We start from the raw sequence: 71,856 nt of genomic DNA, 5'->3' as shown, positions 1-71,856 counted from the left end.
TATTTTATAAAATGCATTGGTTAAGATTATCAATAGAGTATATTAAAATCTGACATTATTCAATAACAAATCTCTTGCTATGGACATTTTATATTTCGCATAGAAAAAGATAAAATACTCTCATAGCCTAAATGGTCATTTGGAAGTGTGCTCGCCACATGTGTTGGAGATCGATGTTTCGGTCCACATCAGTTTAAAGACTTGAACATTGGTATGTGCTGTTTCCCGCTAAGAATGCGGCAGTTAGGAGTAAGAACAGAGACTGATCGGATCACAGTCAGAATGAGGTGTACCTGCAGGTTGACAATTCTTCCTGCTAACTGTAACAGTTAGGCGTAAGAACAGAGACTGATCGGATCATAGTTAGAATGAGGTGTACCTGCAGGTTTTGCTACTTTGTGAACTAACACGTTGAATAAAACGGTTCTGTGCGTTTGTCTAGAACAAAGTATCGATCATAGTTACATCACATTAACAGGTTCTCGTCCTGATAAGCATTTGATAATTGCCACTGGATATTAAACACTTATCATATCATATCATACAAAAGAAGTTCACACTTAGCTTGTTGGAATATAAATGGTTTTAAACCTAAACATAAACACACTGCTCCTTTGAGGATTCACTATTGTTACCAGGATTTAAATTTGATAATCATATACAACCAAAATCAAGCGCAGTAACAAAAGATCGCGAGGTTTATCCATTTGTGACAAAAACGAAATTAAATTTGGGGTAAAATTTCTCGAGCATTTAAAAAATGACTACATAGGGTTCAAGTTGAGTAGCTCCTTTTTTAACCTTGACTGCTGTACCCCTATTTTTGACATTTTTACCTATTATGTCTGTTCGTTTTGTTCACATTGTTGTCAATATAATGGAATTTTATGCGACTGCCATACAAGTGAGAGGTTTAGCTAGCTATAAAACCAGATATAAAAAGTGAAAAACAAAAATACCGAACTCCAAGGAAAATTCAAAACGGAAAGTCCCTTAACAATTGGCAAAATCAAAAGCTCAAACACATCAAACAAATGGAAAACAATTGATTTTGCCATTTGATAAGGGACTTTCCGTTTTGAATTTTCCTTGTAGTTCAGTATTTGTTTACTTTACTTTTTAGATAAAGCTGCCTATTTTAAAGTTCATAACTTTTAAGCTGATCTTTCTGGTCACTATCAAGTCTCTGTAACGTTAAATATTGATATGAAAGTTCCTGAACTCTTAGATACTCAGAGTAAACACTTTCATATAACTCCTCCTAGATATATTTGGAATGAGGAGTCTGAATTAAAATTTCAAACAGCTCTGTCCTCCAATGATATGCAAGAAAATTTTTTTTTTATCAGATGACTCTTATTCCCACAATATGACATCAAAACTAAATGATATAGTATATAAGGCAGCTGATAAATCTTTAAAACAAATATGCCCTAAAATTAATTCGTTAATTTTCAAATACTAAAAATAAAATAAAACAACCAAAGTGGTTTGATTTTTCTTTAATTAAAATGCGTAAACAATTAGATGACAAGGAAATACTATTTAAAAAATATAATAATTACCCTATAGTGAGTGGGAATTTCTTTAGTTTTTTAAAACTTTATAGAAATACTAGAAAAAAATAAATATAAACAGTTCCGAAAAGACCTTATTGTACAATTAGACAAGGGAGGCAAAAGATACCAAATGGACAATCAAACTTGTAGATCGACAATAAACTGACAACGCCATGACTAAAAAAGAAAAAAAAGACAATCAGACAAATAAGAGTTCACAAAACACAACATAGTAAACTAAAGATTGAGCAACACGAATCCCACCAAAAACTTGGGGTGATCTCAGGTGCTCTGGAAGGGTAACATGAGAGATAACAACCAGTCCCAATATTGGGCCTTACTACATATTCTCAGTATTGAATCCTTTTTCTAACATATGAAACTCAGATTGGTTACACTATTTTAAAAAGCTTAATTCAAATTCCTTACCTGTAAAAAAGAACTAATTGATTCACATAATAACCTAGAAAAGCATAAAATTTTCACAGAATTGGATTATAAAATTACAGAAAAAGAGATGAATGAAGCAGTCAAATCACTAAACAACAATAAGTCAAGCAGCTTTGACTCTATAATAAAAATGAGATGCTCAAGTGCAGTCAATCATATCTGCTTAAATGTTTCGTAAAAATTTCCTGAAATAAGGCCTAAGGGATTTATTGTCCCAATACATAAAAGTGGATCAAAAGATGACCCCTCTCAATTTGAAAGGCATCACAAGAGGTAGTTGTATAGGAAAACTCTTTTTGAAAATACTTAACGCCATTTTGTCCATGGTTATAGTTGTCTTTTTCGACATTGTGTCATAGATCAAATTTGTTCGTTCAGTGTATGTTTACTTGTTTTTGTTAAGATGTCTTTTTGATTGAGTTAAGCCATTTCAATTGATATTTTATAGTGTGTCTTTCTATGTTGGAATGTTACACTACTATTTCAGGTTAGGGTGAAGATTGGCGCCTGTTAAAACGTTTAAACCCGCTGCATTTATTTGCACCTGTCCTAAGGCAAGAATCTGTTTCAGTGGTTGGCGTTTGTTGATGTGGTTCTTAAGGGTTTTTTATATAGATTATACCGTTGGTTTTCCTGTTTGAATTGTTTTACACTAGTCATATTGGGGCCCTTTATAGCTTCGGTGTGAGCCAAGGCACCGTGTTGAAGGCCGTACTTTGACCTATAATTGTTTACTTTTTACACATTGTGACTTGGATGGAGAGTTGTCTCATTGGCACTCATACCACATCTTCTTATTTCTATTAATAATAGATTAGAACAGTTAATAAATAAAAGAAATATAGTTGGTCCAGAGCAGATAGGATTTTGAAAAGGAAAAAGAACCAGTGACCTCATGTTTGTTCTTAAAACCTTGATCGATAAATATACTAAGCAAGGACAAAAACGCCTCTATACCTGTTTTGTTGATTTTAAAAAAGCCTTCGACAAGGTTTGGCACTTAGCCTTATTTCTTAAATTGAGGAAGCTCGGACTGAGTGATTTATTTTTTTAATGAAATTAAAGATATATATAAAAACACATCTTTGTGTGTAAAAACTAATAGTAACACACTAACTGAAACTCCCAACAGATATGGGTGTCCGTCAAGAGGACAATTTGAGCCCCACATTGTTTAAACTTTTTATAAATGATGTACCAGAGATTTTTTGTTCTAACTGTTAGCCAGTTTTTTTTTAAATAACAGTACCCTTAATTGTTTAATGTATGCAGATGACCTCATTATGATTTCTGAAACTTCATCTGGATTTCAAAATTGTTTTGACAATTTAATGGATTTTGGTAATAAATGGGGACTATAAAATAACATAAAAAAACCAAAAGTGTTAATAAATAACACAGGAAGGTTATCAAAGGAAAAATTCACATTAAATGGCCAACTTATTAATAATGAGAAAAAATATAATGATCTTGGCATTATAGTCAATGTCTCAGGCAGATTTACTGATTCTAAGTTCAACCTATATAATATAGCATTGAAAGGCTTTTTTAAATTAAAAAGATAATTTACTCATGTTAAACCTAATATTAAAACTCTTTTATAATACTTAAAAAATACTTAAAACCTTCCATCAATTATGGGTGGATTTTACATAGATAAATAAAATCGTATAATATAAGCAAAATGAGGATGTTAAATTTGATGTATGCCTTTTTGTGCTTCTTCGTTTCATTTGTTTGTTTTTATAGTGATTAAGATGATACCACAATGTTGACTGCTGTACCCCTATTTTTGACATTTTTACCTATTATGTCTGTTTGTTTTGTTCACGCATCGTTGTCAATATAATAGAATTTGATGCGACTGTCATACAAGTGAGAGGTTTAGCTAGCTATAAAAGCAGGTTCAATCCACCATTTTCTACATAAGAAAATGCCTGTACACAGTCAGGAATATGAAAGTTGTTATCCATTCGTTTGATGTGTTTGTTTTTTTTATTTTGCCATTTGATTGGGGACTTTCCTTTATGAATTTTCCTCGGAGTTCAGTATTTTTGTGATTTTACTTTTTACATCTTTTTGACCACATACTGAAATCAATTGTAATATATGGCTCAGAAATATGACGTCAATTCTCCCGAAATAAGTTACAATCAAAAGGGGATAACTTTTTTTTCCAAATGTGTAAAGATTTAGTTATTGAAAAATTACATGTTGAATTTTTGTAAATATTCTATATAGGTACCTAGAAGATCAGCTTACATAGCAGTAATGGGAGAATTGGGGCGATCCCCCTATCTATTGCGGTTATTCTTAATATGTCTAAATTTTTGGGTCCGACTATCAGAACAAAATAAGTCCATCGTTAAAGAAGTATTTGAAGAATCTAACATTTTATCTAAAAAATATTACGAAAATTGGTTGGGTAGCATTTATTCATTATTTAAATATCTTAGTTTGACCCCAGAATATTTGTTAAATCACAAATCTAATATAAAGTCAATTATCATAAAAAGGACTCAGAATTAAATATGATGAAATTTTGTTCAATCAATGAAATGATAAACCTGGCATGGTGCAAGGAAATAAATTACTAATTTATAGACTATTTAAAAATGATATTGGCCTTCAAAATATTTATTGTTAAAAAATTGTAAAACAATAAATGAGTTAACCAAATTTAGAGTCAGTGCCCATGAACATGAAATAGAAAAGGGAAGACACAAAGGAATACCCCTAGATACAAGATTTTGTAAATTGTGTAATAATAACGTGGTTAAGGATGAAATTCATTTTCTTCTTCAATGTCCATCACTTAGAACTAAAAGGTCCAGTTTCGTATTAGATTTGTCTTCTAAATTTACTTATTTTAAATTTTTGAATGACCAATCAAAATTTATATGCATTGGTTGATGTCAACTGAAGATCCAATAGTTAATAATATAATGATAAAATTAATAGATAGTTTAATAAAGACTAGAAGAGCAAAATTAGGTAATAAGACATGACCTGGCCCCAGCTCTTCCTTCAATAATAAAACGGTATTGATTGTGTTCACTCACTCATTATCTATGGGAATACACTGTGTGTGTTGTCTCCCTTTTCCTATATAGTTTTAGTTTTATTGTAATTTTTCTATCAAAATGTCATCACAATTATGTGTACACTTTGATTTGAACTGTAATTGTATTGCTCCTCGGGGCGTCATGATTGACAAATTAAAGATTGTTGTGGTTATCAATCCTTGGTGATGTAATATCTTCATGGTATATTTTAAAAAAAAGATTTATAATATAGAACTTTTAAAATATTCAAGTAAAATGTAATAATTGTATGTAAAAGCCAAGTAATTTGCACTAGCTAAATCAAGTTTAAATATCATCTGATAATTCTCTAAGCATACACAGTAATAAGTAGAAGTTTTCCAATAGTGGAAAATAATTTCAGTTTTTTTGTTTTTTGCGTTATTCAAGTAAATTGAAATATTTATCATAGAGTTAAGTAATTTGCTTTTTACTTAAATTTTAAGTTTGTACTTAAGTTTTTTAAGAATATCAGTTTAGTAATTCCTTAAGAAATGTAAATAATGCTTAGTGATAATAAGTAAATTAATGTAAATTCCTTAGTAATATATTTACTTAAAATAGATAAAGAACAATAACTAAGTAATTCTTTGGAGTGCATAAAGGTTTCGCTTTCATATTGTTTTTGAAAATTTGGTTTGATTTACTTTCAAGAGGACCTGCAGGTTTGATACAGACCGTTGTTGGCCTCTCTCCAAACAAGTCGAGGGATATTTAAATTCCATGCCACGTCCGGTGTTTGTATCGATCTGATGAGTTAATTCCTTTTCAGCTGATATTTATATTTTTTTCTTTTGTTGTACTGTTACACTGTTGCACTGTCCCTGGTTATGGGGGAGAGATTGGCACCAGCATTCATGTTGAACCACGCCATATTCTGAATGTGCCTGTCCCAAGACAGGAGCCTGTGTAGTCCACAGGTTGTCGTTGGTACATGTCGGTCATATTTTTTTTCATAAATTGTTTTGTTACAAAATAGACCGTTAGTTTGCTGATTTGAATTGGGACCTTTTATGGTTGACTATACAGTGTGGGTTTTTCTTATTGTTTTTGAAGCCTTACGCTTACGTCCACTTATTTTAACTTTGATGGATAGTTTAGTTGTCTCATCATACCACAATCCCCTTATTCTTACAATATTTTTCCCGTTTTCCCTGCATTTCAGATGCAGATTAAGAATTATGAAAAAGTGGGTGGGGGCACGGGCTCCAAGACTAGACAAAATTAGTAGTGGAAGCGGCAAAGAGTCTGAATTAACCATAAATAATTAAATATAAAGCTCCTTAAAGGGGGAGCGTTCATCCCGAGCACCCCTCGGAAATCCGCATCTGCATATATTGCTTTTTTGTCCTCGTATCTTCGTATCGACCATTTTCGAAATTTCTAAAGACTTGAATAATGGTTACGCCTGATTGCCATTATCATCATTATGAAGTTCCCCTTCAGACCTGTTAATAATTTAACTTTCAGCAGAATGTTTGACTGCTTTAAAAGTTAACTTAAAATTCTTGGAGCAGCCAAACCATCCAACTTTATCGGTGGTAAACCAGACCTATGTGTGCTTCTTTAATATCCCGTCTGCAATGAGCAGGTCTGCATTTAAACAGTTCTGTAAACATGCGGGTATGATTTTGACCAGTCTTTCTTGTAAGGACAAAGATGCTTACTTTCTTGTAAGGACAATGATGCTGATCTTCTTGTAAGGACAATGTTGCTGCTTTTAACCGGTTCTTCTTGTAAAAACAATGATGCTACTTTTGACCAGCCTTTCTTGTGAGGACAATGATGCTGTTTTTTAACGGTCCTTCTTGAAAGGACAATAATGCTGCATTTGACCGATCCTTCTTGTAAGGACAATGATACTGCTTTTGACCAGCCCTTCTTGGAAGGACAATGATGCTACTTTTGACCGTTCCTTCTTGTAAGGACAATGATGCTGCATTTGAACTGCTCTTCTTGGAAGGACAATGATGCTGCTTTTGACCGTTCCTTCTTTAAGGACAATGATGCTGCGTTTGACCAGCCCTTCTTGTTAGGGCAATGATGCTGCTTTTGACCAGCACTTCTTGGAAGGACAATGATGCTGCTTTTGACCGGTTCTTCTTGTAAGGACAATGAAGCTGGATTTGACCGGTCCTTCCTGTAAGAAAAGTGATGCTGCTTTTGATCGGTCTTTCTTGTAACGAAAATGATTCTGCTTTTGATCGATTCTTCTTGTAAGGACAATGATACTGATTTTGTTGACCGGTCCTTCTAGTATATATATATATATATATATAAGGACAATGATGCTGCCCTTCTTGTAAGGACAATGCTGCTGCTTTTGATCGATTCTTCTTGTAAGAACAATGATGCTGCTTTTGACAAGTCCTTCATGTAAGGACAATGATGCTGACCTTCTTGTAAGGACAATGTTGCTGCTTTTAACCGGTTCTTCTTGTAAAAACAATGATGCTGCTTTTGACCGGCCCTTCTTGTGAGGACTATGATGCTGCTTTTGATCGGTCTTTCTCGAAAGGACAATAATGCTGCTTTTGACAGATCCTTCTTGTAAGGACAATGATACTGCTTTTGACCAGCCCTTCTTGTGAAGACAAGGATGTTGCTTTTGACCAGCCCTTCTTGTAAGGACAATGATGCTGCTTTTTACCGATCCTTCTTGTAAGGACAATGATGCTGCTTTTGACTAGCCCTTCTTGGAAGGACAATGATGCTACTTTTGACCGTTCCTTCTTGTAAGGACTATGATGCTGCATTTGACCAGCCCTTCTTTGAAGGACAATGACGCTGCTTTTGACCGTTCCTTCTTGTAAGGACAATGATGCTGCGTTAGACCAGCCCTTCTTGTGAGGGCAATGATGCTGCTTTTGACCAGCCCTTCTTGGAAGGACAATGATGCTGCTTTTGACCGGTTCTTCTTGTAAGGACAATGATGCTGGATTTGACCGGTCCTTCCTGTAAGGAAAATGATGCTGCTTTTGATCGGTCTTTCTTGTAACGAAAATGATTCTGCTTTTGACCGATTCTTCTTGTAAGGACAATGATACTGATTTTGTTGACCGGTCCTTCTTGTATATATATATATATATAAGGACAATGATGCTGACCTTCTTGTAAGGACAATGATGCTGCTTTTGACTGGTCCTTCTTGTAAGGACAATGATGCTGACCTTCTTGTAAGGACAATGATGCTACTTTTGACCAGTCCTTCATGTAAGGACAATGATGCTGACCTTCTTGTAAGGACAATGATGCTTACTTTCTTGTCAGGACAATGATGCTGACCTTCTTGTAAGGACAATGTTGCTGCTTGTAACCGGTTCTTATTGTAAAAACAATGATGCTGCTTTTGACCGGCCCTTCTTGAAAGGACAGTGATGCTGCTTTTGACCGATCCTTCTTGTAAGGACAATGATACTGCTTTTGACCAGCCCTTCTTGTGAGGACAAGGATGTTGCTTTTGACCAGCCCTTCTTGTAAGGACGACCGGTCCTTAGTGTTAAAGTGTAGTCAATATATGCTTGGAGATTTTTTTTAAAGGCACATCCAATATTTTATTAATCAATACAAAGCAGTCCTGAACACAATTTTACTTTAACATTGGCCAGATCAGACAAAGTTATCAATAGAAGAGTTCTGGTTAAATCATGTCGGTATTTTAAAATTAAGTTGTGTATGGATTGATTTCCAACTTCATCCCGTTCACGTTTTTGGCAGTTGTGAAACTAGTACTAAGACCAAGTCTGATTTTTAAAGTTAATATGAATTTGGCCCAAGTGCCGGTCGGAGCAGTCATAAATCTGTCACATTTTTACTTTCCAAACGTTGTGTACCTAACAAATGCATGGTATAATTTCGAATACGAATACGAATATTTATTTATTTTTTCAAAATCATGTACGAGACTAGAGACATCAATATAAACATTTGTTGTCAAATATTACCCAACTAATAAGCTTCAATGTTATTGCTAAATATTCGGTTTGACATGCAGCTGAATTAAACACGATGATTGATCTAGTGCACTTTTTTCACTCTAAACAAAGAAACGGGCAAATTTGATATTCGGGGTTGGGTGTTTTTGCGGATTAAACTATTTGCATGCTTGTTTATTATTATTGCGCGCGAAAATAAATTTTCGATTTTCGCTTTTGTAACAATTATTTCCTGCATTTTGTGCTGCAGAATATTCATTTTCATCCTGTATTGTGCAACTTCATTATTTATTTTTCGCTCTTACTAGGCGACAATGAAAATCCCCGTCTCTAATTCTGCACAAGAGAAAATGTCTATTCAGAACCTAATCAGCATGTTTTGACCCTCCTACTCATTCGGAACCTATAAAGCAGGGTTCAACCCTCTTCTGATAAGAACCTATAAAGCATGTTTCATGACGGCTTGTTCATTAAAAAGGTACATCGAGTATGATATAAGAGTACAACAAACTACGAGTATATGTCAATACAAAAGATGGAAGATGTTTTATAGAGTGTGTATTTGCTAAAGTACTATATACATGTATATACATTATGATTTTTTGTCTGGTTCAGAAAATTTATATTTTTTTTTCTCAAAATTTAATACTAAGGTATGGGGAAAATCTGGAATCAGAATATTTGTTTTGTCATCTAGTTGACCACAATATTTTTTTCTCTCCATCAAATTGGAGATCAGAATATTTTTTGAGGAAAAAACATACCCCTCCTTGAAGTTATATGGTCGTCCCTTAAGTCAGTATTTTGAGAGTTCAGACAAGTAATTGTTTTTTTTACATTTTAATTTCTTTCGCAATATTCTGATAGATATGCACACGATTTTGTAGTTTGTTTGCGTGACTGCGCAACTTGTCAGAACGTGACGCATTAATATGTTTTAAAGTAACTGAACCACGGAAGTCAATTTGTAATAATTTTACGTTTTAAAATAACAGGTATTTGTGAGTTGAAGATACATTATTTACCTGAAATGTGCACGGACATGATTTACTTCGTATTAAATATATGTGTATGGAAAACACTTTTTGGTGTATGTGCACTAATTTGTTAATAATGTTCCGCCATCATCCTTGTTAAAATGTTTACATTAAATGTCGAAAAACAAGTATTTATATTTGTTTTTGTTTCGTGTGTTTGTGTTTAAATAACAATTCAAACTTGTATTATTATGTATACTTTGTTTTTAGAATCAAGCAAATTTTTCATATTTTTATGAAATTAAAACATTATTGAGTGCTAGTAATTGCTGTTGAAGACAATACTGCAAAATATTCCATGAGTTTATATTTTTTTGCTTTGAAGGACTTCTTATACTGTTTAGCTAGAGTGAAAGGCAGAATGGCAATATTTAGAATCACTTCCAATAAGATAAATATATATTTATTGAGAAACTACCCCTTTACATCGGGGGCAAACACCAGCGGGGTATTATTGTTTGCGTCATACCATGGAAGTATTATATTGACTTATAATACTTCCATGGTCATACAAACTTTACATACAATATATACAGTGTACGTAAAAAAAAAACATCACTATAAATTAAAAATGTCAATATAATCGTGAAAGTATTTCTTTTAAAATCTAACCTTTGACAATAAACATTTATAAAAATGAATAAAAGAAATCGTAAAAGTGCATTGCGATATCTTGAATATTATTAAAAGATTAAACATATAAAGATAAAAATGATTTGGATTATTAGAATGTCATCCATCTATTTCTATTGGAGAATGAACACAATTTTGACAAAATCTTTAAAAATTGTAGTTTTAGCATGGGGACAAAGTCCCAAATTAAAGGAAGAAAATCAATAAAATGAAGAAAAAAAAACTTTAAACAAATGAATTGAAAATTGTTAACTTTTTTTTTCTAACTTTTTCATGTTCCCATATTTGCGCAGAAATCTCTTTCTTTCTGTAGCCTGGCATCCTGACCCAATCTAATACTTCGTCGATAATCTACTGTCGAGTAGTGAACCAGGATCATAGGCTATTTCTTTCTGCCGGTATCGTTTGTCACGGGACTTTGAATTAACATAATATTGGAAGGAGCACCATATTTTGTTATTTTTGATTACCGAAAGAATACTGCCAGTTAAACTTACATCTTAAAAGGAGTCTGGAGCTTATTCAACTTATACAGCTATCAAAATGTGTTCTCGTGGGAAACTCACCAGATCACTCAGTCAGATTTCAGTATCTGTTCAGAATAACAAACCGAATTGGCATCTTCGTCGTTTAAAGATATAAATTATAACAATTTTGTTTTAATAATTCTTTGATATGAAAAAAACTGTTTCCTGATGAATGTGTTTCTTAGTTTACATTGAAAAAATACATAAGTGTACCCGTCGAGTATATTCGTTTCTCCGAGAACAGAAAACCATCGTTACTGTATAACTTGGAATGTACTAGTGTCAAATAAATGTCAGATTGTTTAGGTGAGGATTGTACTAGTGTCAAGTAGTTGTCATATTGTTTAGGGGAGAATTGCACTAGTCTCTAGTAAATTTCAGATTGTAAAGGGGAGGATTGTACTAGTGTCAAGTAAATGTCAGTTGTTTAGGGAAGGATTTTACTAGTGTTAAGTAAATGTCAGATTGTATAGGGGAGGATTACACTAGTGTTAAGTAAATGCCAGATTGTATAGGGGAGGATTGTAATAGTGTCAAGTAAATGTCAGATTGTTTAGGGGAGGATTGTACTAATGTCAAATTAATGTCGTTGTTTAGGGGAAGATAACAATAGTTTCGGGTAAATGTAAGATTGAATATGGGAGGATTGTACTAGTATTAAGTAAATGGCAAATTGTATATGGAAAGATTGCGCTACTGTCAAGTAGTTGTCAGATTGTTTAGGGGAGAATTGCACTACTGTTAAGTAAATGTCAAATTGTAAAGGGAGGATTTTTCTAATGTCAATTAAATGTCTGATTGTTCAGGGAAGGATTGTACTAGTGTCAAGTAAATGTCAGATTGTACATGGAAGGATTGTAATAGTGTCAAGAAAATAGACATAAGAAGATGTGGTATGAGTGCCAATGAGACAACTCTCAATCCAAGTCACAATATGTAAAAAGTAAACAGTTATAGGTCAAAGTACGGCCTTTAACACGGAGACTTTGCTCACACTGAACAGCGAGCTATAAAGGGCCCAAAATGACTAGTGTAAAACAATTCAAACAGGAAAACCAACGGTCTATAGATATAAGAAGATGTGATATGAGTGCCAACGAGACAACTCTCCATCCAAGTCAAAATTTATAAAAGTAAACCATTATAGGTCAAAGTACTGTCTTCAACACGGAGCCTTCGCTCACACCGAACAGCAAGCTATAAAGGGCCCCAAAAATTACTAGTGTAAAACCATTCAAACGGGAAAACCAACGGTCTGGTCTATATAAAAAACGAGAAACGAGAAACACTTATGTACCACACCAACAAACGACAACCACTGAACAACTGGTTCCTGACTGATGTCTGATTGTATAGGTGAGGATCGGATTGTACTTGTGTCAAGAAAATGTCAGATTGTTAAGGGGAAGACTGTACTAGTTTCAAGTAAATGTCAAATTGTATAGGATAGGATTGTACTAGTGTCATGTAAATGTTAGATTGTCTAGGGGAAGATTGTACTAGTTTCAAGTAAATGTCAAATTGTATAGGATAGGATTGTACTAGTGTCATGTAAATGTCAAATAGTATAGGGGAGGATTGTATTACTGTCAAGTAAACGTCAAGTTGTATATGGGAGGATTGTATTAGTGTCAAATAAATGTTAGATTTTCTAGGGGAAGATTGTACTATGGTCAAGTTAATGTCAGATTGTATAGGGGAGGATTGTACTAGTGTCAAGTAAATGTCAGTTTTTTAGGGGAGGATTGTCCTAGTGTTAAGTAAATGTCAGATTGTATAAGGAAGGATTGTACTAGTGTCAAGTAAATGTCAATTTGTATAGGGGAGGATTGTTCTAGTATCAAGTAAATGTCAATTTGTATAGGGAAGGATTGTACTAGTGTCAAGTAAATGGCAATTTGTATAGGGGAGGATTGTTATTCGTTTAATATTTAGTGTGAAGCAGGTTCAGATCAGAATGTAATTTAATGTATTCAAAAAATGACAGACAACAACAAAAACAGTTTTGAATGGTTTTTATTTTTATTAAAAAAGGTAATAAAAATATAACAGTATTTAATATTTGTAGAAAACAAAAAAATCTGTAAAAAGTATAAGCTTTTCTAAAAGTATATTATATATGAGATTCAAATGAGGTTATTCTGGATATGGACAGACAGTTGTCTTGTTCTGATGCTTTCGGTACTCTATTTCACAGAAACTATTTCATTGGCGTGTCATAGACATATCTGATTAAATGTGAATGATATATGTACAAATGCAATTACGTACTATAGTACTGTGGATTCAATTTTTGTGGATTTCGTAGGCACAGTTGAACCACGAATTTATATTTTCAACGAATTACAAATGGCAAAACCCTGACATTAGATATCCACGAAAGTTTTCCTCAATCCACGAAAATTGGTACCTACGAAAATAAATGAATCCATAGTATTTTAAAACAGAATCTTAAATAATAGTCAGCGCATTGCTATTCAATGCATCGCTTTGATAACTGGCCCTGCATACTTTTCAGTGTCTTATACACCATATTGTGGTGGAATTCCATATTGCTGTGTTGGATCCTGGCTATAACCCATATTCACTTGAGGTTTTGAAGTATTTGCCAAGACAATTCCTTGTGATGACTGAGTTTGGTTACTGTCTTGTGTTTTCTTTGCAATAAGAACGACCATGATAACGAACAACATGACTGCACCCAGACCACTAAGTATCAGGGAGTAGGGTACTCCCATATCGTATCCGCGATCAAGTATTAAAACTGCATGTAAAAATCGTCCAACTGCCACACATGTTATAACACCTGAAATAGAATAAAACAAGGATCGTTATGATATAACAAACTGCCACTCATGTAAAAATACATGACATAGAATGAATTAATGTTATGATATAACCAATATACAGGTAAGCAATGTAGTTTTTTATTTTTAGCCGCCATTTTTATGAAACTGTTAAAAAATGATAAATTGACGCAAATGTTCGAAATGTAAATTTGAACAACATAAATTGCGAGAAATGTGTGGAAGCGCGATCTTTTGTAGAGTGTTCATCATATGTAATGAGATTTTAAAATTAGAACCGGAAGTAATTTTTATTCTGCAAGAATTGAAGTAAATGGTTCTCACAATGATGTTATTAATACAGAGGCCCGTCTAAGAAATGAAAACATAGAGACCGATAAGGATGTTCATAGAATTCATTCGGAAATTTAAATAAGACAGATCTCGCTCGATTGGACATTAAACATGATGGCTCAGTTATTCGACTCTCTCGATTGAACATTGACACGAATGTTCAGTGACTTTTCTCTTCCGATTGAACTATTGAACACGAATGTTCAGCGACTTTTCTCTTTCGATTGAACTATTGAACACGAATGTTCAGTTACTATTCTCTTTCGATTGAACTATTGAACACGAATGTTCAGTGTCTTTTCTCTTTCGATTGAACTATTGAACACGAATGTTCAGTTACTATTCTATTTCGATTGAACTGTTGAACACGAATGTTCAGTTACTATTCTCTTTCAATTGAACTATTGAAGACGAATGGTCAGTTACTTTTCTCTTTCGATTGAACTATTGAACACGAATGTTCAGTGACTTTTCTCTTTCGATTGAACTATTGAACACGAATGTTCAGTTACTATTCTCTTTCGATTGAACTATTGAACACGAATGTTCAGTGACTTGGTCCTATTGATTGTAAGTGAACACAATTGTTCAGTTACTCGACTCTCTATTTCAGAGATTGAACAGTATTCAATAACTCGAACCTCTATATTGGAGATTATAAGAAACGTTAGCACTACCTTTTACATAAATAACCTCATCAACTTTTGAAAACAACATTTTTAGGTCTGTTACTACATAATTATATATCTTCTGTTAGTACGAAAATAAAACATTGTTTCGTGTAATGACGAGAACACCTGAAATTCAATGACAGTTTCAATGAATAGCAGCCAGAGTGTGATTATGTATGAAATGATAAGTTGAGCTGACAATGATTGCTGCCATTGAAGAGCTTTATGTGAGTCAGGTGACGATTGTTAGAACTTATATGTCGATTCATGTCACGATTGCATAAACTGATAAGTCGATTCAAGTCGATTCAAAAACTTACCTGCTATCAGGTTCAAAATAACAGGAGACATTAGATAGCTGTGGGCTTTCTGTCTATTAGCATACATAAATATCAGAATGGTGGCAATTATGCACAGTATGATACCAATGATCACTTCTATCTGGAATTCTAGTAATCCAATAACTGCAAAAAAAAAAATATCATCATTATGTTATATTCAACAGACATGGTGTTGATATTAATGACAATTGTCTACAGAGAAGAGTGAATAATTTTAGTATGTCGAATGTATACCAGGTAAAATGATGCAATTGTTTTATGTCTAACGTATACCACAGTGATTCACTTGTAGTATATCGAACATATACCGATAATAGTGATTCACTTGTAGTATATCGAACGTATACCGAGAATAGTTATTCACTTGTAGTATGTTGAATTTATACCATAGTGATTCACTTGTGATTTGTCTAACATATACCATAGTGATTCACTTGTAGTATATCGAACGTATACCGAGAATAGTGATTCACTTTTAGTATATCGAACGTATACCGAGAATAGTGATTCACTTGTAGTATATCGAACGTATACCGAGAATAGTGATTCACTTGTAGTATATCAAACGTATACTGAGTATAAAGATTCATTAGCAGTATGTTTAACGTATGCAGAGTTTAGTGATTCACCTGCAGCATGTTGAACATATACTGAATATAGGGATTTCCTTGCATTATGTCAAACGTGTAACGAATAAAGCGATACACTTTCAGTATGTCGAACGTATACCGAGTACAGTGTTCAACTTGTAGTATTTTGAATGACTGCCGATTATAGTGATTGATGTTCAGCTGGTTAAATGTATTTAACGAATACATTTATAGTGATTCACTTGAAGTATGTCGAACGTACATCGAGTATAGGTGTTAGCTGTAGTAAGTCAGGCGTATATTGAGTCTAGCGTTTCACATAAAGCATGTGGAGAGTAAAGAGAATATATATATATATATATATACACTATTATGTCCATTGTAAAATTTATTTGTATGAACTAAAAGCGGTGCTCTTCTCTTGTTAGTAGCGAGTATTGTTTTTATCCTGTAATTTAAACCCGTCATTTTAAGGATAAGTTGTTTAAATCCAAATAATTGTCTTGAGTTTTTTCAAAGAAAAGGACAATATTTAAACGCGGCAGCGAAGAGATCCCCAAAATGAACTGTTATTCAAAAATAAATATTCACACCAATGTTTGCGCTGAATAGAAATGGAGTACCAGTATACTTTATTTGTACAAGTATAAATAAAGCAAACATTTATTTTTGTACATGTTACTTGTACAACAGTTGGCTGATTTCAGGATAAACTAATTCACTTGTAGCATGTCAGACGTAAACCGAGTGAAGTGATTCACGTGTAGAATGTCGTTAGTTTATCGAGTAAATTGATTCACTTGTAGTATGTCGTTAGCATGCCGAGTAACGTTATTTACTTGTAGTATGTCAGATGTATACCGATTATAGTGATTCACTTTTAGTAAGTTGTAAGAATACCGAGTAAAGTGATTCACTTGTAGTATGTCGGAGTATACCGAGTGAAGTGATTCACTTGTAGAATGTCGGAGTATACCGAGTGAAGTGATTCACTTGTAGTATGTCGGAGTATACCGAGTGAAGTGATTCACTTGTAGTATGTTGGAGTATACCGAGTGAAATGATTCACTTGTAGTATGTCGGAGTATACCGATTGAAGTGATTTATGTAGTATGTCGGAATATACCGAGTAAAGTGATTCACTTGTAGTATGTCGGAGTATACCGAGTGAATTGATTCACTTGTAGTATGTCAAACATATACCGAAAATAGTGATTCACTTGTAGTATGTCGTTAGTATGTTGAATGTATCCTTTTGAATATAAACGACGACAAATTAATCTTTAAACTTTATAGACCAAACTTGTATGTTGCCTTCTAGATGTTTTCAGTTACATTTTGTTGGTTGCTTTTTCATTGGCCTGTATTACCATATCTACTCTCCTATGCATATTTGTATTTTGCAGAAATTAAATTTTAAGTAAATTGTTTACTTACATGCTAAACTAGAAGTATATCCATTTGCGACTGCATAAAAGAGTCCAACATTGACTGATTTGCCAGACAGCTCGAATACTATCCAGCCTGGAGCCAGAGCACCAGCAACCAGCAACAATAAAGCTATGATGTTGAAAATACCTGCGATTTTAATATTCATGTTTCTTTGTTGAAAGATATAGATTTAACGATTCTTAAGGTGTCGCTTTTGTTTTTATATCAATTGATCGGGAAATACCCGAAAAAAAATATCCTGTTGATATTTGTTGTTTTGCAATTTCAATTATTTTAGTTTTATTAGAAGTACGCAATTAGTTTTACCTAACCACAAACATGTATGTTTTGATACATGTGTTTACAGGTAAACGAACTAGGAAGGTACATAAGTGTATTCTATTTCTACAATAGAATTTTAATTAGGTCTCTACCTATCCCGATATTCTGATACTCCTTTATCACGGTGGGTTCGGCTGTCCTGCTAGAGAATGCGAAAACATGCTCGTGATCTCGTCATCTCGCCTCGGTGTTGGTGATCGATGAAATATGTAATCAAAAACAAAATAAGATTTTAATACGCTCGTTTTGTGAATCGTTTATATCTATTGACATCTTTCTTTCAATTTTGATAAATTTTAGATTTTACGTTTCTAAGTTTGCATTAGATAATTTTTGTAAAAGTATGGTGTTTTTTTTGGGGGGGGGGGGGGGGGATTTACCAGTTTTCCAACTTCCAGTTTGGACTCAATCCATAAGAAAGGCAAGATTTTCTATATTTTTAACAATAACTCGAAAAAGCTTGAAACATTTTTCAAGAAACTTTGATGACTTGTTTATATCTAATATAATAAAAATATAACTCCCATTGTTGTTGTTTGAGAATCTTCGAAAACTGTTCATTTTTAACTCTTTCGAGGGATATATGATTTTATTTGTTAAAAAGTCAAGGCCACAAACCTAGTTTAATTTGAGGTAGCCTATTGCTAAATTATTCATGTTTTGTGTCAATGGGTACCACTTAGTGTGCATATTTTTTTTTGGGGGGAGGGGGTGTGGGTATCTATATGAGCAGTGCTAACTGTGTTTCTAGTTGACATTGTGTGTGTATTTTTGTGTGTGTGTGTGTGTTTATGATAGGGATCACATATTTTTCTAGTAGATCATATAAATCCATTCAAAGCTTAAAGACGAGATAAAAGGGGGAAGGGCGTATCATAAGCTCTTGGCACAGTTCTTTATTTACGTTCTCTTGAATAACAGATGAAAACAATTGTTGAGATGTGTCAACTTAATTTCTTATGGTTTCAAAGTAAATACATAAAATAAAATTGTCCTTTATGCTGCGTCAGTGAGTGTAACTCAAGAGTGTTTATTTTTAGAACATATGAAACGAAAAAATAGACAAAAATGCTCACGGAGTGCACCTTCTTATCCAAAATCCACACAATCGTTCTGTGAAAACACAATGAAATATTTTAAAATTGTTCATTTTTGCAGTTGAAATGTGTCCTGATCCTGCGCTGGTGAGTCTTTGCTATGTTCTGGTGGGTCCTGATACGATGCAAGTGATTTTGACAAGACATTATTCTTATATCGAATCAAATATTACAAAATCAGTAGAATTAGACAATGAATTCGGATTTGTAAGACCTATTTTAACTTTTGATATCCACAGGACTGTATTAAATTTATTTCAAATAATCGTAACTATATATCACGAACATTTCCAATGACAAAAAAGGGTAACGTTTCCAAAAAGCAAATATTACAGACAGCAACCAACGACAATCACTAGGCGTGTAACATGCACATGTAGTGGGGTATGATATATTTGCGAGCGCGCAACCCTCTCACTTATCGGGGTCAATGATGTTACAATACATCATAAGAAGAAAACGTAAAAATAATTTAAAAAAATAAAATTGAGAATGGAAATGGGGATAGTGTCAAAGATACAAGAACTCGACAAAAGAGTAGAAAACAGCCCAAGGTCACAAATGGGTCTCAACACAGCGAGATAATCCCGCACCCGGTAGATGTAAGCATTTACAGGTCACCATACGACTTTAACAAATGAGCAAAATCCATAGCATATAGTCAGCTATAAAAGGCCCTGACATGACAAAATATAAAATAATTCAAACAAAAAAATGCGTTTAGACGGTAACTTAGACTTAACACTATGGTGTAAACACTTTCTTAACGCAATTATAAACATTTTACACAATGCAAAACATATAAATGCATATTCTGATTATATGTGGCGACCTGGATCTTTCTGATAGTACTGCTGGGATGTTTACGGTATGGCTTGGATCTTTCTGACTGTACTGTTGAGACGCTAACGGTATGAGCTGCATCTTTCTGATAGTACTGTTGTTGAAGTGATGACATAGATATTTCTGGTTGCATTGACGAGTTGTTTATGTGATGTCCTGGATTATTCCAATAACATTGGTGAGTTGTTTATGTGGTGACCTGGATTATTCTGGTTGCATTGACGAGTTCTTTTTGTGATGTCCTGGATTATTCCAATAACATTGATGAGTTGTTTATATGTTGTCTGGATTATTCTGGTTCCATAGATGAGATGTTTATGTGATGTCCTGGATTATTCCAATAACATTGGTGAGTTGTTTATGTGGTGACCTGGATTATTCTGGTTCCATAGATGAGATGTTTATGTGATGTCCTGGATTATTCCAATAACATTGATGAGTTGTTTATGTGGTGACCTGGATTATTCTGGTTCCATAGATGAGATGTTTATGTGATGTCCTGGATTATTCCAATAACATTGGTGAGTTGTTTATGTGATGAGCTGGATTATTCTGGTTGCATTGACGAGTTGTGTATGTGATGTCCTGGATTATTCCAATAACATTGACGAGTTTTTTATGTGGTGACCTGGATTATTCTGGTTACATTGACGAGTTGTTTATTTGATGTCCTGGATTATTCTGGTTGCATTGATGAGTTGTTCATGTCATGTCCAGGATTTTCTGGTTGCATTGATGAGTTGTTTGTGTGATATCCTGGACTATTCTAATAACATTGATGAGTTGTTTATGTGATGTCTTGTATTTTCTGGTTGCATTGATGAGTTATTTATTTGATGACCTGGATTATTCTGGTTGCATTGACGAGTTGGTTATGTGATGTCCTGGATTTTTCTAGTTGCATTGATGAGTTGTTAGTGTAATGTCCTGGATTTTTCTGATTGCATTGATGAGTTATTTATTTGATGACCTGGGTTATTCTGGTTGCATTGACGAGTTGTTTATGTAATGTCCTGGATTTTCTGGTTGCATTGACGAGTTGGTTATGTGATGTCCTGGATTTTTCTGGTTGCATTGATGAGTTGTTTATGTAATGTCCTGGATTTTTCTGATTGCATTGACGAGTTGTTTATGTGATGTCCTGGATTATTTGGTTGCATTGTAGAGATTTTATGTGATGACCTGGATTATTCTGGTTGCATTGAAGAGTTGTTTATGTTTTGTCCTGGATTATTCTTGTTGAATTGATGAGTTGTTCATGTGATGTCCTGGATTTTTCTGGTTGCATTGTTGATGAGCTATTTATGTAATGTCCTGGATTATTCTGGTTGCATTGACGAGTTGTTTATGTGATGTCCTGTATTATTTTGGTTGCATTGACGAGTTGTTCATGTGATGTCCTCGATTATTGTTGTTTATTGTTGAGTTAGTATGTTTAAACAACAACAGTTATTTGATGTATCTGCTTTCTCACATAAATGAGTCTAGGCCAACTGATCCTAGGAAATCGTTATTGGTTAGAAAATATGTGTGTGAATGATAAATAAGTACGGAAACATTAAAACAGACAGACACCATTAAGATATTAGAATAAAAGTTGATAATTATCGATTATCAATTCAGTTGTTTTTTTCATTTAATTGCAAGGAAGGACGAATAACCCTAAAAATTTACACAAGCGATGAATAACCCTATTATTCACCTGGCGAATACTTGTTCTATACAAGAGTTAATCTTCCATCGAAGTGACGTCATTGGTGCATGTAAACAAAATGGCAACGGCCAGGTTGGAAGCCCATCAAGTGACGAGGAAACAAAATTAAACAAAGTTTTGAAATTCATCTAGGGCAGAGGATGAACGACTCTTTTCAGGGCCATCGATATTTTGTAGAAAGAGTCTTCCGTTGTTGTACATACGAGAAATTCGTAGACGCAAATTATTAAATTTTTAACGTAAGAGTTTTCACAATATGTTACTACAGTTAGGCAAGTGATTTTGCAATGGTTCAAAAGGCCATTCAACTTTTCATTCGGTATAATAAAACAATTGTGGCCCCTTAGAAGCGATGCATATCCAAAATTGTCAACTCTAAAAAGATATTTCACTTCGCCGTGAAATAACATTTTAGGGTTGACAATTTAAGGGTTGACAATTTTGGATATCCTCCTTTTCTACGGGCTATAATTGTATAACATACCTGTCATTTAGTTATTGAAAAAGCTTTCCCACGAAAACACTTGTTTAAGTTTTAATTATTGGAATATTTAAGATAGCATTCCATCTTTTCATGTAGATATACTACATAGTAACAACTGTACGAAGTTTTAATTAGTACTTGTTTCCAACAAAATACCTACAAACATAAAAGATCAAAGGATACGGATTACAGAAAGTAATCCGCATTCCGATCTGGAGTTTCCCACAGGATATTAATATCATTTATAAATGAGTGGTAACACATAACGTTTGGATGTAGAAATATCGAATGTTAACTATATAAGTACTATAGCAGTTGAAAATCTCTTAAAGAAAGAATCACAGAAACGTATAGACAAAAAAAACCCAAAGAAACCTAGACCGCTTTTTAAAAAGTATACATTAATATTTCACCAAAATCACAGTGCAGAAACACTGGCAAACTGGTAAGTGATTACCTCAATTCAAGTTGTTGTAACAGTATTCCCCTTAGGGAACGACCACGCATTTAACTTCAAAAGGCGGGGGGTGTTCTGGTTTGTTCCTGAAAAATATATTCTGATCCCCAGTTTGATGAAAAAAATATTGTGGTCAAACAGATGACAAAAAAAAAAATTCTGAATCAATATTTTCCCCATACTTCACTAAAATCCGAAACATATATAAATGAACCAAAATAAAAAAAAATTATACAAGACTAACTAAGGTCAGAGGTTCCTGACATGGGACAGACGCAAAAATGCGGCGGGGATAAACATGTTTTGTGAGATACCCTACCTTATAACTCTAGAAAATGTGGAATAAACACATCAATACGCACAGTAAAACTCCGTTAAAAGAAGTCCGAGTCCGATTTTAGAATGATTTTAGAATAGGTAACATCTAATAACTAGTTAAAGTAAATAAATTGATGAGATATGAATGATATATAGAGATATAAAGAATCAAGGGAACGATATAATATACGCTTTAATGTTTTCTACACTCCTTCGTCTCCGTACAAGCAGTTCTCACTTGTTTAAAAATTCCAATCAGTATACAGCATTTATTCATACTAAATGTAAAACAAAAATCATTTGTAGAAATCAATCGAAACTCGATTTGTCACGAACGGCTGTATACAATACATTTTACCTGATGTAAAAAAATGAATTTACACCAATTAAATTGATTTGATTTACCCTTTATTCTAATAAATGCATTGTTCTGATCCTAACCAGATGTAACAAAAACTAATACTCTCTTTTCTACTGGATCAAAGGTCAAATTCTTAAAAAATCTTAAAGGCACGTCGCGTGCCGAGATGTAAAGTCAAAATTTCTTTAAGTAGTTTAGTTAATCAACTTCTTCAAGCATGTGATAAAGAGAAATATAGCATTGTTAGAAAAAACGTTTTGCGGATCCATTATCTGATCTTGCATTCAGTATTCTATGTCCTACTCACCGTGAAGGGGTTCAAAACAAAAATATATCAAAGCTTACGGAAATTAGAATTATATTTTAATTTTTTAAAAGTTTCAATTCTTTCATACTAGTAACTTTTATTAATTTTACCAATTTGTCAGAAACAGGAATCGTGTGGTTTCTACTAAGAAGATGACAGTAATACCAACCAATTATCTAGAGAGAAAATTTGAAATGATTAAGAAGTCGTAAACGCAGACATTGATAATTAATAAAGATATATACCTAGAGTTTATTAACAGAAGTTAACCAAGAGTTCTGTTAGTGCTATTATTTGAACAAATATGACAAATTAGGAACTGATACAAATCCTTAAGCGCAGACGGCACCCTCACACAGATAAAGCACAGTCATGCAGAGGCAGCGTTACAATCTAATAACATACAAGTTTGTTAGCAATATTACAATGTTTTGGACACCTGTTTCTAACATGACTTTCAATAGGCATGTTCCTACAAAGACCTTTTAATAGGCATTTTTTGGACATGACCTTCAACAGGTATATTTCTAACATAACCTTCAACAGGCATGTTTCTAACAAAGTCTTCAACAGGAATGTTTCTGACATCACCTTCATAAGACATGTTTCGGACATGGCGTTCAGCAGGCATGCTTCTTATAAAACCTTTAAAATGTATGTTTCGGACATGACCTTCAACAGGTATGTTTCGGACATGACCTTCAACAGGTATGTTTCGGACAAGATCTTCAACAGGTATGTTTCGGACAAGACCTTTAACAGGTATGTTTCGGACATGACCTTCAACAGGTATGTTTCGGACAAGACCTTCAACAGGTATGTTTCGGACATGACCTTCAGCAGGTATGTTTCGGACAAGACCTTCAACAGCTATGTTTCGGACAAGACCTTCAGCAGATATGTTTCGGACATAACCTTCATCAGGCTTGTTTTTGACACAACTTTTATCTGGCATGAATGTGTGGGCCTTGCTAAAATATGAGCCATAACTGTTGTTTAATAACTGTTGTGTACTCGATTGTTTTTTGTGAATCAACATAAATTATGGTCTGTCTAAACAAGCCCGCAACATTCCTTATGTTTCTATCCCAACCCTGGAGCCTGTGATTAAGTGGCTGTTGTTGGTTGCTGTCTAACATATGAGTTTTGTTTGTTGTTTTTAACGTTGGCTTTTCTTTTGAATTGATCAATATTTTGTCATTGTTCATTACGGAAAGACGAACAGTGTCCTATAGTTGTTTACATCCTATAGTCCTTTGGTCTCTGGTTAATGGTTGTCAACCCTACCCCATCTCATTATTTTCAAATATATAACTTTTTTTGTTGTTTTCAAATTCAGATATCTCACAAAAAATCTCAAAATTTTCATCTGATGTTTGTTTTTTAATTGAGTAAACCTTTTATTTTGATTATTCAGTCTGCAGCATTTCCAACTATTCAAAAAATTGAAAACAACACGTTTAATAATTTCTTGCGTCCGAAGCGCTTTTCTGGATTTACCTTCATCAGGAACGATCAAAGCCAAACATTTGAAATCCGAAAATTTATAAACGGACATATTTAGTAAAGTTTGTTAAATCATGTCAGTACCGAAGTACTGACTACTGAGCTGATGATACCCTCGGGGACTGATAGTCCACCAGCAGAGGTATCGACCCAGTAATGTAAAAAATTGAAAACAACACGTTTAATAATTTCTTGCGTCCGAAGCGCTTTTCTGGATTACCTTCATCAGGAACGTTCAAAGCCAAACATTTGAAATCCGAAGATGTATAAGTACCGAAACCGTTGAAGAGCTATATGTCAAAAATTACCTAAAATAAATAGCCAAATTCATCTAAAGCCAACTTTGCCTGAGGGAGTTGAAACCTTAGTTTCTTAATAATTCCAAAATTTATAAACGGACAATTTTAGTAAAGTTTGTTAAATCGAAATTAGAACAGAAATATTCAATGGAATTTTTTATCGCTGCTAGACCATGTAGTTCTCCTTTATATGTTGTTTCCATAATATATGAGGGGGCAATGAAGGCTATATAGCAGAAATATAAGTTGAAATCATCCCTTCGTAAATTTTACGGACGCCATCACGAGTTGGTTGACCGTTATGGAATATCTGTTTAACAGATGATAACGGAAATGTTCCTAATGTCGTTACTACAATACCGTCCCTTATCATGAATGTGACCTTCCGAATTAGACTTATTACCGGGTTTTTATTAACATGAGCAACACGACGGGTGCCGACTGCTGAGCAGGATCTGCTTACCCTTCCGGAACACCTGAGATCACTCAGGTTTTTTGTGGGGTTTGTGTTGCTTAGTCTTTAGTTTTCTATGTTTTGTTTTGTGTACTATTGCTTGTCTGTTGGTCTTTTGTCTTTTTTAGCAATGACGTTGTCAGTTTATTTTCGACTTAAGGGTTTGAATGTCCCTCTGGTATTGTTCACCTATCTCTTTCTCTCTCTTTCGATGAATTACAATGGGCAATAAATAACACCATCTTATTTGGTGTTCTCACAGTTTTAGCTCATAGTTTTAGAACTATGTATGCTAAATGTAGGAAAAAGATTTTTTTAATCAAAGAAGAATAGAGTATATCCTCTGACTGACTGTTTGTGGTTTTGATCGTCCTACATAGTACTTTACATGACCGTACGGTGACCTATAATTACTTAAATCCACGTCATTTGGACTCTGTTGGATAGTTGTCTCGTTAATAATTACATCACACCTCCTTATAATATAGTTAAATTTATATAAAAAAAACAATTTGGTGAATTCCTGTCTTGTCTATTATCTGAAAAAGTAAAATAAACAGTTGGAAACTGTAAACTTCCAAAAAGTAAAATAACACCTCCAACGATAATTCAAGACGGAAAGTCCGTAATCAAATGGCAAAATCAAAAACCCAAACACATCAAACGAATGGAAATCAGTTGTCATATTCCTGACTTGGTACAGTCATTTCCTTATGTAGAAAATGTTGGATTATTTAAACCTGGTTTTAAATAATATACAGCAATGCAATATCTTTCAAAAATGCTGATATGACCGAGACCATTGGATGACTCCTTATAGAAGTTATTGCCCTTAAAATAACAAAGATGATCATCAATTCAATATATAATCTTAATGGATGAGCGAATCGGGCTGTTATGAGTCTCTTGTTTGAATTGATTTATCAAGGGGTTTTCTGAAGCAAATCAATGACTTTACCAAAGTTTTGGGGGTGGGGGTATCATTTTGTGAGCTTTGCTCGGAGTGCCTACAATGTTTAAACGATTTCAAGTCTGTCTTTTTATTCATAGTATTCAAAACATTACAAAATCTATTTTTGAGAAAACATAGTTACATGAGATAATACGCTTGCCAACAAGTGTTTACCGGGTCATGTTGATTGGCCAAATTTAATTTAATCATGTAGTAAATAATCACCAGAAATGGTTCTTCTGTAATAAAATGGTCGTAAATTACCTTTAGATATTAACGAATTCGTAGTTCGAAAAAAGTTCTTATATTGATCTGACAATATGCGATTCATCGATCTTTTTGTTAATAAGTGAAGGCTCCAACTACTTATTTAAGAGACACGTATCTTGCTGCATTAACAATGCGTAAAGCAATGTATATTATCATAACCACTGTAAAATCAATTATGTTTATATCTCCATACATGTTATGCTGAGAAAAAAATATTCATCGGTTCCTGTTTACTGAATGGAACTCATTGCCGGTAAATGGATTTGTAAACGACATTTTATATTTGCAAAATGTGGTGTTTTTTTTTTCTTGAAGAAAATTATTTCCTGCATGCTAATTATCCATTAAGGTAAATGTCCCTTTCCTTTGTAGAGTAATAAGAATATAGTTTGGTATCAAAAGTCAAGAACTGACCAGACTACTGACCACGAGTCTGGTCGTATTAATCTTTGACTTAACAATACCACTTTACAAACGTCTCCAAGAGTATTAACGTTAACTAACCGTAAAACACTTTTGAATTGCATCTGTTCATTTTTTATGAGAATAAGGAAAAAAAAACATGACTTTAGTCGTATTCATACATAGGATAGCTGTCAAATTATGTTACAGTAATTAAATATAGAAAACCCTGTAGCCTCAACCAGAAGTACTTTTGAATAAATGCTTTTACTGCACATGTTTTGTATGTATAGTTTAAATTATTTTGTAAATACCTTACTGAATTCGATATTCTAAAAACAATAATTATTACCATTGAATGTATGGAACCATATTTAATAGGAGTTTGTTTTTATTTCAGAAAATCATATATCATTATATAATATTTGATCATTGTAAGAAATAAACATTTCTTCTTTATCATGACAAGTGTTTTAAAGAAATTTGTACACATGCTACAAGGAAAGCTTACTTGAACAATTAAATGTACACAAAGGTGTAATTAAAAAAAAAGTCATTTGCCTATGTTATTTATTGACCTTAATCTGTTAATAAAATCACAGAAAGTTCATGAAAGATGATCGTTGATTTCAAAAATTAGATTGTTAAACTGTTACCTTATTAAACAAATTTGAAAGATGTTGTTACAATTTGAAAATCTACATCAAATAAGATTATATAAAATATAGAATAATTATGGTATAGAATACGCCGAGCTCTTAATCGTCTTGTGTGTCGAAATGTTAATGCTAAATTGGCCGAAACCTCCTGATATATCACAATAAACACATATCTTATTGTCCCCGTATGCATCACGTTGTACCTAACTAAATATTTTTTTCGGTACTAATTAGATATTCTGTAAAATTCCGAAACAATTGATCACGTTGATTGAATCTGATTCCCTGAAGTTTCCTGAAATACACATAGGACTCGACAAATTTATTTAGAGATATTTTTTATTTTCAGGTATCTTCGAAAAATAAAAAGGGGAAACAAGACAGCATAGGACTCCACAAATATAAAATTAAGACTGCAAATGAGAAAACTATCCACCAAAGGATGAAGTTGTAAACAACTATATATAAAAGCATTCGTTGAAAATTTGTATTACCGATCCGGAGAAAACAACTTTGGACGCACTTAAAGTGAGTCCTGAATACGATATATTCAATCGACCTATATTTTATTTCAAATACTTTATATAACACATCGTGGTTTGACCTCAAAGTTATCAGTATGTTATACATCCGTTTATAGAGCTAATTAAATAAAATTAAGAAGAAATTAACATTTTAATTTGATTTTTAACATTGGAAAGTGTCAATTAACTAGAATTAGCATGTGTGTTCGTCGTTTATATGAAGTAAGAAATCCCATTATCTTGAATATATAGAGAGAACTATAAAAATATTTAACACACTTGGACATGTAATAAGTGTTCATCAATGGGCGGCTTTGAAACTGTTAACTAAATAACCTTGAGAGGGGTATACACTGTTATATATAATTACCAAAAGTTGGCCCTTAATACTTGCTTAAATGACTTATAAGATGTAAAGAATTTTATCACAATATATTCACTATATTCAAAGATAATTGTAGATGTTGTACTTATATACAGGAAAAAACATACTAGTTTTTCTCTCTCATTTGTATGTAAAATGCCTAAAGGAAATGAAAACAAGTACGTATTGGGTATTTGCTTTGGTGGAATTTTGGGACATTTTGGGAAATGCAAATTTGCATGTTTGACGACCAGAGAGAATTGATTACCTGACAGAAATGATTAAAATATTCCAACATTTTAACTGTTAAAAGAACGAAAATCTGTTTCATAAATCCAAGTTTAAAGACAATAATATCTTCCTTTTTCAGTTGAAAGGCAAATAAAATTGATCGTCTATATTTTTGTATTTTTGACAATTTGAATCCATCTTTTCCGAACTAACTTAAATCTAGGAATATGTTCGCTAATTGTAAATCTTATATCATTGAGTTTAGATCGTTATATAACCTGAAAGTTTTATAGCCTAAGCGTAGTTGAATAAGCAACCTGAGTAAAAAGAACAAGAGTAGAGAGAAGATAAAAAAGGGCGGGAGTTTAAATCCACAAGCAGTTGTACGTTTTATACTAATTACATTTTTTTTCCTTTTTTTAAATTAGTTTATGTTTGTATAAATGTCAGCATTATACAATCACTGGATACTTTATGAATACTAAAGTGTCATCATTTAGACAGTTATATATTTGACTTGATTGTGATGGCAAGTCGATAATGATGAGATTACCGAAGGCAATTTTAAGTCACTGTCCGAAAAGGTAAAACCAAACAATGTTTCAACAACTGATTTTAAGTACACCGATACGGATACACTGAACGGTGCGGTAAAACCATCTAAAAGGTAAAATCACAAAAATACTGAACTCCGAGGAAAATTCAAAAACGGAAAGTCCCTAATCAAATGGCAAAATCAAAAGCTCAAACACATCAAACGAATTGACAACTACTGTCATATTCCTGACTTGGTATAGGCACAGGGAACCAGTGCAATCTAAAGCATGTTTGTGAAGTTAGCGTCCAGTTCGTTATTCGTCATTCGATATCCAACTGGCTGCTAGCAGTCGGTTCGATATTCAAATTTTCTGAGTTGAATATAATACAAACATCAAATAACATTAAAAGCATTATAGTAATATTTAACAGGAGTAAAAGGAGATGTGGGAAATATTTTTTTGACCAATTAAAATTTAAAATTATCGTAAATTCTTGTTGTCCTCAAATATAAACCCTTATGTAAATCACATATTTCTCTTTATATAATATAGAATTTTATCAATAGAACACAATCACAGATGGCCATTTAAAAGATGATATTTCAAGAAACGAATACAAACGGCCACTCTAGTAAGATTTGAAAGTATAAATAGAAACAACTATGTGGAAAGACAATTAAAACAGATATTTTCGCTGACTAATATTTAAAATATAAATACAGGAAAGAGAGCCCAGGGCGTTGACTAGGTCATCCTGATCTCTCAATCTTCATTAAATTATGCATTTATAAAGAGACAAATGACATCAAAGGGAATTTGGGTAAACTTTTCGTCTTCAATGTTTACGGAAAGTATATATATAGTGAAAACCTACCGGAAACTGCTGACAAAAACCCATTTAGGCCCCCTGGTCTTTCAATGTCCACAACATTCTATAATCTTGTAGACTACGCATATATGCAGATCCAATCAAAAGGACTTCCCAGAAAAACGTCATCTTCGATATATTTCTGAGAAATCCTTTTGATATGATCTGTATATATACATAGTTTAAAAGATCATTCAAATTGGAGTCTCGCCTTCATTTAAGCGGTCTCCTGTAGGTTTTCACTATATATTTTGAATATCAAACTGGCACTTTGAGCCCTTCGTAGACATAGAAGACAATACCTTTATCCAAATTCTGTTTGAGGTAATTTGTATCTTTATATTAACTATCTGCATAATATTATGAAAACTGAGACATCAGAGGTCTACTCATCGCGCTGGGCCCCCTTACTTGAATTTTAGACGATTTTTTTAAATGAAAAGTGACAGTTACTATTTTTTGTCTTTCCATTATTATTTTTATAATATTTTTGAAATACGGCTTCTCTCTGTAGGTATGGTACTTATGTTGTGTGTCATAATTGTAATGAACGCAGCCATAAGGCTGTAAATGTAAATTTTAGGTAATGGCCAAGAAGAGAGTGCCGAAAAGTTTGGCAACTCTGAAAAGACAGATCCTATAGATAAAAGTAAGAAAATGCATGCAATAAAAACTCGTAAACATAAACACGGAAAGAAAACTAGTCGTCGCTCTTATGGAAAGACCATTCTGAATATCGACTATCTCAATGTTCGTGGTATGACGTCAAAAATACATGAAGTAAACAAACATTTGAAAGGTAACAATGTTGGTATTTTTTGTTTGGTTGAAACATTATAAAAAAAATAACAACCAACCACCTAACTTAGAGGCAACTTATTGTTGGGTTGGGAAAACGCGACAAGGTAGTAAAGAAAAAGGAGGCATAGGCATTTGTCTAAAGTCGCATTTATCATTGCTCGATGAAAATTTGCTTGATAGTAAATCAGATTCATATGAACGGCTATGGACTTTAACGAGAATAAATAACGTGAATACGGCAATAGGTGTAGTTTATTTTTCGAACGGCGGAACAAATAAATCTTACATTGATGAATTAATGTTCCAATTACTAGATGAAAAGTCTCGTTTAAATGCCATGGGATATGAAATAATACTCATGGGCGATTTCAACGGACGTTGCGTTGGTGTTTGCGAACATACAGGTAAAAAATAAACTATGTAGTTTACCGTCATACAACGGAAATTGCTTATTACAGTTCATTGTCGCAAGTCAAATTACAGTCGAATTGCTGTACGGGTCATTTTACGCGCATTCTTAATAATCAGAGATCGGCAATAGATTACGCATCTTTGACAAAAAGCTTGATTACGAAATCGGCAAAAGACTTAAAGAAATTTATTTTAATCCGAAAGCACAAGTTCAAGAGGCCATCAAACGAAAAGAACGGTTAGCTAAAATCCGACAGTTTAATGATAAAATAAAATGAAAGGGTTTTGGAATTCTTAAAATAAAACTAACCACCAATACAGGTCCTGTAGAGCTTAACGATCCACATGATTCGGATAAAATATTAACGGCTACGGATGAGATAAATAATGCCCTTTCCAAGCATTTTAGCTCATAGGTTCCTTTCAAAATGAAAATAGTGAACTTGAAAAAGATGTTAAAAACCTTATTACAAATATTGACAATAATTTATTAATACCACATTCTCCCCTATCGGTTACTTTCGACGAAAATAAAATTTCACAGACTTTGAAAAGTCTCAAATCTGGAAAAGCCTGTGGTACTGATGGCATTCCTAACGAATTCCTTAAATATGTTGGGGACATTCTGTTGAACTCTCTTGTTCATATTTTTACAACAATTACAGATCTAGAAACAATTCCAGATGAATGGCATAAAGGAATCATTATACCCATACACAAAGGTGGGTCTACACACTCTCTGAGTAACTATAGAGGTATAACTTCACATCAAATGTATATCAGGTATATTGTTAGCATAATTGAATGTAATCTAATGGGTTATATTGAAGATAATTGGGGAAACTCAAGGTGCATTCCAAAAAGACAGAAGGGTGGAGGATCACATTTTTACACTTAACGGAATTTGTTCGATGAAAAAGTCAAGGAAGGAAAAGACTTTTCTTGCCTTCCTTGATCTTTCATCGGCTTTCGATAAAGTTTGGCGGGATGGACTGTTCTATCTCCTATGGGAAAAGGGTATTCAGGGTAAATGCTGGAAGATAAAGTCCTTTTTGGTAATTACGAAACTGAATGGTTCGATCAAGAATTTGGTCTTAAACAAGGATGCATTTTATCTCCTACACTTTTTTCCGTTTTAATGACTGACTTATGCGAAATGCTAAAGGAGGCAAATCTTGGTATAGCATCACTTCTGAGTAAATTAACTGTCTTCTTTTCGCTGATGATATTGTCTTGTTAGGAAACACGAAAGTTACAAATTCTTTTAAACAAAACTTATAAATTTGTCTTAAAATGGAGCTTAAAGTTGAACTCGTCAAAGTCGAAGGTTCTGGTTACAGGTAAAAAAAAAAGACTCAGATAAAAAATGGTATCTAGGGAATGATCTCATCGAAGAAGTTAATGAATATTAATATTTAGACGTATATTTTTCAAGATCCTTTAAATCTTCATACCATATAGAGCAGTACCTGAAAGAAAATTTTCGACGAAAAAAAAAATCATGCAATTCGTATTCTAAGCGAACATGGGGATTTTAATCGAATAAATTTTGGACATTCTCTGTGGATGTCGGCTATTCGACCAGCACTGACGTATGGGTGTTCGGTATGGCTCCAGTCATCCCAGAGATGTATCGAATTACTAGAAAGTTTTCAATATAAAGTGGGAAAAATCATCCTAAACACAAAAATGAATATCCCTAAATGTGCGCTACTAGCTGAATTTGGCTAGGAGTCAATAAATAGATTTATGGATAGACAAAGAATTGCATACTACGCTAGATTAAAAAATCTGCCCGATAATCGGCTGTCTAAAATTATCCTAAATGAAATTATACCTGTTAAATGTAATGAATGGAAATATATAGAAAATATCGAAACTATTCTACAGACTGCGGGTCTTGACCATTATGCAAATGGAATCATAAACGTTAATATCTTTAATAAACTTTATGGTAACGAAACGACCTATCCAATATTTTAGGAAAGAGTAGTTTAAACTTGTACCAATCCTTTGTGGTTGTTAAATATAAGCAGTCGTATCTTTCAAACGTTGACGACTTCTGCTCAACAAGGCTAAATTTTTTGGCAAGAACGAATTGTCTGCCTATAAATGCAACTCTTCAACGAATGAATCTGATAACAAACAATGAGTGTCAATTATGTTCCTCAAATGTGACGGAGAATATCTTTCACGTTATGTTATATTGTACTTCTTTCTCGGCTATCAGAAAAAGAACAAGTACTGACATACAAGCATGTTTAGATAGTTTAAAAATGGATATCTGTTTTAAGAGTTACCGCACTTAGCACAAATACAGTTCATGATAGGTGATCTGTGATACTTGTATTCTCCAGACTTAGGTAATAGTTTAGATAAGATCGGGAAAGTCTACATTGTAGACGTTATGGATGAACGTTCTTTTGTACTTGATAAAATTTCAAATGTTTAATATCTTGAACTGTGTGCGAACGTTTTTTAGGTTGACATTTTTAATCTTTTATGGACGAAATATTTCCAATAATTTATGAATATGAATTTGTTACTGTAATGTACTTTTACGAAATAACCAATGCATAATGTTATTTTAGCGTTAACGTATTTATTAGACTCTTAAATATTTGCAAGTATCTTGTACAATTTTTATTACAATCATATAAAGTTGTTTGTAAATACTATGACATGTTTTTTTTTAAGACGCAGGTGTCAGTACCCCGCTGGCGCTTGCCCCCGTTGTAAAGGGGTAGTTTCACAATAATAAGTATATATAAATAAAAATATGTTTGTGCTGTATTTAGACCCCTCTATCAAGAAATTTGTGTTGCATGCACACGTATAGAAATTGCGGTTTTTATCCAACGCAATCATAGGTTTGAACGTTGTTTTCAATTTAGACATGTTTATATTTTTTTCGTTTGGGCTAGTATTATATTTACCTTCGGGTTTATATGATCCGTTCATCCTATTTCTAATATTTCGACTCTTCAAAATTCAAGAGTCTATCCTAAATTGAGGTAAATTATATGACCTTCCAAATACCGTTTCGATCCCTAACATCACTGAAGAGACATTAATTGTCGAAATCCGGATATGGTGTACTAATTTTTGCACCTTTTGTTTGCGGTATACCATCTTTTCCGCAAGTTTATTGTTTTCTGTTTGGTATTAAATTAATAATTTTAAAAGATCCATTTTGTAACATCTTGTGATCCGTTTATTTGGCAATCGCCAATGGCAGTCAGCAGGATTTAAGAACATCTGTTGTTCGACCTGTTAGTCAAAGCGTTTTGTTAAAATATACTTTTTCACTTTTTTGATCTTTTGGAAAATGTTGTTTGTGCTGTATTTAGACCCCTCTATCAAGAAATTTGTTTTGCATGCACACGTATAGAAATTGCGGTTTTTATCCAACGCAATCATAGGTTTGAACGTTGTTTTCAATTTAGACATGTTTATGTATATATATATATATATATATATATATATATATATATATATATATATATATATATATATATATATATATATATATATAAATGTTATGTGATCGTTTGTTTTTGTTTCTAGAAATATCATGTATAAAAGTGCATCTTTGATTGATTTGACTGATAAAAGTCTATATTCTATAAAATACAAATGTGCGATTGACATAAGGATTTATACTTGAGGACAACGAGAATTTACAACAGCTTGACGGGGTCATAAAACTATTTCATACATATCTTTTTACTCCTATTATCTATTATTATCATGTTTTTGATGTGGAACATTTAATTTTTTATCATTTTCAAATAAGAAATTTTCTAGCAGCCGTTTGTTTATTGAATATAGAATAACGAACCTCGAACCAACTTCACATACATCTGAAACATATAATAAAAATATTTATTATACTTCACTTTAAAATGTCATATTTTGATTGGCTAATACGAGGGTGATAATTTACTCTATCACATGGCTGAGCGGGTGAATTTTTTTTTGAATGGCACCCTCTCGTTCAGACCAATCAAAAATCGATAATTTAAAGGGCAATGAATTGAATTTACATCAAGTGAATAAAGACAATGCTTAATTGTACGTTTTGGTTAAGATTTTATTATTTGACTGTCCAAATAAAAGAAATAAAACGTCTTGCTTCACTTCTGTTAATTTTTTTAATACCAGATGCGTTGTTATGTACGTGACGTCATAGAAAATACTTTTAAGTAAAATTCATCTGTAAAAGGCAATAATGATAGGACATTCAGTATAATAGACGTGTAAGAAAAGTCGACACTACTGCTGGCGCTCGTGTTGGATGGAAGATGAATACAATATGATGTGGGGACCATCTCAAAAAGTTCAAATACTAAATAGTTTTGTTACCTATATGGGCGTGTTTGATACCGCTGAGATTAATCGTAAACAATTATATTTATTAAAGTACGCAGGAGAAGATCACATATATTTTTAAAGAACCAGAAAAGGTTTAATATATACATTTTTAGATCAATTGATATTAATCTTTTTAATAATTTATCTTGTTTTAACGTTTTGTTAATAAATGGTAAAAGGATGTAGTCGTATACACCATTCACCTTCTACCATTGCACTATATGCCATACACCATAAACCACACACGTTTTTTTTGGAAGTTTACACCTACCAAGGGCTATAACTACGAAAGCCATAAAGGGATGCACCAAAAATAATTAACCCGTGATCTCGGATTGACAATCCGTGATCTCAGATTGCTATTCTGTTATCTCGGATTGATACGGATTGATAACCCGTGATCTCGGATTAATAATCCGTGATCTCGGAGTATTAATATGTGATCTCGGATTAACAATCTATGATCTCGAATTGCTAATCTGTGATCTTGGATTGATAATCCGTTATCTCGCATTGATAATATAGAACTGAATAACTATGACAATTGAATCACTTTTTTATTAGATAATAAAACTCGCATTTACTGAAAGCTAGCTCAAAGTCATTAACAACTAATAAATAATTCAAGGTCCAGTTATACATACGAAAGCCGTTGTTATTTACTTTGAGCTAGCGTTCAGTAACTGCAAGTACTCTTATATTGGTACTTTGTGTCTTTTGTCTTTATGTTCGTTGTTTTTTTGTGCTTCCTGCCAATATAATGAGTCAAGCCATTTCCAACTGATTTTTACAGTATGTACTTATGTTATAGTGTAACAACTTACACCACTGTCCAAGGTTAAGAAGAGGGTTGAGCGCTCACAAACATGTTTCACCTCGCAATATTCTGTATGAACCTGTCAGTTATTCAGTGATTGTCGTTAGTTTTGAATGCGCACGCTGGTAGTAAACACAGCAAATAAAAAAAATATAACAGAAGATTTCAGAAAACAAATAGAAACACAACTCCACACCCCCCCCCCCCACCCCCTTTCTCCCAAGGTCACCTGTTAAAGGACTAGAAAAGGTGTCCGCGATTTTTTTTCTATATATCATAATCAAGCGTCTTTGATAAGATGTAATCTTTATAATGATTTTGATTTAAGAAATAGAAAGTTTGCAAGATATTGAAAAAATAGAAGATAAAAACAAACTTAGCTTCAGTTGACATTGTTTCCCGTAGTTACTATCTCATACCCTATAACGGGCTTTCATTAATGTAAATCAATCGACCCTTCGTGCCCCCATTGCCATCGGGTAAAATAACATTTGTCTGCATTTCCGATTCCACTGGTTTTTATTCTCTCGCCAACAAAATTGGAGGGAATCTTGTAACGGTACCGTCTGTCCGTCCTTCCGTCCGTCTTTCCATCCGTAACACCCTTGTTAGCACTCTATATTCAATATCGTTCCAGGATTTTTACCAAACTTTGTACATACTTAGTCCTTATGAATATCTAGAATCCTATTAATTTTCAAGGTCAATGGTAAAGGTAACAGTTAGACTTGTAATTTATTTGATATCCTTGTTACCACTCTAGACTCGATGTTGACTTAACTTGGCATATACATAACCCTTATGAATATCTAGAACCCAATTCATTTTCAAGTTCATAGGTCAAAGGTCAATTGACCACCAATTGTTACACCATATAAGAGACATCAATTAAGACGGTAAATGCCGAGAGAAAAATAGAAATGTAAAAAATTAAATAAATGAATGTCTGAGTGTCGTGTGTATGTTGAACACACAATAAGACATTTAAAGACATTCCGGGTCGTTTGGAACTTTATGGAGACATTAAAGAAACGAACTAGAATTGTGTGCTGGACTTGTCGAGAAACAAACTGAGTTATTTTCGTATTAAACAAATGCTACCCTATCATACAATGTTTATGTTATAAGTCAAGTGACCACAAATTCCAAAATTTGAATTTTAAAACAAATCATCGAGCATTCATCTTGTGTAAAGGGGACTTGTGTTTTCCAAAATAAATTGTTTTATTTTTTTTTATCGTTCAAGAATGAGAGTAAAACGATTGTTTGTTTCCATTGGGAGATAAGGCTGGACAAAACTCTTTTATTTTTTGTAAGAATTTGTTGATCCTGAAAATAAAATAAAATAATGCCCCCCACCCCCCCACCCCCTTTCCACAAAAGGTAAAGATTTGCCTTATTGTTTTGTTATTTTTTGCATTCTTTAATCAAATAATTACATGTATGGTTATAATTATCTTCAATATACCACGTAATTCATTTTAAAATTCACATTCAATGATTAATTTTGGGGCTTTAAAAATGCTCGATTGCTTATGTTTTGTACACTATAAGTAACTTATTTCAGTGGCCATACAGGTAATAAAAAATGATAAGAGTATTTATACTTTTGGAGATGACCCCACATCATACTGTATTCATCTTCCATCCAATACGAGCGCCAACAGTAGTATCGACTTTTCTAACATGTCTATTAAATTAAATAACACACACGCCGCGGTTGACAATGTTTTCTCGGGATAACAATCTGCTCTATCACCCTCTCAGCTATGTGTTATTTATATAATACACAATCTTCTAGCATTAAGATCAACAAATTATTTAATGGTGTTACACTATCTCTCTGTTATAACAGTTTCAATCTATTGAATTATGATTATACTAAATTAAAAAGAGATAGTCTTAAAATCAATTTTAGAAAGATTAGTATAAATATTCAAGTTACCTCTTATTGTCTCGTTTACAATTAACTAGCAGGTGATGATTATATCTTGGTATTAAATTGTCATTGTTATAATTTTGACATCGCATGACTAGCACAGAGTGTCAAAGTTGTCTAGATATGACTGAAGTACGCCACAAAAGCTGTTAAAAAGGTCAAAATTAATAATTTGGATAATTGGTGCCAGCCTGTGGCTATTTTTTTCTTTTCTTTTATGCCCTTATTATACACAAATGCAAAGGAATTAGATGATTGGCTTTTATATAGAGACTTCTGCGCCTGTTCGATGAAGTTAAAATAAAACAAGACCAGTGTAGTATTTGCAAAACAATCCTCAAATTTATAACCTTAGGTTCGGAACCCCCTTGAGTTTTTTGAAACTTAGGCTCAAGACGTCCCCTCAAGTTCACAAAAACACACCTTTGATAACTGTGTATGGATGAGAGTTTATAGTATTGTATTATTTCTTTCCATTCTTATTTTGGATTAAATTTTGAAAAAGAAGCAGTCTGTTCCATTTTCCTTCGTTCTTCCTTTCCTTGAATAAACATACTCCTATCGAATTCTCCTTAAACTTGGAAAATTATTTTCAAGTTTATTTTATTTGAATGTCAATCCGATTTATCGTACGGCGGATACTGTTCACAAGCGAATGTCACTAGGTTATAGGGAGGGATAAATGAATCACTCTGATTCAGACAAAAAATTCTCTGAAACAGATGCTTCAAGATGCTTGATTTCTTGATTGACAACATATTTGTTACGTTTAGAAGACGTGTTTTTCAACAAACTATCGGCATTCCAATGGTAACCAATTGTGCCCCTCTTCTTGCCGACTTGTTCCTGTATTATTATGAGGCTGACTTCACACAGGAACTTCTTAGGAAGAAAGATAAGAAGTTAGCAATATCATTTAACTTTACGTTCCGCTATATATATGATGTTCTCTCACTAAATAATTCAAAATTTGGTGACTATGTTGAACGCATCTATCCCATCGAACTAGAGATAAAGGATACAACAGATACAGTTAAGTCTGCCTCATATCTTGACTTACATCTAGAAATTGACAATGAGGGTCGGTTGAAAACAAAAATTTACGACAAAAGAGATGATGTCAGCTTCCCAATTGTGAACTTTCCATTTCTATGTAGCAACATTCCAGCAGCACCTGCATACTCTTAAGTTGATTTACGAAGTAGATCTGACACAAACGTACATCCATGCAAACACGAACATCCAGTCGTATATTGGTAATATAAAAAATCAGCAACTGGAAACATTATGAAGACTTTGAGGGTCTATATGGCGAGTCCTTTATTTCTGTAGTCTTTAAAAATCGATTACTACTCTGTAAAATTCTCATGTAATTGATTTTACTATCATTTTTTCTGTAATTAGATGATTTTTTTTGTTCTGTTCATCGTTCATTTTAGAAATTAGAAGTGTATTACCTAATTATTTATTTTTCAGAGTTATCATTTATACGTTTGCACCACATTATTCCCTACCCTGTATATTTTTGCTCATTTTCTCGAAATTAAAAGAAGTCATAGTTCCTACTGAAATTTTATGAACTGTATTGTATTTCTGACTTTAAGCGTTATATTTAATGGACATGATATTTTTATGTAGTGCTACCTTTATTATATTAAAACCCATTATTTATTATTTATTTCTGTCCCTATAATGGGGATAAAAATTATGCGCTAATATGGGTATTTTGATAATTTTAGTTTTCGGTAAAATGGGTAAAAGACTTGCGCTTAAAACGGGTTCACTTTGGCGCTAAAACTTTCGAATGTTTTTCTGATATTACGTTATGTTGTTTTACTACTACTTGATGTTATTTTGTCTTTATATGGTTTTGACATTACGTAATGATGTTTTGATGCAACTCAATATGGAATAGTCATTACTTAATGATATTTCCATATTACACGATATGATTTCGTATTGAATGGATATAATTTTGTCATTACTTAATATGGTTTTGTCATTACTCGATGTGGTTTCACCATTATTTAATGTGGTTGTGTCATTAGGCAATGTGGTTTTAACATTACTTGATGTGTATGTGACTTAACGTTGTGTTGTTGTTTCATTACATGATGTGGTTTTGTTATTTCGTATATATTTCAAAAACCACATCAAAGAATGACAGGACCACATCAAATACTGAAACAAACACATCATGTAGTGTAAAATCGTCAAATTTTGAAACATCATTACGTAATGCTAAAGCCATATAAAGAATTGGCAAATCATCATTCCCAGCAAACACAAAAACATCTTTAAAATGTTTTTAAAATGTTGTGTCTAATGTCATGAAAATATCACAAAAAAAACGTGAGAAAAACATTAAATGTATGGTAGAATATATATCGCTAAAACGTTTTCTAATATATTTTCTAAAATATTTGCATAATATAATTAAAATGTTGTAAAGAAATATCATGATAATGTGAAAAACAATGGCGTATAAAACATTTTGATAATCTTTTAAAAAATATTTTCTAGAAATATTTTCTGAACGTTTGAAAAACATCATGAACATCAAATAATGTTATAGAAATGTTTTTTGGATGTTTTCTTGCAAGTGAGACTGTGCCTAAAAAATGTTTTCAAAATGTTTTAAGAAGATGTTTTTGGTTGATATCTAGATCATATCAATATAAAAATTTCTGTACTTCTGATTGAGTTTCCTGCTTTTTTAAATAACAAATCATTAGTTAAATTATTTATACACAGTGATTAATTCTATATACAAACAAGAATAAATCAGTTGTTTTGCTAAGCATATGAAATTCACAATTCAAAGTCTCTAAAAACAAGAAGTATCTACAAATGTTGACACATCCAAAATGGCAGACACAACTCATCATGGTCAAGCCACTTACCAAATATGAAGTCATTCTGTTCATCAGCATTACTAATTAAAGTAATGAAAAATTTGAGAACATTCAACATTAAATATGACCTCATCTTGATCAGCAGTTTTGGGAAAAACAGTGATGAAAATATTTGTTGGACAAAATCCGACAAATATAGGTGGACAGACGACAGACAGTGCAAGAAAGCCCACATTCTAACCACAATGGTATAATTTTTAGTTTTTCACTCTCAACTTTTATTACCTATCTTATACACATCATGCATATGTCAACCTGAACATGCATGACATATATGCCATTGGACATTATGCAAACATTATCCACATTTTTAAGTTCAAGTTACATTGACTAAAACTTGTGTCCCAAATTCAGATTTTTCAATACAACTTCTCTTTCTAAACTAAAACGCTACACTTCTAATAGGGTTAAATCTTAAGTCAATAATCATTGATAATTGGCTGAAGAGATGAGAACAAAACACCATTTTACATCAACTATTTCATTTATTTAAGAATACATTGAAAAAGTCAATCAATTGTCTTATTCAAAATCACTTGGAATGTCTTGTAGTGTCTTATATCTTTTTCTTGCTGTGCCATGCTTCTGAAAAAAAAATTAATCTTACATTCATATATAAACTTCTTGCACATTCCTTTATTATAGAACGATTCACGTTGCCTGAAGGATATACATCCCCTCCCCTTTAAAGTTTTGAAACAAATAACGATGATAGTCTGTCGGAAGGGGACGATAAATGACTGACCGTGTTAAGAGAGAGCAATATGCCACGCTGAACTTCATTAAGTTATTAAAAAAAAAACACATAAAAAACTTTAGACTAGATATGTGTCCAGTCAAGAGTCTTATTTCATTATACTCGTTGATTGTTGTCTATCATAATTTTTTTCTTTTATTGTTTTGTATAAATCAGGCTGTTGTTTTTCTTGTTTTTTTTTAGTATTCATTAAATGCATTGTATCATGTAGGGGCCTTTAAAAGCCCTGCTACATAATGTCATTAAACATCTTATTGTCGTTTTAAGTGTTAAACTCTGTAGAGTGACATAGTTTATAACTTGTCATTTGTATCTAAGGGCATATGATACAGTCCTAGAAGTATACTATAGGCACATAATAACTTATCGAAGTGTTAAGCATTGTTTTCACAATGATGATAATAATATAACTTAACTTCCGAGAAACACACAGATGTCATTAAATGAGTTGTTTATATGTATTTGAAATACTTCAAAGGAAAGCAAATATGTTGTTTATGAAAGCACACTGTTGGACTAAAAGATTGATTTAAATAAACAACTTGTTTCTATTTTGTCACAAAAAAAATTATTTATTCAAATATCCAGATATCTTTTCTGTATTGTATGCCCTTAATCTTGAATGTAATGCATTGTTTATGCTAAATATTTGAATTAAATATGGAATAACAGTAATTCTGTATGAAAATCTTACTTCAAAAAAAAAATTCTCCTGAAAGGTTGTAGACATTCCAAAGAACCTGCGCCACTTCCAAATTGTAAACCTGCATATTGAATTTGTCCTTTGTGGCTTTTCTTTTAGCTCCTGTTAAAAAATAAAAGATACATTGTATGTACATTGTGTGTATGAAGCAATAAATATAATTTTAAGCAACAGTTTATATTATCTTGCTTGTACTGAAGTCTTACATAGTCTTTGTAATGTTCATTAAGCTGTTAAGGGAAATTTAATTTACTGTTTTGCAAATACATACATACACTGATTTTACTAGAAAAAAAAATCTCCATATTCAAATGGTGCTTATATTAGTGTTATTGTAACTTGTTTGTGTGCCTCGGAAACAAGGTATTGAGTCATGCTTATTGCAATAGTTGTTGTTGGTTTAAGTCTGTCAAATTTTTTCATAATGTGTATTTAATGTAGGCAGTTAGTTGTTTTGTTTCAATTGTGTTGAGAAAAGTTTAACATTTGTTTGTCAAGGCTTCAAAGTGGACTATATGGCATTGGTTTTCTCAGTTTTGAAAGCTGTACAGTGACCTATAATTTCTTTTATCCAAGTCATTTAAATTCTGGTGGATAGCTGTCTCATACACCTTATCGCTATTTCAGTATTTGGAAATCTGTCCCGCTTGAACTTTTTACGTCAGCATACGTCATACAATAATACACCTTATCGCTATTCCCGCTTGATCCGAGAATCTATCCTGCTTGAACTTTTGACGTCAAACAACAATCACTTTTCCATTGTGGCATCAGATATTTTTTATGATGACGTCAAAATTTTAAGGAAACTTGTGACAGTTGTGTCATGTGCAGTAATGGCGGACAAATAGCGATAAGGTGTATTACTTTCAATTGTGGTGTCAAATATTTTCTAATATGACGTCAACATTTTATGGGAACTTTTGTGATGTCCATGGCCAGTAATGGCGGACAAATAGCGATAAGGTGTATAGGCAATCAAACACACAAGCCACATATCCTTATAATTTTTTTATATCAATGAACAAATTCATAATTGGTGTACGAAGATGCTTGAACAGTGGCGGATTTAGGGGCCCCGACCCCCTTATGGAGCTACTTATAAGATAAATGTATAGACTATTTGCAAGTATCACTCTAAACGTTTGCTTGCCTTGGGCAGGGGGCCCCTTTTTTCAAAACCTTGATCCGCACCTCCAGAAACAGATGTAATTTGGTTCCGATTATGATTGAACACACACGATGAATGCACAAGTTCATCTTAACAGATTAATCATTCTTACCAAGTGAGTATATATCGCGTAACAAACAATTTTCTTGGCTCTCTTTGTTGACATCCTGTCTTCGTTTCGAAATTCATATTTCAAAATCATTTCCGGTGATAAAACAAAAGTCGATTCCGGAAAAGGTCGGTTTTCCGTAAGACATTTAAACGATACGAAAATTGAACTTAGTACAGTTACAGTTTTCATTTCTTAATTTCTAAAATATACACGAACGATATGAATAAACATTAAACAAAAAAGGTGATTGTTTATTAATACATTATTGCGTAATTTAATGTTGACTCTTTTGAATTTTAATATAAGAAGGAATACAATCTGACTTCAAGGATCTTCAAGATATCAATTAAGGATTTCAACCATAGTATCTTGCTTGTCATGATATTGATGAAATGTAGTACTATATCTTATCTTGAAAAAAAACGAGCTAATTCCACAAAACGTTGTGTGTGGGGTTTTGAATAAAGTTTAAATAAAATGTTATTTTTATATCCGTAAAATGTTGAATAAAATATCAGTAAGACTATTAAGTAATGTGTATGTCAGAATATTTTATAGAAAACATTTAGCTGATATTTTTCAGATGTTTTATGTAAAACATTTTAATTTTACGTTATAAAACATTTTATGCAAATAGCAAAACTATATTTTCTGTAAAACATTTTTTTGCAGAATGTTTTTTGGATATTTGGAAAATATTTACTTTAAATGTTGTTAAAATATAAAATACCAATTGAAGAAAATATTATTTTTTTATATTATAAAATATCTACGGGATATTTTAGAACAATGTTTGAGAACATGAATAAAAGATATTAGCAAATAATATTTTGTTAATGTTGTAAAAACATTTTACTTAAATGTTAGAAATAAAACATTTCAAAAACAATAAAATAAACATTTTTTTTTATGTTTAAATGATATCTTATTGAAATATTTTGTGAGAGACGTCCATATGACATTTAAAAAATGTTTTTAAAATGTTGTGTGTTTGCTGGGTTACGAAATACCAAAACCACATCATGTAATGAAACAACTACATTACGTTAAGTCACATACACATCACAGTGTATTTAATGTGCGAATCCTGAAATGTCATTTTTACTGTATCCGTGATGAATTTCTGATGTAGAAGGATAAATAAACAGACGACAAATTCAAGATTTTTGAATAAAATAAGAAATAATATATAATGTGTACTGTTTTTATAAATTCATGATATAGGTATGAGATGCGGACGGGTTTTCGTCGCGCCTACAGCCATCAAGGTGCAAAATTGATACACAAATAGATAAATATTAAGAATAGATCACGAACAGAGCGTGCAAGAGATTTAAAAGTAGCAGTTAAGTTTCATTTGCAGTCAAATGTACCTTTTAACATAATTATTAATGTTGTTTAACTTAAAACAGGTTTTGTTATTCAGCTTGTTCAAATTGAATCAAATTCCACTATGCTGTTTTCGTTATGCGATTCATGTTTACGGTCGAATAATGATACTAGACTTTCATTTTCACAGAAGGAAATTAAATAATTTTCATTATATAAAGTCTTAATTCAGTCGACTCTCTAACAAAATTTATGAAGTCAGAAGGATTGATTACTAGTATATATGCATACTTCGTGAGTGAAAGTCTGAGGTAATATATCAATGAATTCCTTAAACATGGTATTTATTGCTAATATAGTCAATTCTATTTTCTCAAATAATTTGTCCTGATCTATTTGTAGGATACAATTTATTCTTTCCTATAACACGTCATCATTAAATACATATATCTTGGACAGTTAAGCCAATCCACGTCACCGGAAAAGTTTCTGTTTCGGTCTAAATCTACATCGCGTACTAATTAATTAAACGTCATTAGAGCTAATTTCCTAATGCTTGTAGTTAAAAGGTGTGGTTGGCCTTGATTTTGTTAATGTTGCCTAAGCATGGTAATTAAGATTGAGCAAACGTTTATACAAACAAAGCAAGCAGGCCAACCAAACCTTTAAACTACAAGTGTTAGGAAAATAGCTCTAATGGATGCATTTGAGATAACAAAGAGCATTCACAAAACGATCTTCATTTCACGATTGAATGAGTGGAAACGTTTTCATCTTGCACAAACAATTGACGCTTGGATGACTGGATAATTGATATTTATCATGCCATTGTGTATAAATCTTATACAGTAAAGAAAGTTCGAGCAACAGTCGAGTCACCTTAAATATGCTTGAATTTCTTATAAGTCGGTGTTACAAATAAGCCATACGCAATTGTGAGAATACAAAGAAATATTGAAAAGTTTATTGTTACATGTTAAAATGGTTCTATACCACGGGATATAACCGCCGTACAGTTGATTCCGGACGTTAATCGCTACATCGCGAAGCAATGTTGGTAGATATACCGTTCTTATATTTACACTAAAGACTAATAGACTAACTGTTCAGTTAAGTATTCAATGTTTATGAAAACAAAGTTTACTTCTCCTGGCAACATTGTATATCATTTATATTACATGAACACGTTGTGACTATTTTAAATAGACAGGTCTGTGAATTACTTGTAAACATCGCGAAACAAACACTATGTGTAACTGAAACTTGATTAAACTACAAATAGAGCATAGTTGGTTGGCTCTTTCACTAAATGTGACCGTGTATTTTGTGCTTTGTTGTTGTTAAAATACATAATACGAATGAGAAACCCGTTGTTTTAATTTTATTTGAAGACATTTACTTGAATCACTGACCTCAAAATTTTGACACTGTACGATTCATTCTCTTTGTGGTTTGTTTTGTTTCTTTAGTACCGTTCGTTGTACAGTCTTGTACTGTTCGTTGTGCAAAAGCCTATCAATACGGTAGAAATATGTATGACACGGCGTGACAAATGTTCAAAGCTTTTTTAAGCGAGTTATAAAACTTTTCAAAGAAAATTCGTCGTAGAAAAACGTAATATTCATGGATGTTCTGCTCCAGTAAATTTTCGGATCCATGACAAGCTAGTAGCAAACTCACCAACAATATTTGAATATTCATGATAAAAACGTGGTTATACCCATCTATATTAAAGTAAGCATCTACGACTAGCTTGCATTTCAAATTGTAAATATCATCAATATTAAAGTAATTTAAAAACTATTTTCAGTTGTTGTATGTCGAATAATCATATAAAACGACAATGAAAATTCATCGCATTTCAAAAAATTCCACATCAGAAATGATTGCACTTACAGTGATAATTCATCGCATCTATAATTAAAATGAATCGCATTCAGTAATCAATATTATGGATTCTGCTGCTTTAATAACACTTTTTTGGACTTTAATCCTCTTATTATACATAAAAAGTTAAATTCTAATGAAATTCTGTTAAAACATACATTCAAATCTATTATTTTGTATTTTCAAAAAGTAAACAAACGCAGTTTTTCCCATCATCCTTTATTCTACAATAGACATACTCGCATACAACAGTGAAAATGAACTATTCGCACTTCATATACACTGCATCAAGTAATGTTAAAACCACATTGCCTAATGACACAACCACATTAAATAATGGTGAAACCACATCGAGTAATGACAAAACCATACTAAGTAATGACAAAACTATATCAAGTCAATACGAAACCATATCGTCTAATATCGAAATATCATTAAGTAATGACTATTCCATATTGAGTTGTATCAAAACATTACGTAATATCAAAATCATATTATGTAAAGAGAAAATATCATCAAGCAATAATAAAACAACATAACGTAATATCAGAGTTTCACATAAGACAGTTGTGGCGTTCCATATGCATGCATGCTTTCTATTATAACATCACTCAATAAAGGTTTACCTTTTCCCACAAGAAAATTGTGAAACATAAATATTCGAAGGGAAATGATTACACATCTCTTTTGGTCTTTGGCGAAAAGTTGCCTCCATATCTCTTTTATATTTTAAATGTTCATCTATTGCCTTATACTGACAACAGTAAACACGAAAACATAGGACACAAAGTTGAAACTAACTACGTTTAAAAGTCCTATCATTAAAACTTAGATTTGACCAAAGGAAAAAATGCATCCAATATTCAAATTGGGCTGCTTTGCGTCTCTTTGTTTTTAATCGTTTGTAGGAAATAACTTTTTTTTTTATTCTTCACAAAATACTTCAGTTCCATTAATCTGTCACGTACTACTCCACAAAACATAACGCAACAGATGTCAAAAATGAATATACTCCAATTAAATGAAGTTAAATTAAGTTTAATTCAAACAGATGTATTGTACGACTTTTACAAAAACCACTACACTCAGTTACTGAGTTCAGAGGTCAATGTCATCAAAAGTCTCCGAAGGCACGTCGCGTGCCCAACACAATTGAAAATTTGTTGTTCGAGTTGTTAAAAAGTTAATGAATTGTAAAGAAGTTTTAAACACGTGACATGTCTTAGGATCAAAGTTATATTGTAGCAGGCGGGGACCGTGATTTAATGTTAGGGGAGGCGCTTCTCAAAATTAGGGATAGGAGGACTTTATTTTCATACAAAAGTGTCTTAAATGTTATCCTTATTTCTTTTTTTCTTCTTTTGTGAGCGCTCCAACGCCAGCTCCTGGTCCCGTATAATTTATGACAAAAATGCAAATTATAAAAGTATTTGTCCTGATAATGTGTTGGTGGTATGAGAAAGTACTGTTTTTATGCAGTACCCTGCTTTTTTTTAGTTAGACAAAGGGCCAAAGACCGTTAATGCAGAAACTTCGTATAATTGATAGAACAGAAATCTAGCATTCATTTGGTGCTGCATTATGTCAGAGAGGCAAAGATTATAGATATAATAAGATATACTAATAGCCCATAACTTATATTTAGATTTTTAATAAGAGTAGACCTTTAATCATATTTAAAGCAAGTTTTCTTAGTTGCATGACCTTTTAAAAAAACCAATGCAAAACATCCTTTATAAATTCATCTACAATGTCTATACGTGAACGAGTTTCGTCTTTGGGTTAAAAAAAAAAAAACGAATCAACGTTTCGCAGTCGATGAACAAATTCGTATTTTGTCAAATTAAAAAAAATATTAGCACATATGATAAATATGACATTGTGTAATTGAAGGTACAACGTTCGTGAATACATCAGGAAAAATATTGTAAATGAAATATAATACATAATAGAAGATTTCTGATATAACAGACATTTCAACTAAAATGGGACAGTTTAATTCTTATGCATAGCTTAGTGTTATATATATTCTGTTTGGTAATAAATTAATTATAAGATCCATTTTGTTACATCTTGTGATCCGTTTATTTGGCAATCGCCAATGGCAGTCAACAGGGTTTAAGAACATCAGTTGTTCGACCTGCCAGTCAAATGCGTTTTGTTAAAATATACTTTTTCACTTTTTTGGTCTGTTGGAAAATGTTGTTTGTGTTGTATTTAGACCCCTCTACTAAGAAATTTGTTTTTCATGCACACGTATAAAAATTGCGGTTTTTATCCAACGCAATCATAGGTTTGAACGTTGTTTTCAATTTAGACTTGTATATATATAAAGTGCCTAAAAAATCAACCTAACAATGTTAGAGTAGATTTGATTCTTTACTTCCTCCCCGGCCGGGCCTGGAACCTGTACTTTTCACTTCATACTTCTACGACAACACCGCCTAGCATTGCGCAGACGCCTTATCCCCTCCTCTAACTATAGCTGATAAAAATCAGCTTTCGTTTCGGGAAGTGTTACCTACTCGTAGGAATTAAACAAGGACATCTAGACGCAATACACAAAGTATTTTTAAGTATACAGAAATTATCATCTACTCATCTCTTCAGTATAATTACAGGATGCTGTTCTATTTTTAGAAGCATACAATCACTGTAAATTTATATATATGTATGTCTGCCTATGTGTAGTGACAACTGTAAATTATATATATATATATAGCTATCTCGGCATAGGAAAGGCATATATATATATATATATATATAACCAGTCTAAAAGGGTACAACATCACCAAAAAATAACAATAAAATGAACTAATGTAACTATAAATATTTCGGATAACAGATATCCTTCATCAGTAAGATCACGATGTAAAATGAATCTTATCAACCTATTCTGATTATAAAACTATATATATAGCAATCTATAGTTTTACCAGAACATCATAGAGACGCTAGTACAATTCTAAAATTTCCAAACACGGCGCAACGACATACCTAAAATAAAAATAGTAATAGTTTGCGATATGAGCTTGCACAACTTTAAAATTCCAAAGGTGACGGCAGTTAAGATGTTACAACAACTGCGTGGAAATACATTCCCAATAAACAGCACTAACCGATCTAAGCTTGTATAATATTTCAAATTTGACAACGGTAGAGTAATTAAAACAGTGGCTGCGTATTTAAACACCCCAAATAAATAAACAAAATCAATATTAGTACCAATAAAAACAATATTTAATGATCTAATTACAGTGTTGAATTGGTAACCTTTTAGAATAAGTCTAAATTAAAAACAACGTTCAAACCTATGATTGCGTTGGATAAAAACCGCAGTTTTTATACGTGTGCATGCAAAACAAATTTCTTGGTAGAGGGTCTAAATACAGCACAAACAACATTTTCCAAAAGACCAAAAAAATGTGAAAAAGTATATTTTAACAAAACGCATTTGACTAGCAGGTCGAACAACGGATGTTCTTAAACCCATATATATATATATATAATTCGTCTAAATAACAGCCTAACAATGTTAAATCTGTAAATTTGCGGAAGCAAATTTTTTGTTCTTCCCTGGCCGGGATTCGAACTCATGCTACTGAGATATCGTGTCACCAAATCGCCTTGCACTATGCCCGACGCGCTAGATCACTCGACCACCTAGGCTCGACAAAAATCAAGCTTTTGGCTTTTAATAGCAATATTTTCTATAAGTGGTCAAATGACAATTTCGGTCATGTTGATCCTGACTTATTTGTAGATATTGTTTTGCTGGTCACTTTTACAATTAACACTTTTCTCTATCTACTAGTTTAAGCAAAAATTGATTAACAATCATTATTCAAGGACAATAACTCATATACAGGGATAATAGATGAATTTGGTCATGTTGGCTCGTTTGTAGAGCTTTTTGTTCTGGTCATTTTTACTATTTAAAGTTTCTTTCTAGATATTCATAAATAAAAACTGTGAATTTTGCTGAAAATTAACATTTATGTTGCAATTACTCCAAAATGATGGTGTATTATAGATAAATATATCTAGATCTGCAGATTATTGTTAACTTATCAGTATTGATCCAACTGCTCTAAAGCTAGTTAGGAAATATGCCAAAAACTGCAGTTTTATCCTAATGTTGTTTTTTAGTAGCGACTGATATACACCGATTGCATCCCCAGTATTTGTAATGCAGTAATATTTACATTTGTATTTCTCATTACAAACGAGGTTATTCAACCCTACACCATCATGTATGGTTCATTGACTATGAATGTTTTGCACAGATTACATTCTGAAGTCTCATCATTTTAATTTGCATTAGTCTATCAAAATTATATAAAGGAGAGAAATATGTGTCAACAGTTTATTTTTACTGTTCATAATGTTACAACATGTACCTATCTATTAAGCGACTGTCATACGAGTGAGAGGTTTAGCTAGCTATAAAAACAGGTTTAATCAACCATTTTCGACATAAGGAAATGCCAAAGCCAAGTCGAAATATGACAGTTGTTTTGCATTCGTTTGATGTGTTTGAGCTTTTGATTTTACCATTTTATAAGGGACTTTCCGATTTGATTTTTCCTTGCAGTTCGGTATTTTTGTTATTTTACTTTTTACACTTTTCATTACCCACAAAAAAAAAAACTTAAGTAAAACTCGTCATTAAGGGGTTATTACTCGCTAAGGATACAACTTATGATGTCAGTCATACTGGCATATTTGTAGACCTTGAATTCCTAATAATTTTCGCCATCAAGTTTCTACCGCAATAGTGAAGGGCTAATATTTGTCTTCTGATAATTTTTGAGAAGGAAGATTTTGAAATTTTGAAAGTTCTGCTATGAACCTAACCTAATCAAACCTTTAGCATGTATCTGAGCATACTAAATGGATCACGAATGACAAGGCTTGTCAAAATGTTCTCCATAAAAATTTAATTGTGCCAATGCCAAAACAACTTCACACCAAATAAGGCCATGGGAGAATAAAAGTGTTATCTCCCCTTAAGACCAACAAATTCTCAACTGCATCATAAAACTATGCAAAAATTTCAATCAATGGACTGAAAATGCAGAGCCATATACATTTAATCTTCAGGAAAAATAGAAAATAGGCATATCTTGACATTTTGAAAGATTTGAAAGGAATAAAAAAAACATGAACTTTATTTTAGATACACTAAAGGGTGATTCAGCCCTTTTTCGATTAAAATTAGTCTTGCAGTTGCAGGCAGTGGACGATTTTTGAAATTTTTCATGATGGACAATAGACGACAGATTCTAAGTCATGGCAATAGATCACCAAATTAAGAAAACCAATGTTTGAATAGAGAAATGTTCCTAATACAGCAGTTTTGCTGGACAATGGAATTGAAAATATTCTTGAAATATTGGTCATAGCTTTTCCAGACTCTTTCAACAACTAGGTATAATCTGTAACCATATAAACAAAGAGAGAGATAGAAATATTAAGGCTTTACATGGTCATTTATGCAGACTACATTGGAAGATGATCTTAATTTGGCAATCCCTAACTTTGACAAATTGTTGACAGCACCACTTTTCAACACTGTAGCAATGAAGACAGTGATAGAGGAATGTGGTATAATTGAAAATAAGACTAGTATCCACAAAAGACGAAATGAAAACAGTTATAGGTCATTGTACAGATTTCAAGAATGAACAAAACTCACACTGTTATGTTGATTAAGCAATTAAAGGTCCCAAGATGACAAATCGAGAAACAATTTAAAGGAGAAATCAACAGTCTGATTTACAAGAAAACAATAATTAAGAATCATTATGATTTATGCATTTTTTCTTTAAAAAATCATAAATTATTCTATATTTACAAAAAGAAATTGTAAAGTGACAACATATTTCTATTGTAATGAGATTAAGTTTATTCAATTCACTGTTAGAGTATATATATAGTTTTTACAGTGTCCAGCACTGACTATTTGAGCGTTTGACAAATAAATCAGACATTTGTCAGAACTTTATCATTTTTATGAGTGTTCATATTCTACAACCACATAGTAGGGGAATATTTTCACATCTTCTCCAATAAAAAAAGCTGCTATGTTCAACATTCCCCATTTCTGTTGTTCAGAATGCGAGCACAATAGATGTCCTTATTCTTTATCAATACATCTCATTATCAGTATCATTTAAATCATTACTGACTGAGCTTGTGCTAATCTGAGGAAGGCATTGACCAAAACCTTTCGATCGCCAGCCTTAAAAATATCAAACAAGTCTGAGTAGTGCAGCTTTCCTTTGTCCTCTTCCATCAATCTGTCTCCTATATGATTTAAATAATATGAACTGACTTCAAGACATGTCAGCATAATCTGTAAAATAAGAATAAATAAACTGTTAACACAGAGATATGTCTCGCCTATTTGTTATTTTGATAATGCAAATGTTGAAATTAAAATAGCAATATTTTAACATGTAAGTTATGCAAATATTCAAAATCAATGAACCATGACTGAAGGTACAGGGCTAAACAATCTCCATGGAAATGAGATGTGCCAATGCTAATACAACTGCCTACCAAATACCATTGACTTTTCATAAGTCGTTCCCTTTAAACAAAGCTATACACAAACATTAACTTGTAAACTATGTAAAAAATTCAAAGTACATGAACCATAATGAGGGGGTGAGGTTATATAATCTCCATGGAAATGAAATTTGCCAATGCCAATACATTTGCATACCAAATATCATTGACTTAACATTAGTGGTTCATCTTAAACTGACCTAATCACAAACTAGTACATGAAAACTAAGCAAAAGTTTCAAAGTCAATAGACCATGACTGAGGGGTAAGGGCCAAAAATTCTCCATGGAAATGAGATGTGATAATGCTTATACAACTGCATACCAATTATCATTGACCTACCACTAAAGGTCCCCCTTAAACTGACCTATAGCTAATCACAAACTTATACATGAAAACTAAGCAACAGTTCCAAAGTCAATAGAGCATGACTGAGGGAGCGGTGCCAAATAATCTTCATGGAAATGCAATATGCCAATGCTTATTCAACTGCATACCAAATATCATTGATATGCCACTAGTGGTTCCCCATAAACTGACCTAATCACAAACTAATACATGAAAACTAAGCAAAAGTTTCAAAGTCAATAGAGCATAACTAAGGGGGAGGGACAAAACAATCTGCATGGTAATGAGATGTGCCAATGCTAATACAACTGCATCCCAAATATCATTGACCTACCATTAGTGGTTCACAATAAACTAGACCTAATCACAAACTAATACATTGTTGACGCCGCCGCTGCCACGGTCGTCGTCGTTGTTTTTGCCGACGCCAGAAACAGCATACCTATGTCTCCCTTTTTGGCTCCGTCAAGGCGAGACAAAAACATCTTATAAGATACTTATCAATTTTAGTCAGAGAGACCACGTATACAAAAACAAGAGTGCACATGCTGAAATGTCTCACCTGATTTACTGACCATTGTTTTTTTGTTGAAAGTCTTAAGGATAAAGGTTTTACTACAAGTACCACATAAAAGTTACATTCTTAAACATCAATGGCAGTGAGATCAAGGTCAAATAAATACTGTCAGACAACAATTATTCAATATACCAAGTATAGGTAACCTAATGCTTATGGTTATTGAAAAACAGACCAAACGACGACAAAAACTTATAATTGTCTAATGCACCATAACATTGAGTTCCAAGGTCAGATTATACCTGCCAGACAAACATGTACATCTTACAATAATTTCATACACCAAATTTATTTGACCTACTGCTTATAGTATTTGAAAAACAGACCAAAAAATAAAAATACCATTGACTAAAGAAACATGAATTTTCAAGATCAAGAGGTCAAGATCGCATGCTACCTGCCAGACAGACATTAACACCTTACAATCATTCCATACACCAAATATAGTTGACCAACTGCTTAAAATATTTGAAAAACAGATCAAAACACAAAAACTTATCAATGATCAATGATGAAAATGAGGTCATGGTCAAATGATACCTGCCAGACATACATGTACATATCATTGACCTACAAATCATTGACCTAGCGCTATAAAACCAGGTTCAATCCACTATTTTCTACATAAGAAAATGCCTGTACCAAGTCAGGATTATGACAGTTGTTATCTATTCATTTGATGTTTTTGAGCTTTTGATTTTGCCATTTGATTAGGACTTATATCTAGAAATTGACTATGAGGGTCGGTTGAAAACACAACTTTACGACAAAAGAGATGATTTCAGCTTCCCAATTGTGACCTTTTCATTGTAAACTGGGAGATTCAGATGGTGAAGTTGTAGTCATTACTTCGTAAATATTACGGACGCCATCACGGGTTGGTTGACTGTTATGGAATATTCGTTATACGGATGATACCGGATGTGTTCTTTTTGTCGTAATTACAGTCCCCTTCCATTTTCACGAATGTGACCTACCGAATTATACTATTTACCGGCTTTGTGACAACATGAGCAACACGAAGGGTGCCACATGTGGAGCAGAATCTGCTTCCCCTTCCGGAGCACATGAAATCACCCTTAGTTTTTGGTGAGGTCCGTGTTGTTTTTGTACCCCTATTTGTGACATTTTGTTCACGCATCATTGTCAATATAATGGAAATTGATTCGACTGTCGTACAAGTGAGAGGTTTAGCGCTATAAAACCAGGTTCAATACACCATTTTCTACATAAGAAAATACCTGTACCAAGTCAGGAATATGACAGTTGTTGTCCATTCGTTTGATGTGTTTGTGCTTTTGATTTTGCCATTTGATTGGGGACTTTCTGTTTTGGATTTTCCTCGGAGTTCAGTATTTTTGTGATTTAACTTTGTACACCTTAAAATCATCCATACATCAAATATAGATGACCTATTGCTTCTAGTACTTGAAAAAAGACCCAAACACAAACTTAACATTGAACAATGAACCATGAAGATGAGGTCAATAACTGTCCTAGATTTCAACTCGTTGGCTATGCCCGTGACTGTTGTGACATTTTGGATGTCAGTAAACGTAATCTATGTATTACTGGTAAATTATTATGTCAGGAATTTTGTTACCACAGATTACTTGAAACCTTTACTAAATTTTTCCATAGATATGAAGATTTGGTTTGGAAGTTTGGTTGTACATGTAGAAAACTTAATTCAAACAGGATAGCACATCCTAATTTTTACGGAGATGTTGTTTACCAAGCCACGAAATTTAGACACACTTCCAATAAACTTTAAATACACTTATTCTAAAAGGTTACCAATTCAACACTGTCATTAGATCTTTGAATTTTTTTTTATTGGTATTAATATTAATTTTGTTATCAGTAAATCAAAATCAAACTAAATATTGATTTTTTTATACATATGCACATTCATGGCTCTCAAATCCTGTATCTTGGCATTACACAAGGTCATGTTTTCTCTAACTGTTAATGACATCTTTATACTAAATACATTGGATGTTTGATACTGATTGATATTTTTGTCTTAGATGCATGATTTTTTTATTAGTTGTTATTGGCTATGAACTAGCTGTCAATAACTGCGAGTACTCTCAGATCTGTATTTAGTGTCTTTTTTTGTTGTAAGGGATGTATAAGTACCCTGCCATGTCCGGTCTTGTATTTCTACTTTGTATCGATCTGATGAGTAAAGCCCTTTTCAACTGATTTTTATAGTTTGTTCTTATACTGTACTGTTACGCCACTGTCCCAGGTTAGGGGAGGGTTGGTGCCTTCAAACTAGTTTAACCCTGCCACATTCTGTATGTGCCCTTCCCAAAGTCAGGAGCCTGTAATTCAGTGCTTGTCGTTTGTTGCTGTTTATCATATTTGTTTTTTGATAAACATATTTGTTTTTTGTTCATTATTTTGTACATAAATAGTTTTCTCGTTTGACCTGTTGACAAAAATATACAAAATTCACACAATTTACCCTCAAGATCACCCCGAGTTTTTGGTCTTTAGTTTTCTATGTTGTGTTTTGTGTTCTGTCTTTTGTTATTTTTCTTTTTCTTGTTTGCTATAGCGTTGTCAGTTTATTTTCAACTAATAAGTTTAAATGTCCCTTTGGTATCTTTCGCCCCTTTTCACAGGAATAATTTCTTACATAGCAATTTGACAAGCACTAACTTTGATCATTGAGAAGCTTGATTCTCTTTACTTATAGTATGTGATTAAAACGTTTAGCTGATTTTTTAAGAGTTAACTCCCTTATGTGTTCTGTGCCCCCTTAACTTCAAGTAATTATAAGAGTACTGCATCAACACATGCATACATGTTTATACCTTTGATCCAATAAACATAATTCCAAAACTGCATGGCTTAAAAGCAGATCTTTTAACTTCCAGCAACAGCTGACCAGCATGCTGAGCTGCTCCTTTTAAATGCCAAGGAAGAAACTTACAGCTTACCGACTCTCTTTGGTCTGGGTTAAGTCTTGTGTTTGGTCTTGTGTGCAAATCATCACATTCTTCCAACTATACAAAATACATGTAGTATCATATTAAGTTAACTCTTCCAACTATACAAATTACATGTAGTATCATATTAAGTTAACTCTTCCAACTATACAAAATACATGTAGCATCATATTAAGTTAACTCTTCCAACTATACAAAATACATGTAGCATCATATTAAGTTAACTCTTCCAACTATACAAATTACATGTAGTATCATATTAAGTTAACTCTTCCAACTATACAAAATACATGTAGCATCATATTAAGTTAACTCTTCCAACTATACAAAATACATGTAGCATCATATTAAGTTAACTCTTCCAACTATACAAAATACATGTAGCATCATATTAAGTTAACTCTTCCAACTATACAAAATACATGTAGCATCATATTAAGTTAACTCTTCCAACTATACAAAATACATGTAGCATCATATTAAGTTAACTCTTCCAACTATACAAAATACATGTTGTATCATATTAAGTTTAGATTCTATTTTTTAATATTTTGCACAATCTCTATCATGTCTATCAAAAAAGAGCTTGTGTTAATTTCAATGACTTTCTTTTGACGGATGAAAGAATTTGTCACAGAAATTGCCATGTCAAATATTTTTCAAACAATGATCATCGCAACAAAAAGTTTGACAGTGCCCATGAGTTATCAATCTTGATCAGGTGATGTATACCAAATGATCTTTAAGTGGTTGGTTGCTATCTGTTATATTTGTTTTTCATTCATTGTTTGTCATAAATTATGCCCTTAGTTTTTTCGTTCGAATTGAATTCACATTTTGTCCTGTCTGGGCCTTTTATAGCTGACTATACGGTATGGGTTTTTCTCATTGTTGGACCCATACGGTAATCTATAGAAAATTAATGCTTCAATTTAATCCACTTCATTTGGAATCTGTTGAATATTTGTCCCATTGGCAATTATACTATATCTTTGTTTTTATATATAAATGATCCGGTTCATATCATTTGGTTTATGGTTAACAGTTGTCTCATTGGCAATCAAACAACATCTTATTTTTATACCTAGAGAAATTTCTGTAAAATGGGTATAGGTTTTGACCCCAAAAGAAATTGAATTATTACTGGATATTTATAAAAAAAAAAATGGATTGACAGATTCTTTTTTTTATGCCCCGGCCGTAGTGGTGGGGACATTAAGTTTTACCCTTGTCCGTCTGTTCGTACGTACATACGTCCCAAAATTGGTTTCCGTTCTCTAACTTAAGTTTGCCTCAACCAAATGTTATGAAACTTATACACAATGCTTATTACCATAAAACACAGATCAAGTTTGAATTTTGGTGGCGTCACTTTAACTATTCTAGAGTTATGCCCCTTTATAAATGGAAAAATTGCAAATTTTTAGTTTCCGTTCTCTAACTTAAGTTTGCCTCAACCAAATGTTATGAAACTTATACACAATGCTTATTACTACATAATACAGAATAAGTACGAAATTTGGTGAGAACACGTTTACCATTCTTGAGTTATGTCCCTTTATAAACATAAAAATTGCTGAATTTTTCGTTTTCTTTCTCTAACTTTAGTTTGTCTCAACCAAATGTTATAAAACTTATACACAACTGTTCTAGAGTTATGCGTGTTTACAAATAGAAAAAAATGCTGAATTTTTAGTTTCCGTTCTCTTACTTAAGTTTGCCTCAACCAAATGTTATGAAACTTATACACAATACTTATTACCACAAAACACAGATCAAGTTTGAATTTTGGTGGCGTCACTTTAACCGTTCTAGAGTTATGCCCCATTACAAATAGAAAAATTGCAAAGTTTTTATTTTCTTTTAAATATCAAGTAATTTTTAAAATTGGAGATATCTTCCTTTGCCCATGATTATAATTGAATCAACTACAATCAAAGCTTTATGCAATGCAATGTTTAATTTTGACTTCCAATGATAAAACACAGCTCAAGTTGAATTTAGGTAGTGTCACTTCAACCATTATTGAATTATGCCCCTTTATAAATGTAAGATTGCATAATTTTTAGTTTCCATTCTGTAACTTAAGTTTGCCCTAACCAAACATTATGAAACCTATACACAATATTCATTACCACAAAACTAAGATCAAGTACAATTTTTTTGTTTCCATTTTCTAACTTTAGTTTGCCTCAACCAAATGTTATGAAACTTATACACAATGCTTTTTACTACATAATACAGAATAAGTACGAAATTTGGTGAGAACACGTTTACCATTCTTGAGTTATGTCCCTTTATAAACATAAAAATTGCTGAATTTTTCGTTTCCTTTCTCTAACTTTAGTTTGTCTCAACCAAATGTTATAAAACTTATACACAACTGTTCTAGAGTTATGCGTGTTTACAAATAGTAAAAATGCTGAATTTTTAGTTTCTGTTCTCTACTGAAGTTAGCCTTAACCAAATGTTATGAGACTTACAAACAATGCTTATTACCACAAAACTCAGATCAAGTTCAAATTTGGGTAGCGTCACTTTTACCGTTCTGCAGTTATGTCCCTTTATAATTATATGATATGCAAGCAGGGGCATCATCTGTGTCCACATGTGGACACTATCCACATTTATTTTTTTTATCTTTTTGATTAATGGGTGAGCAGTTGAGACATCCTGAAAGACCCCTCATTTTTTGTATGTAATTTGGAATAAATAAAAAAAAACACCTCATCATAGATTTTTTTTTACAAAAATACATCTTTATATAGCTATCATGATTTATGACGATTATGCTATTTCATGGTGAGGTGAATAGATTTGACAAAATCTGATGCATTTACAAAAGTAATTTTAATTGATTCAACCAAAATAAAAAAAACTAATTTTTTGTATTAGTTTCAGATACTTATCATGCTTATGGTGTAATCCACAAGCTTGACATACATTTCATCTTTAATTCCTTAAAAGACCTCTTATCAAAATTATTTTTGCAAAGAATTCCACTCAAGCCGGTGCTAGGGGCCATCTTAAACTTGCAGTGAGTTGAGTGTTTTTTGCTATGTGGTTAAGGCCTCACTGTGACTTAGAGAATGAAAACGGCAATAAAAGTGCTGTTTCTTTGCTTTTTGTGTTTTTTGCTGTGCATATACTGATTTTGTGTTATGGATGGATACTCCATATTCTTTGTAATACTATTATCATATATAATGCTGTTGAAAATAGTGACTTATTCCAGGGGCTCATCCCTACCAACCATTACATAGTAAGCGCTCCCCCCCCCCCCCCCCTTCAGGACATATTATAGACATTTACAGATTGAAAGGTGATTATAAATGTGACCCCAATACTTATAGTCTGAAATTCAAGTATTTACAGGAACATGAAGGTATAAAATATTAAATATGAAACCTACCTCTGCAGTAGAGACAGTGGCATAGACCTGTAAAGAACCAAATGGAATTTTTACTGCTTGGAATTCCAAATCTGGAAAAGCAGCAACAGGACATCCCTCTATAATTAGTTCTTTTTTAATACCCTCACTGAAATTTATTTAAGAAATTACAACATGAATATATACATGATATATAAATTGTAAATGCGTGTGACTATTTTAACTTATTCTTCGATCTTCCTTCACAATTATAAATCCTGTAAAGGATGTTTTCTGCTCTGTTTCACAAGCTTTTTAAAAGATGGTTATAAATTGATAGAATATAAATAACAGAACTAAAAATGTAGAAAGAATGAAAGGTCAGTGTCCTTGTTTTTTTTCGAGATATAAGCCAATGAAAAGTTGACAGCAAATAATTCTCTGAAAGTTTTTCATACATTTAACATTGGCACCTTTTTTATTTCAAAAACTATGAAAAAATAAGTAGGATTTTATAAGATTTTCAAAATGGTTTTTAAACTATATGAAATAAGCGAATAAATTTTTCATGGCACTATGTCTAAATGGATAAAACCAAGGCTGTCATTTGTTATATAAAGAAAAATGATTGTGAAAGTTCTGGTAAGGGATCATGAGGGAAATCTTATCAAGAAGACACATGCAAGGTCAAAAGATAATCTAATTTATTGCATTTTAAGGACAAATTATGAAAATAATAAAGCTTTTGGTCAATAGGATTCAACATCATGGTCAGAATCTTATAAAAAAGTGTTTCATGAATTGCTGTTTTCACAAAAACTACAAAAAAGGCAGATTGCTCTTCAACATTACAATGACATAAAAAATGCCAACAAACATACTTTGTTTCCTTATATGAATGACTAAATTACTATTCTCTATAACAATGTTTTTCTTAATTAATGTTTCAAGTGGCTCTCAAAATTATTTTGAAGCAGCTTTATAATAAGAAAGTGTGTCAAAATTGGAATATTTGAATAAATTTGATATTTATGATTGTGAAAGATGGGTATCACTTTTTTGGAGATTGTGAAAAGGATCGTGAAATATCTGGTGTCACTCATTTGTCATTGCACACATTTTTGAAAGTGTTCAAATCAATGTGTAATTACATCACCATTTGTTTTATAATTGGTGCATTATACTGCAGAGACCAAACTTCCATGACTGTTTCTGGTTCTCTTTTTGTGATGGAATAATCTGTTAGGCTATGATGGTTCAATGCCTTTTGGTCTGTTTTTTTTACTACGACCATTTTGACTGATCTGTGGTGTCCTCAAGTAAATAATTTATGTCTGTTGGTCCGTCAACATGTTTATGTTGTTATTATAATAATTAAAAAAAATGTAGAATTTCGATTTAAAATAATAATTGATATAGGGGTTTCAAATTTCTAGCATGTGAAAATTGGGGGTAATGTGGGAAATACAACATTTTATGTATAGGTATATGATGGAATTCCAGATTCATGGATTGATTCCCAGAAGTCAAAAACAAGAGCAGTTAACATCCTTAAGCTTTTTTTTCTATATTATTACTGGAAAATATTGAAGGGATAAAGGGAGATAAATTTCATTTGAATATCTGTTACCATAAAAGTTCCCATCATTCTGATGTTTGTTGCAATATATTCTACTATTTGAGTTGCTGCATGTTTATATCTCATAGCAATTTAACTCATAATTATATTAATCAAAATGCACTCCTAAAATTCTCAATTGACTGATATAACATAAATTTTGCATTCATGTCATTAATAAAACAAGAATGTGTCCATAGTACAAGGATGCCCCACTCGCACTATCATTTTCTATGTTCAGTGGACCGTGAAATTGGGGTCAAAACTCTAATTTGGCATTAAAATTAGAAAGATCATATCATAGGGAACATGTGTACTATGTTTCAAGTTGATTGGACTTTAACTTCATCAAAAACTACCTTGACCAAAAACTTTAACCTGAAGCGGGACAGACGGACAGACGAACGAACGGACGCACATACCGGAAAACATAATCATGATCATGATGATTAGTAGATTAACATTTTTTTATAACTCAAATCATAAGTACATTAAACAGTTTGAAGTTTTAAATTAAGCTATTTATGTATACTAAACATAAAACATACCATCCTAAGAAACTGCAAGCTTTGCAAAATTCTCTCAACACTGGAACAAACAGTGATTCATATGATGCATCTTCTACACTTAGGAAATAGATAAGTTTCTTTACTGCTTCCACAAAACCTTGTCCATGAGTATGAACATTCATTTTTAACTGACTGAAAATATATTTAATTTTATTTCATAAATAAATTACTTGTTTTTGGGATAAAAGTGATCAGATACAATGAAACAGGCCAGAGGCTACTGACTTGGGACAGGCCCCAAAATGCGGCGGTGTTAAACATGTTTTGTGAGATCTCAACCCTCCCCTATACCTCTATAAGCCAATGTAGAATAAACAAACACACAATGCAATACGCACAGTAAAACTCAGTTTAAAAGAAGTCTGAGTCCGATGTCAGAATAGGTAACAAAAGAAACTAAGCAAAATGACAATGATACATAAATTAACATATATGTAACCATTATATATAATTATAATATGCAGAATTGGCCCATATTGGATTTTGATATTAAGTACAAGCTTTGCAACATACATTTTGTACTCTCTTTACTTTTACTTCATCTTGTTCATTGCATCAGAATGATCAGGACAAGATTAAAACAAAATTAATTGTTTCCTTTTGCATGTTTTGGCAATAATACACTTATTACTTTTGGGAGAGAGTAATCAATAAAAGAAAATTCCTATTTCTTCATAAATTCTCATCTTTTTAATACTTTTTTTATTTTTCATTGGTGGTAAAAATTTTATTGGATGAAGTTGAGCAATTTAAAGCAATTCCTATGTTCTCATTCATTTTCGTTTTAGCCTTTTCTAGTGTTTTAACATGTTTAAAGATTTCGTTTGATACCATTAAGACATACAAATACCAAGTTCTCGTTTTTTTAAACACCTTACATACATGTACTGTAGGAAGATACACATGCCAAGACATGACTTCATCACTTTATGATATCCTCAATTTTAGTAAAATTACAGTTTTCAGCCAAATTATTTTAAAAGCTTGCTTTGAACACAAGTTACTTTCCTAAAAATAAATGAAAAAAAAAAGTTTGAAAATAAAATTCCATGCTCCTCTTCAAATTTTACCACACAAGTAAGTTCAATGAAAATTGTACATTGTTCCCCAAACACAAGAAAATTTTGAAGGATGGGCAGGGGGGGGGGGGGGGGGGGGTGTGTGTGAAAAAAATGAAGCGCCTCGAGGCACATGCAGTTTTGCTCTAGATAATTTTTTTTCTAAACCAGAGAGACAATTTTAGAAAAAAAACTTTGTTCACATTATAAGCTATTTTAAACTTTAGCAAATGTTTAGGGATGTTAGATTTGTAAGAAATTAGCAGACAACTAAAGTATCATCTCATCATTGTTAATTGTCTTAAAAGAGGGTCTTGCTCTTTTTTTTTCCATCTGTTAAATATAATGAATTATCCCAGAGGGTAAAAACAGACCTGACAGAGTTAAGGGAAACCAACAATCTTTTTTGCATGGCCTTAAACTCGCTTTTTGGTGTTTTTTTTTCATAAAAGAAATTGAATTCCAGGCCTACGTGACCTATGGAAAGTGTTATACCAAACTTTTGGTAGCCCTTTATATTTTACAAGAATATATATCTAAACAGAGTTCTTTTAAAAGGGGCACTCAAGCTATGACTATCTGCAAAAAGTAACAATAAGAATTAATTATCGTTACTTCTGAAACTAATTCCAGAAATCTATTTCTGGACAGGGACCTGCCTTCATACGGAAATTGCAGGTTTCAATAATATACAATATTACCTGCAGTTATTGTTACCTGCAAACTATTTCAAACAGGCAATGATCTTATAATATCTGATATGCCAAATTATGATATAAAAAACATTAACATGGTTAAACTTCCAGATGTATTGATTAATATGACGTTCACTTTTGCCATAACACAATGCATAAGGGGTCGATAAAAACAACTCACTATAAATGACTTTTAAATTCCTGCACTGACAATCTGCACTTTTCCGCAAATGCATATGTCACAATGCCTTATGCTATTACATTAGTAAGAACCAATTGTTTCGATGACTTCATTTACAGAGATTGACCTCAGATCAAGCGGTTTAACTCATTCACTAAAACAACTTGAAATTCAATCTGATTGGTGTTTTCAGAATGTTTATTGCGTATTATAGACTTGAATCCCCATTCTCTATTCTATATATATGGATCTATAGTTTATGACGGGTATCTTGAGTCGTACTAACTGAAACATATTGGCTTCAAAATGCCACTTAAGGCTAAATACTGCATGCACTGGCTGTACAGGAAGCTTAAACAATCTAAATATGTATAAACAAATGTGCTTTCACTCCATCATTGCTATGTTCAATAAATAATTTTCTATTCATATAAATGTTTTAAAAGTATGTAAAACAATGTATATATGGGCCAATGACATGAAGACAATACAAAGTATCCTGATGTGTCACACAAAAAAGACATAATTTGCAAATGTAAAATTTTGTAGGTTTCAAAAACTGCAGGTAATAATAAAAAAATGATATTATTGTTACATTTTTGTACCTGCAATTTCCCTGTCTGGAAACACATTTCAGCAATAAGTCTTGGAATTAACTGATAATTTCTTGTTAGTACTTAGTGCAGGTAACTGGCATTGGATTATAGTTAATTGCAGCACCAAGTCAAATTGGGACCTGGTTAATTCGGCACCCGAGGTATTTACTTTGGCACTCATGGTTAACATGATGTTTTGCAAGTAAAATGCTCCGTTTTTTTCCAATTTTTTAAAAAGATTTTCACTCTATTATGGTGTCAGCAAGTCAGTTTGGCACTTCAATACTTCTAATTTTCACATGAATAAACCGCAGGGACTCAGTTAGCAGATATATATGTATATAAGTCTGAAAATTACACCCAACAGTGTTAGAATTAGATTTTTCTGCTGACAAATATATATACATGTATATACACACTTTAAGTCATGTATTTTTGTATTTCCACTATCTATTTGTATTAAATAATTTACGTTGGCACCAAGATTTTTATGTGCAGTATACTATCCATGTCGGTATATAGAATTGTTCACTATACAAACCTGGAAGGTATATTGAACAGTGCACATTGCTAGTAAATACCAACATTATTCATTTTATACAAGTAGCCAGACAGCAATGGACAGGAAATGCAGCAAAAAAACTATTTTAATTAGAAAGATTGATCATCTATATATATACATTTCTTGTTATCCTCATCTGTGGATTAAACAATGGCTTTGGTAATGGCTTCTTTTTATTGTTCAAATTTTGTGTAATTAAAAAAATCAAAAACTACCTGAAAACTGTTATAACAACAAAAGGGATGCCTGTAATTTTTTTTAATTGGTACATGTATCTCTAAGTTCTTTAATATTTAAATGAAAACCAATCAAAACATTATCATGATTAATAACAGAATATCATGAATATTGAGAAAAGAATATTAGGTGCCGGAATGAGTGTAAATAGGTGCCGATTTGACCAGGTGCTGATTTGACTTTTTCTACACATGTAGGTGCCAATGGACCAGGTGCCGACTTGTCTTGTACCGGCTGACACTGGAACAGATAATAAAACCACTAAAAAAATATATAAGGGAAAACATTTATAGTTGAGCCAATGTACCTGGATTAAAACCGAATTGGACGGTCATTCACTAGTTGCAGAATGAAAAAAAAACACTTACGAATAGTTCCCTGCTGTGGCAAGTTTATGAAGATGGCTTTTAATATCAACTAGCTCCTGTCCAATAGAATCAAGATCTGCAAGTGACATTGCTTTTAACTGTTCAAAAGGGAGGTCAATGTTTATTTTTTCTGATATGTAATCAGCTACTTGTTTTAATTCTTCATTGAGAGGAGGAATAGTTGCACAAATGTTCAGCAATTCTTCAGGATTTTTTGGCGCATCATCCCAACTTATGCGAAGCCTTTCCAATATATACGGTTTCCATGTTCTTGTGTCATGAGGAATTGTTGTCAACTCCTGGAATTTACTATTTGACCTGCTCGAATTAATTTCCCAGTCAGAGTCTTCATCAGATTCATCAGTTGAACGGCAAACGCCTGAATCTGACAGATAGAGGTCAATTTGTCGACAAAAAAAGTACCCGTATGTAAAATGTTTACGCCCACAGACAGCGCCACCTATATTTTTTTCTACGGCGTCTTTGAGAACGATGTTCCGTTCTGTAGTAAATTAAAACATTAAATTAACTAAAACATAGAAAAGTAAGTGTATAAAACTAATTAAAAGATATATTTGCACATGACTGGTTATGCATGATACGCTGGCAATGTGCGCAATGTCCTTTAATCCAAGATTCAAAATTAGTTTGTTTCCTATGTCAAAATGGCGGATTCCAATGTTTACATTTTTCCATCGATTTGAGAGCTGACACAAATTCGTATCCAATCATTAATTTGCATATTATGTACTGTGTAGGGTAGCTTATCCAATGGGATTTACTGTTATAAAGTGGCTATACGTTACCAGCCATCGTTACAACAGTGCCATGTGTTTTGTGTGTATAGCTCAGGAATGATGTGTATTCAATATTTACGGTAAATAATCAATGTAATGTTCATTATATTTCCATGCATACACAAGTCATAACAGCAAATGCATTTTTTATAGAACTTACTAGGTAAACAGACATGTTTAACTGTCTGCTTTAGCAAAAATTCGTGTAAATAAACCCGATGGGTCGTTTTGAATATTCAAGCACAGCAGACAAACACGTGGTAGATTATTGATGTTTGTTTACCTAAATTGCACGCTGTTGTTACTAAATACTTAGAAATAACCATTATCGTGTTATTATTGTTTAACAGCAGATAAAATTAATTTTACAATTGCATTTAACTACTTTCAAGAGTTATATAATACACCTTGCCTAAGAAATAGGTCTAGCTAGGTCCATGGACCTCCTTTACTAGGTCCTTAAAAAAAGAGGCTGTAATAATGTACATGATGTAAATTACCATATTTACATTCCAGCATTTTTTTGCATTTGATATATTTCATATATATGTACATGTATGTACATAGAGAACAAAAGAGTAAATGAACATACATGGGTTTAATTCCCACCCTAGGTATTAATTTTAATACTCATTAGAGGTTGGAGCAAATAGGGCAGATTGCAATCGACCATAATGTAGTGTCTAAAAATGCTGATTGATGTGGCCAAGTCCTCAACAACCTTTTTTCTAAGTATACAGCAGCTCCTTTAAGGATTAGTAAGGGATCACTTTACATATAGTCCAGTGGCTAAGTCCTGTCTTTTTTGTCTCTATTATTTCCTTATTTATATTATTATATTTCTTATATTCTCTTGTACATGTAGTAAGCTAAAAGCTATCATTACTCTTTTTCCTCATCTGCCTGATAACAATGAAATGTATTCATTGTTGATGTCTGTAAAGTGACTTATAATTTAACTGCTAACAGACATTTGGACTCTGGTGGATAGTTTCTATACTGTTATCTCATTGGCAATCATACCACATCTCTTTATTTTAGTACAGGTTAAGTATTTAAAGTAAGTGACTAACAAACATTAAATCATTTGAAAGAAAAATTCTGCAATGATTTCAGTTAACATATATCATTTATAAGATTTGGTTGTATAAATTGTGTCATTATGTTTATAATGACCACTGTAATTGTGAACTGCCATGATTGTCTTGTACAAAATATATTTGAATAAGTTCCCTAATGAATAGTATATAGATGTTTAAAAAAACAAATGTATGTACTAGTTCCAGATCTATCAATTCAAAAATAATTGATGATTTTTTTAATTAATTGAATAATAACAACTTATTGCAATAATCATGATAATCATGATATTAAAATACAAACTAGCATTCTTATATGTGATACATATATAACTTAATGCAGCTTATTCTGAAATTGTAAGGTATGTCATAAAAAAGAGATTTTTTGTAAAAGTTACCGAAATTGTCTGTATTTCAACCACATTTAGGCCTAGGAACCTTAAATTTTTAAGTGTAGAGGTTGACAAGTCATGACTGTAAATTCAGATATTATCATGAGGTTTTTATTAAAGTAAATAATGCGATTAAATTGATTATCTCAATAAAAAGAACTCTCATTCTGATTTGATACTATGAGATTTTTTCTGATATCAGAAAAATAAATATCTCATTGTTGTCCATTCTTCAAAAAATTTCTGAACATACTGTACATGTATTTAAGTCAGCTTTGTTTTTGTCTGAGACTACTATAACATGGGAAGTGACCAATCTCTATGTTAATTGTTATAGTAGTCTCAGGTTTTTGTTTTGTAGTTCAATTGACTATGCATTTTAGAGCAGTTAAATATGAATTTGGATTAAATTTGAAGTTGATTCAGTATATTTTATGACATAATAACACTCTTTTATTTAAACAAAGCATTTTCAGACTTTATTTACAGACCAGCTTAGCTAATCATTCATTATTCAATCAATAATTTAATTAAAAGACTCAACAGTTGTTTGTAGGACTTATGAATTCAAATATAAGGTAAAAAAATCAAAACTTGAAGTAATACATGCAATAGGAATTATGAGAACTGCATGATATCAGATTGCAATACAGCTTTTTTTTCAGTTTTCTTTGTGTTGATTATAATGTTTTAAATCCCTTTCTGGCTTTTTGGATGTTCAGATTTTTTCTCTTGATTAAGAGCGAGCAACGGAACTTGTACATCTTATATAGTTTCTTATCTCGGGTGGATCAAGCAAATTTTCAAAGAGGAGGGGGGCATGTATTGTCTACATTTTCTTTTTTTCCATATTGTAATTTAATGTAATGCAAAGTTAAATTCTATTGTAACACAAGTTCTGCTGACAAATGGCTGATAAACCCCTCTTGTATGTAATTATTTGGCATGAAATGAAATATGTTTTTTCTGTATATGGAAATTAGGAATAATCCACCCTCTCTTTATAAAAGACCTGGATCTGCTTAAAAGTTCTTGCTTTTCTCAGAATTTTCCATTGTTACATCAGGAATAAAGGCTACCAATAATCATGCTTGACAATCATTGAGGTCACACATAAAGAACCCATCTCTTTGCAGATCATAGTAGAAAAACAAAGATACAATGTAGTTGGTAACATAAATGTATTTAAAAATATCAAGAGAAACATTCCCATACAGAATCTCTGTCAATAAGTTATTTTTCCACTCTTAACAGTGAAATCTTAAATATGTAAATTGATCGGCAAGCCTCACATCTTGAAAAATAAAATGTCTGTAGGAAAGAACTATTGTTTCACAAATGATGCTGTGTTAGAATTTATAATATCACTCTTTTTTCTCCATATGATCAGCATAAAAAGTGACAAGTTCTTCAGTCTAAATAACTTTGTTAAATCTCATTTCCGATGGAACATTTTCAGTGCACCAGATTAACAACTTTCTATGTTAGATACTTATTTAAATATAAAAATTCAAGTCTAATTTTAGAGTGAAATTTTAATATATTTAAACAAACTGTTCTAAACAACCAACATGTACAAACACTGAGTTTATTTTCATATCCTTTCTTAGAATATTGATACAAAGAAAGTAAAACAAAGACTTGTATCATTCCATCTACCAAAAGGGTGTTTGAGAATATACAAATAAGTTCTAGTTTCAGAGAAAAGTCAGTTATCTATAATTTTCTTCTTTGGAAGTTTTCAAAAACCTGTTTTAGGGTACTTGAAAAAATGCCATATTCAAACATTCCATGACTATTTTAATGTTACAAGAGTAGAGGAACATAAAATATTGAATGGTTATTCAAGAAAGTGTCGAAATATAACTACAATCATTAATTTTACTCGAATTTACTGTTGTGAACTTGCAGTTTCCTACGACGCGTGTACGGAGTTATCTCCCGTTGATCTCCGCTTCGCCACGAATAAGCTGACACAATTGCGTATCCGGGGAATTTATGATCTATAATTAATATATAAGATGCAGAAAATGGTTTTACTTCATATTTTATACCCCTCCATACGTTACCAAACCCATTTAAGAAATGATTTGGGATTTTCCGTAGACCTACGCAAATTTTCCAAAAAAAATTTCAACTTCCATCGTTGTTTTAGAATACTTTTATAACACCTTTCATAAATAAGTATACATAATAATGAAGCTTATTCACTCAAGATTTGGACCCTACAAGTTTTATTTATTTACGAGTTACAATTAGACGATACGAGGTA

General features: G+C 32.4%; 2 protein-coding genes and 1 long non-coding RNA gene across 3 annotated transcripts; all 3 read right to left on the bottom strand.

The window, feature by feature from the left end:
• Positions 1-13,224: 13,224 nt before the first annotated feature.
• LOC127724537 (uncharacterized) lies at positions 13,225-17,598 on the bottom strand. Its single transcript, XM_052231518.1, has 3 exons — positions 17,404-17,598; positions 15,356-15,499; positions 13,225-14,030 (listed from the first exon to the last, which is right to left on the bottom strand). The coding sequence occupies exons 1-3, from the start codon at positions 17,561-17,563 to the stop codon at positions 13,747-13,749; spliced, it is 588 nt and encodes a 195-aa protein (XP_052087478.1). The 5' UTR covers positions 17,564-17,598; the 3' UTR covers positions 13,225-13,746.
• Positions 17,599-41,674: 24,076 nt separating this feature from the next.
• LOC127724536 (uncharacterized) lies at positions 41,675-44,469 on the bottom strand. The gene is made up of 3 exons (XR_007992549.1): positions 44,389-44,469; positions 43,097-43,207; positions 41,675-42,230 (listed from the first exon to the last, which is right to left on the bottom strand). It is a non-coding gene; the product is annotated as an uncharacterized LOC127724536 (long non-coding RNA).
• An 8,930-nt stretch (positions 44,470-53,399) lies between these two features.
• LOC127724535 (uncharacterized) lies at positions 53,400-67,671 on the bottom strand. The gene is made up of 5 exons (XM_052231517.1): positions 67,317-67,671; positions 63,599-63,751; positions 61,475-61,601; positions 57,928-58,119; positions 53,400-53,962 (listed from the first exon to the last, which is right to left on the bottom strand). The coding sequence occupies exons 1-5, from the start codon at positions 67,403-67,405 to the stop codon at positions 53,780-53,782; spliced, it is 744 nt and encodes a 247-aa protein (XP_052087477.1). The 5' UTR covers positions 67,406-67,671; the 3' UTR covers positions 53,400-53,779.
• Between the last annotated feature and the right edge of the window lie 4,185 nt (positions 67,672-71,856).

The sequence above is a fragment of the Mytilus californianus genome, unplaced genomic scaffold (genome assembly GCF_021869535.1).
Source record: "Mytilus californianus isolate M0D057914Y unplaced genomic scaffold, xbMytCali1.0.p SCAF_14, whole genome shotgun sequence".
NCBI classification, from domain to species: Eukaryota; Metazoa; Mollusca; class Bivalvia; order Mytilida; family Mytilidae; genus Mytilus; species Mytilus californianus.
This window is presented reverse-complemented; position numbering and strand designations above follow the sequence as displayed.

Excerpts from the sequence above, each read along its gene's own strand:
- LOC127724535 (XM_052231517.1), bottom strand. The coding sequence starts at position 67,405 with ATGTCACTTGCAGATCTTGATTCTATTGGACAGGAGCTAGTTGATATT. Across the intron at positions 61,602-63,598 it reads GCTTGCAGTTTCTTAGGATG|TGAGGGTATTAAAAAAGAAC; the intron begins GTATGTTTTATG and ends AATAAATTTCAG. Across the intron at positions 58,120-61,474 it reads CCACTGTCTCTACTGCAGAG|TTGGAAGAATGTGATGATTT; the intron begins GTAGGTTTCATA and ends TATTTTGTATAG.
- LOC127724537 (XM_052231518.1), bottom strand. The coding sequence starts at position 17,563 with ATGAATATTAAAATCGCAGGTATTTTCAACATCATAGCTTTATTGTTG. Across the intron at positions 15,500-17,403 it reads ATATACTTCTAGTTTAGCAT|TTATTGGATTACTAGAATTC; the intron begins GTAAGTAAACAA and ends TTTTTTTTGCAG. Across the intron at positions 14,031-15,355 it reads TATTTTGAACCTGATAGCAG|GTGTTATAACATGTGTGGCA; the intron begins GTAAGTTTTTGA and ends ATTCTATTTCAG.